The sequence below is a fragment of the Erithacus rubecula genome (genome assembly GCF_903797595.1).
Source record: "Erithacus rubecula genome assembly, contig: scaffold_110_arrow_ctg1, whole genome shotgun sequence".
Classification (NCBI taxonomy): Eukaryota; Metazoa; Chordata; class Aves; order Passeriformes; family Muscicapidae; genus Erithacus; species Erithacus rubecula.
In genome coordinates this window covers 115,530-186,487 of record NW_027636301.1, presented here as the reverse complement: position 1 = coordinate 186,487, position 70,958 = coordinate 115,530, and the positions used below count along the sequence as shown (strand labels likewise).

Sequence of the window (70,958 nt, the reverse complement as noted above, 5' to 3'; positions counted from 1 at the left end):
GCAAGGATGCCCAGGCATTAAACATTCTGTCATTAGTTCACTCTGCTTCTCCTTTTTGACAGTAGCCAAATCACTCATACTGTCAGCCAGAACAGGGACTGTGGCCACAGTTGACCAGAAATTGGACATGGTCAGGAGATGCAAGTCCTGTTCTTTTTAGCCATCAATGTTGGGTCTCACTACAGATGAATTCCTGTTCTTCCTCTGCTTGGTGATTGGGTCCAACAATGAGGATGTATTATGGTGCTATAAAACCACCAGCAAGGCCTGCCTGCTTGCTGAGAGCTCTTGAGGTTTGCAGAAAGAGCAGTCACAGCTGTATGGGTCTTTACTTGATATTCACAAAAGGCCACCATCAAGAAGAAATCTTTCCCCCCTCTTATCATTGGAGCTTTCCACCTTTCCCTTCAAGCATGATAATTCAGTAGTGTTCAGAGGAATTAAACACAGGCTAGATCCCTAAAAGAATAAAAGAAATAATTTTTCTCAAGAATTGAGAAGTGCCTCTAGATCTTCAACCATTGGACAGTCTATGGTACGATAAAGGAGGAGAGTCATCTAACTGACCTGTTCCTCTGTGAGCATGGCTCAGCCTCACAGAGAGGTAAGGTGGGATCTGGGCCAATCTCTAGCAGGAGGAAGGGTCTTGTGCCAGCCTGGAGAGCCTGTGCACATTGCGAGGGAACAGTTCTACCCTGCAGGTGCCCCTGCCATGAGCTGTGCTGCTCCCAGGGCCCGTGGAGCTGTAGGGCTGCTCAGCTGTGGGGCAGGGAGAGGAGCAGGAGGCTGCATGTGCAGCTGAGCCATTGCTGGAAGCACAGGGCTATGGGCTCCCTGCTGTCCCAGGGCAGCCCAGAGGCCAGGCTGCTGCCCTGGGAGCTTGTGCAAGTGGGTCAGGGTGTGGCCTGGCCTGCCCCAGGGGCTGCTGGCAGGAGCATGTTTCCCTGAGCAGCTATTGAGAGGTTTACAGGAAATGTGCCCATGGATTGGAGCTTTAGATGCTTTAAGTTGGCTTTGCAGCCTCGTTACCATTTGTATCTCCACTTTGCAGGTTTATCTCTCAACAGTAATGCCAAGAATCTTTCCAGGTCACCTCCCTCTATACTCCTTCCCTCCAAGCCATTGCCTCCCATCCAGAAGAGCGCTCCTTCCAGGCAGCCAAGCCCAATGTGCAGTGGAGAGGAGAGAGAGGGAAAATGGCATGGCTACAAAAATATCAGTAGAAACAACCAGGAGCTGCGTTCTGAGGGTAAAGGGCTTGAGGTAAGGACACCAATCTAAGTCCTGTATGATAGATTGTCACTTTATGCACTATAGTGATTCCTAGAGGGGCTGATCTGGAACAGACACTAGACAGGGTTAAAAGAATAAACTATTATTTATTATTTAGAGGCCTTAAAGTGATACACCTTGGACAGTAGAAGAGCCCGGCAAGGGCTACACCCAGGATGGATCCAGATGGATCCTGCTCACAGTTTTACACTTTAATAAGTATTGTGTCGTAAACATATTGGGGTTAATTGGTCCAGTTCAGCTTCAGGTCACAAAGTTCCATCATCTGCGTCCACTCCCTTCACTTTGCAATTGTTTATGCTTTGTGGATATCAGTTGTCCTGCCTTCTCAAGCTGGAAAAGGAATTTTGGGTTTAAAACTCCACTGTGAAGAGAACCTATTGACACTTAATATGAAGTTCGGAGTCCCACACCAAGTCAGCACAAATCTGGGAAATGTGAAAGCTAAAATTTATAGCATCAATAAGAAGGAGTCTAAGAGCAATTTCCTGTGGTGTGAGCCCAGGAAAGCAACTGAGACAAGCAAGAGCTCAGCTGACACTGCACTTCAGGCTGTCTTTGCAATGGACTGTAGTGCACACTTCACATCCTCAGCATGTACCAATTGCAGGAGAGGTTCCTTCAATGGTTTCTGGGCTCTGTCATGGCTCCTGCTCTGCCTTATTGCTGATAAAACCCCAATAAGCAGTCAGAGCAGCTCAAGTTGTTCCATCTGGCTAAGCAATCCCCCCTATATTCAGTAACCTAGGGTATCTTTGAACCATGTCTATGTCTGGTGGTGTGTTCTGTTGACTATGTCTGCTTGGGAAGGAAAAAGGTGTTTACTAGAACAGTCAGTCCTGCACAGTCAGTTCCAGGTTCTCTTAGCTTCTGACTTGAACAGCCATGGCCTTCTGCACAGAGTTCTCTGATGCTATTTCTAGACTTCATCAGCTTCTGGGCAGCTGTGTGCCCTGGCATGGCTTTGTCCAGAGGGAAGGGATGGGAGGTGGCCATGGGGAGAGCAGCCCAGAGCCCAGCCACACGATTGCCTTTGCAGCAGGACCAGCACCTGCAGTAGTTTTGTGTTTGCCGTGGGGTGCAGGAGGAGGCAGGTGAACAACAGCTTTGGTGAAGAGAATGTCCAATCAAAGGCTTGTGTACTTGATGTCAGCCTTGATGAGAAAGGGCCCAATGTATCCCTGACAGGATCTGATCCTTTCACTGGAGTTTGAACAAGTCCTGATTTGGTTCTTTAGCTGTGCCAGAAATAATGGGATACTAAACAAGGGTGTGCATCTGCCCCCAGTGCCTCCACTCCCCTTCTTGGCTACGGCATGGGAGCCCTGGAGAAACCTGGGCTGGCAGAGACCTTCCAGAGAGCAGCAGGGCAAGGAGTTCTGCTGAACTTCCTGGATGCCAGTGAGCCTGAGATGATGGAGGTGTGGGAGCTGGAGAGCAGTGAGCATCCTGAGAGCTCAGCAGCTTCTGGGCTGAAAGGCTGCTGGGGAACTGAAAGAGGGAAGGGCAGCAGCAGAAGAAATGAGGGGCTTGAGAAAAGCAGGTTTTGACATCCTGCAGAATGGCTTTGTGGGGATGTGGCTGGAGATTTGCAGTTGCTGTGAGGTGCCTAAGGGGCAGGGATGGAACAGTGATCTAAACCCATTCCCATGATATCATTCCCATGATAAAAGGCCAGTGGAAGCAGTGGCAACCCTGAACATACTGATGCCAAACGTGGATTCCAGATGTGGAGGTTCTTTCGGACCCCCAGGTGCTCTACAGGCACCTAACTCCCGGAGCTCTATAGGCTCCTGCTCTGAGCTCTTGGGCCCTTCCTTGTCGGGTAATCTTCTAAATAGGCAAAGCAGCTAATAGTTAAAAAGGTTACTGTTTACAAAATACATCTTATTACAAAGTACATCAGTTTCAAAAGGCAATACCAAAAGCAATGGCAAGCAATGGCAAAAGCAGTAGCAATAAGCAAATGGCTAGAAGCCATGGCTAAAAGCAACACCTCTTCCAATATATACTGTTATATAGCATTTTTTCCAACAAGCTAAGATGCAAACTCAGACCACCACTCTTTAACCTATTAGAATTCTAGTTTCTTATATCACCAGATTATGTATAACACTACACACAGAATCTAAGAAATGCAAGCAATATTCTTGCTATAACTCTATTATGTTAATAATAACTAGGAACACTATTAACAAAGTCTGCTTCAAAGAACTCCTGCTCCACAGGAAATACAATCCTTGCAGGGTCCACTGCTATCAAGTGCACGCATCGTAGACAGCATTTGATTATCAGTCGGGCAAACAATTCCAACACCTTCCTTGCTGTCTTTTGCAGCTGATGCAGCATAATAACCCACTCCAGAACGTGCAAAGGATCAGACCATGTGTAATTCCTCTGGCCAGTGATACCTGTGGGATGTAAATCCAGACTGGTGATAAACACAGTGATATCAATGGAAGGATCTACTTGGTACACTTGAAAAGTAGAAAGACCTTGCTGCAGCCTGCTGCAGTGTGTTGGGCTACAATGACAACCCTGTGGCAAAACTTTCCATTGATATCTCTGCCCTGGCTCAGAATTGTTCACTGCAGGCACTGTAAAAACAAATTTTGGCCTATCTTCAGGACAAGGATATTGTGAAAAAGCAATGCTTCAAGTCAATGACCAAAATGTCCCATCCAGCAGGGAGCATGGTAGGCAAAGGCATACCAGGCTGCAATGTCCCCATGCTCTCCATCACTGCATTTGAACCAATTGACAAAGGGCTATCAACTTAATATTTGGTATGGACAACTAGTTCTGCCAAACAGGGGTATCAGACAACCACCATAAAGGCATCATAGGATAATTCCTGCCCTTCACCTCAATAACCCTGATCAGAAATTTTCCTCAATTCACACTACCTAGGCTGCCAAACCTCCGAGTTGAATTTAAGGTGTGGTGGTGCCTTGTATCATCAGAGTGCACAACATCTGTGTGTGCTGGTTGGAGATATTCATTGTGATGCATAAAAGGCAAGGAAAATACTTTTCAGCCAATTTAGTTAAAAGGATATGTTTATTTCAGTGCTGGGGGTACATGCAGGATGTCTCCAAAAGGTGTGTGCACCCTTGGCAGTTTTGGTCCTTCATTTATTCACAAAAATCATGTATATTCAGAAACACCTATACACATTTATTACCTGTCACCGCCCTTTCCCCACTTAGTATTAAAATTAGCTGCATACTCATTGCAGCTGCGTAGTATCCCCTTGGTTTTGGGGTGGTGGTCTTCAATTTGAGTTGAAGGGTTCTGAGAGATGAAGTAAGGATCATCTACCTCACTCTAAACTCTTTACCTCTGTCTCGTTACCATGACTACCTGACTTGTTAGTCCCTTTATTCATTTATTGCCTTCAGTGTCAAAATTTATAATTGATGGGTTTCTTTTGGCTAACTCTAAGCATTTTCTAATGTATATCAGTTTCACTTACTGTTTCCATATGTATATTTTGCTGGTTCTGCATATTATATGACCAGACTTTGTCAACTTCTAATCTGCCTGCTAGGATATATATGTTTAAGGGTTACATTCCTAACCTCTAGCTCCTAAGTTTTCCAAGATATCTACCCCCTCACTCATTCCCTAAGCATGCAATTCTCAAAACTATTAAATAGTAGTACAAATACTATGGCTCATTCCCCCCTTTTCTATAAAATTACTAAATTCTTTTACTAGTACCTAAGTTCTTTATCCTCATACTGAGGCACGGTGTCTCTTAAAGCCGTACTGAATGCTCTCGTCAATGAAGTTAGAATTGCTACTCGTTGCAATATCCTCTAATTCTTAATTAACTTTTTAGTAGACATAATCATACTAACACCAAGTAAAATTATAGTACAATAATTGGATGAACCAATGTGTTGAGTATTCCAGTTCCTAAAGATGACCATCCGAAGAGGGCATCCCACCAACGGTAAGAGATGTCTACTTCCAATCTTTTGAAAGCTCTTCTTATGGTTTCTGTGTTGTGGTGTAGTGTGATCAGAGTCTTTCTCCCTTTGTTCTTAATTTCTTTGAGAATCTCCTTTAAGTCCTCATGCTTCCATAGCTGCTTGACTAAAGTCAAATTCATCCTGATAGGTACAGGCGATATTTCCTCAACTGAAGTCAGATTTGCTTTTATATATTGGTGTGATACCACAGGTGCTTGATAAGAAAAGTCACAACCCAACAAAGTTGCAAATACACAGATTGGACTGAGTTTCATTTATAGCTAATTTGTCTACCCGAATTGTGGAGCATGGTGTTCTGAGACACACACAACCCTGGCCTCTGTGCACAAGTAAGGTTGTCTGGTTGGCCAAGTGAACTTCAAAGTGGCAAATGCTTTTCTCTGTATCCAGACAGGTATCTTGGTCATCATTTATGTTTCCTTCACATGTAAACCCCAATTGTTTCCTCAATGTACAAGACTCTATATTAATAGTCTGCCATTTCCCTTTGGCCTTCGGTGCCCATGTCCTGTGCTCAGAAGGGAATAGGATGGTTCCTTCATGGTTCAATCCTAAGGTAATTATTGGATGTGTCAGATTCACTGATGCATTATGTATAGTTAGAACAAAGGCAGTTACCATACTTGTTACAGGATCATAAGTGAAATTAACTAGGACCCACCATGACTGGAGCTCTTTTCTAAATCAGAAGCATTATCCCAAACTATTCTGTGAATCTCCGCAGGGAATGTGCCTTTACCATCTTCCCTGATAATCGAGGCAGCTACGGATTGTATCCATAATTGTGCTTGTACACATCCAAGGGCTAAGGACATGTTCTCATTAGCCACTCCCATTGCATTCACTATTAGTCCGTGGTCTTGTTCTTCTATACTTTTACACTCTGGTAATATTTTGGAAAATTTCCACTGTCTAGTACCTAAGGCTAGTAGAGAAGATTGTAGAGGTTGTTGTAATTTAGCTGTATAGCTACCAGTTGCAGCCAATTTATTCATTAACACTTCTGAATCCATAGTGTTCAAGATTCCCAATCCTGTCCCTGGTATCCCAGTAAGATCTCTTTTCTGTCTGAGCATATCAGGAGCATGTTTCTGTAACCAAGTGGTCGTCCAGTCCATAAAGGAAGTGGTAAGGATTGGGGTACATGCTTATTGTATAACAGAAGCATTTACTTGTATTTCCATTTCTACTCGCTTCAGGGACCACTCTGGATTCAGTAATCATCTTTGGGTCCCTACTCTCTTAATAGCACAAGGTCCAATTTTGGTAATTATTGGCTGAATTGGTCTCCTTGAGGTAGTTTGGGTTCGAGTCACTGTGGTTTCTTCTGGTCTCTGGGTCAGTGGATTTTCTGCAGTCTCATCTATTTGGGGTTCAACACAATCCTGAGTAATATTGTAATCTGATCTACACCCCTTAACTGCACACCTTCTATTTTAAGTCTAAACTCAGGACAGGTAGACAAACAGGTCTCACAACATCCAGAATCAATTCAAAGTCATTCAAAGGATTCTGGTGATACTTATGAAATCCAACCTGAACAAATGTTTATTCACAACCCCAAACATTTCTCTCTTCCCCAACAGTTGCATTGGTAACCTTCATCATTTGGGATAACATCCTACAGGAGTAAGCGCCATAAATCTCCCAGTTGTATTATATATATGTGGTGTTGCGTTGACTTTGGTCACAGTTATGGCCATAATCATGAGAAATACAGTTCTCCAGGCTAACATTTCTATCCCAAATCTATTCATCTTTCTCAAGTGAATTTCAAATTTAGTTCATTATCACCAAGTGTTGCTTTCCAAGGAGCTTCTGGAGCCTTCCTTACTTGCATATGATGAATCCAATCCTTCTGCTCCTTAATCTTGATTGCAGTATTAGTGGTGAGAAGCACCTGTAACGCTCCTTCCCACTGAGGCTCCAGAGTCTTTTCTGTAAAAGGCTTAATATACACATAATCTCCAGGTTGTGTGTCATGTACTGGGCCATCTAGTTCTCTGCTCTGAGCTCCAGCCACATGCTTCTCAATTTCTCTGAGTTGTTTGTTCAGGGCCACCATATATCTGTGTAGGGTTTCTTCCCCTACTTGGGCCAGTGTTCCCTGTTGCACCGCATATGGCCTTCCATAGAGAATCTCAAAAGGACTCAGTTTCTCTTTTGCCCTCGATTTAGTCCGAATCCACGACAATGCTAATGGAAGAGCCTGGGGCCAAGGTAATTGAACTTCTTGTCCTAATCTTGCAATTTGCTGTTTAAACAAATGATTCACTTTTTCTACCTGGCCGCTTGACTGAGGGTGATAGGGGGTGTGAGGTTCTCAATCTATACCAAACAGGTGGCTAATTCGCTTTGAAATGAAATGAAACGTGGCCCTCTGTCTGAGGATAGTGTGGCTGGAACTCCAAAAGCATGGTATCATTTCTTGTAACAGTACTTTGGTGACTTTTCGTGCTTTGGCAGTTCTGGTAGGAAAAGCTTCTGGCCACCCTGAGAAGGTGTCTATTAACACCTATAAGTATCAGTACACCCCTTTCCTTGGAAGTGAGCTTCCCCATCCCTGTCCTTTGGGATTTTCTAATTCAGACCACATCAAGCCTTGAACCACTTGCTCTGGGGCTGTTTCTTACAGATTGGGCTGCTGAATTGCTGAGGTCTCTTTCAACTCAGCTCTCTGATGATTCTGGGGCAATGCTAATTCCTGTTTGAGATAAAAGCAGGTATTTCTGGGACAGGAGACATCCAGGACTCTTCAAGACCTGCAGCTTGTGGGGTGATTAGCTGCGTCATTTGAGTACTTTTAAGAAATATCAAAGTTTTCCTACTAAAAGAGAGAAGGAATTGCTTGCAATTGTACAGTGCCAGAAGAAGAAATATTGATCTTTCCCTCTGTTTGTGTCACCAATATTCAGGTTTTTCATGTCCTTCTTCATTCATGAGTTTCCACCTCTCCTATTTAAATGGCCATATTTATTGACATCTCTTAACTAGACCAGCTGGATCTATGGCCTTCCCATTGCTCCCAGATTTCCTCCTCTACCTCCACTCTGGGCATTCCAATGCCTCTCAATTGAGTATCTTCCCACTTTGAGCTTCAGGGAGTTGCCCCATCTTTCAGAACTTTAAATAATTCATTAGTCAACATCTTAATTGCACTTATGTCTTTTACAATTACTTTTGTCTATATCTAAACATATTGCTGTATGGATATCTGTTGTGGATAAGTGGGCACATCAGATGCTGCTGGGTCATCTTATATGGCTGAGAGAAGAGTTTTGATGCTTTTAAAATTATATGATATTTACAATTTTTTATGTTGGCCATGAAGAGAAACTTTTCTGTGCCTCTGAGTCTCACCAGTTCCTGACCCCCAAAGAACCAAAACTAAAACATTGCTGAGCTCCCTTCCAGACTCAGCTCTCTGATGATACCAGGATGGTGCTACTCCCAATTTTGGAATGGGCTGGAGCAGATGTTTATAGGATAGGAGTCCTGGGGCTGTAGGGGACCAGACACTTGCAAAGGGCATGAGCACAACTCATTAGCTGGGTTACTTGAGTACTTTAACAAATGTCAAAGGTTTTCCCATCAGGAAAGAACAGAAACTTCCTTGAAGTGTACTGAGGCAGGAGAAGAAACACTGCCCTTCACCTCTACCAAGTGTTACTATTATACTCTTCCCCTCTGTGTTACCTTATACTATTGTTTCATGTCCCTCTTCATGTGGGTGTTTCCTCCTCTCCTGTTTAAATGGCCATGTCTAAGGACACCCTTCACTAGACAAGCTGGTTCTATGGCCATCCCATTGCTCCCAGATTTCCTCTTCCAGTTCTTCTCTAATCATTCCACATCAGTCAACATCTTAATTGTGTTCATATCTAACACCAAATCACCCTTTCTAATGTCTTTGTTTAAAATGGTTCCTGTAATGAAATCCCTTGTGCATGGTGGATATATCAGATACCGCTTTGACATTGCACACAGTTGAGGGAAGAATTTTGATGTTTATTAAATTATATCATTGTTATATTTTTTATGTTGGCCTTGAAAAATCTTTCTGTTCCTGAGCCTCACCAGTTCCTGACCCCCAAAAGACACAAACCTGATGAGTTGTGGTGCCCACTGCAGTGCTGGCCTTTGCACCTCCCTCCATCCCCACAGCAGAGCTCCCTTGTCCCAGAAAGTGCCTGGCACTGCAGGGATGAAGGAAACAGGACAGGCTGTGGGGATCAGGGGCAGGGCACAGCCAGGGATTTGGGGTGGTTGTGAGCCCAGGGCAGGATCCAGCCCTTGGCCTTGGTGAACCTCATCCCATTGTCCTGGGCCCATGGCTCCAGCCTGTGCAGATCCCTCTGCAGAGCTTCCTGCCCTGCAGCACAGCCACACTCCCAGCCAGCCTGGGCTCACCTGGCATCTGACTGAGGGTGCCCTCGATGGCCACATCCAGATCAGCAAGAAAGAGATTGAACTGCCCTGGCCCCAATCCTGAGCTCTGGGGACACCCCTGGATGTGGCTCCATTCCCCAGCACTCCTTGGGCTGGACTTCTGTTTTCCGTGGATCTGTGCCTGCCTTTGGTTTTGTTTGGTGACAATAAATGAACATCCCTCTGTACCTTGGGCAGCTCCTTCTGAAATGAAAGCAGATGGGAGTTGGTGCCAAGGATCTGAATGCTGCAGGCACAGCCTGGAGTGGAGGAAACTCAGATTTTCAAGAGGCTACTCTGAGTGCCAGGGGTTGGATGAGGGAAATGATGGGGCGGGGGTAGAAACAAAGTGTGATTGATTGTCAGCCATAAAGGGTCTTAATTTTCACATCTATTCAGACTCTATTAGGAGGTGCTTGGGATCAATGTCAACTGGAGATTCTGATATCAGTCTATAAACAGGAAAGGAATTAAAGGAAGAAAGATACTTTCTCCTTCTGATTTGAAATGAAATGCACTTTGAATGGAGTGAAAGCTCAGACAAGTCCTGCCTTATGCTCCAGTTTCTGCAGTAGCTCTGTTTCAGGCAACTTGCACCCCAAATTGCTCTTGCTCACAAATTCTTTAGAATTGCAGAAAAGGTTTACTATACAATGAATTTTTTATTGAATTGACTCAAGATTAACATCTAAGAGACTATAAAAGGACTACTTACTGCACAGGATAAACAAAAATGTGCAGGTAGATACAAACACAGTGCACAATAAAGTTACCTATATTACAGTTAGTGAAGAAATAGCAGAGATAGGGAGTCAAAGTAACCACCAAATTGATGAGGGAGTACACATGGAGCCCTTTCAATCAGCTTCCAAAAAAGGAACCACGAAGATGCATCCAGACTTGGGAGAGAAGCCCTGCCTGCTTGCAGGGACTATGCAGAAGACTTCTGCTTTGCGAAAATTTTGTGTGGCTTTTATTGTTCGTAAAGTGAAGTGTATGTCACTCAGGAATTCAAGGCTTATCTCCCTTCAGCTGCTCTCAAGCAGATGATCATGGTCAGCTGGGAATTCCACCTGCCTGGCACCAGAGAGAATTCAGGACAAGACTGATGTCCAGCCTGGGTTATCTCAGCAATTCCTGAGAGGGGGAAGATGCCCTGAGTGATGGCCCAGCTGATGGACAGAACAGATGGGCTCTGCTGGGCCATAGGGGAAGTCCTGCTGCAGGAACCTCATGGAACCAAGGGTCTGTTGTGACATTGTGATGGCTCATGGGACCAAGGAGACCATGGTGACACCAATGAACCTCATGGAACCAAGGGTCCATTGTGACAGATCAAGGCCTCATGGAACCAAAAAGAGCATTGTGACACCATGGGGCCCCATGGACCCAAATATCCATTGTGACAGCCCAGAACCTCATGGAACCAAGGAGCCTTTGTGATACTGCAGGACCTCAGGGAACCAAGGAGTGAAAAGGTCTCAAACATTGCTTGCAGGGATCTGCCTTGGGGAAGAGGAATTTCTTTGGTGGCACCTTGTGCCTGTATGCAGTGGGGAACCTTAAAAATTTTGGATTGCTTAAAAAAAAAATTGAAAACCCCCTCTTTGTCTGAGTGTTGTCAGTTCTCAGAAAATCAGTGTAGAAAGGAAAATGTAAGGAACCTTTGAAAGCTGAAGCACCTAGAGACAATGAGCCCCACTGAGTGTTGTTACTGACAAAGGCTCTCAAAAGACTAATTAAAGCAGATAACTGGAGGCCATGATTGCACAAAGTTCTCAGAGACTCCAAGGCAAAAGCAAAACCCAAAGTCCTTGGAAAAACCTGCAGTCCCTGGGAGCATGAAGGAACCCCCAGGGCCATTCCTGACTAAGGCTCCCCAGGGACTGGTCCCAGCAGATCCCTGAGGCCACTGGGATGTGGGGGGATGCTGAGGGAAGGACAAGGGGTGACAGTGGCCAGCCTTGCTGGGGTTGTGCCAGGAGCCCCCAGTGCCTCAGGACAAAGTGTCTCCTCAGAGCCCTTGGTGGCACAGACCCTGCTGTGCCCCAGGGCACCAAGACTTGGCTTCTCTTTGTCCCCACCTGTCATCTCTGCCTCCAGTTCTCTGCTCTCATTGAGGTTTGGGGACACTTTCCCAGTTGTGTCCCTTACTGGGACCCATTAAAACTTTAAGGGACTTTGGAATTTGATTCTCACTTGGAGTTCTTGAGAGGTTTCCTAACAAACCATGGCTCTGCCTTGATTTCCCTCTGGTCTGGTGCCGTTCATTAGGAATGTTTCTTATAATAGTTATGGAAAAATATTTCCAAGTGCATCTTAAAAATATTCACTTGTATTTTAAAGGGTGTATTTTATTGCTGTTCTCTTTAAAGCAGAGGTGATTGCAGCATTCTGTGATTGACATTGATCCAGTGTCTCTTCTCAGGAGATCTGGCCTGCTCAGACAAGCTGTGCCTTGAGGTCTGACCCAGTGTGGACAACCTTGCTCCACATTCCCCAACCCCATCCTGTCTTCCCTCACTCACCTGTGTCCTGCTTTGCTTGGAGAGCTGCCTCCATTCAAGCAAACAGGATTTTTCCCATTTTTTTTTTACTTTTGAAGCAATCTAAAACTCCTAATTTTCCTTATGGAAAACACACACACTGCTCAGGTGTGTGCCAGCCCAAGGTGCCACCAAGGAGGTTCAGGCCGGGGATCGGGGCCTCAGGGGTTGTGCCTGGAGCCGGCGCCATCTTTCCTTTGTGCCTCAAACTCCCATCATGCCCCGCGGCCCCATAGAGCCCCATTGGAGCTGGGACTACAATACCCATCATGCCCCGTGGCCTCATAGAGTCCCATTGGAGCCGGGACTACAATACCCATCACTCCCCGAGTTCCACAAAACACCGGTATTTTCCCCCCCTATGTGTCCAATAGATGTCCTCCAGGATCCCCAAGTGTACCCTCAGCGCCCATTTGGGAACCTCCCCAAACCATCCCCGAATCCCAGGAACGCTCCCAACCCCACAGATGCCCATTACAGCCACTTCTGGGAATTCATCTCCTGCCATCCCCCATGACCTCAGAGCACCTCATAACCCAGTCAGTCGTCTAAAATTCCTGCTGTGCCCCATGCCATAAAGAGCACGCTTAGAGCTCCCCAAGATCCCTCCAAGCTCTCCTGAATCGTACACGTTCCCCTCTGAGGACCTCAATTTGCTGTTCAGAGGCAAAAGTGTCCCTGCAGGGCCCTCCTGAAACCCAAACTCTCAGCAAGAGGCAGTTCCGGGATTATAGCACCCATCATGCTCCACGGTTCCAGTAACACGCCATTCCAGCTGAGACTCCATCCCCCATCATGCCCCATGCCTCACAAAGAGACATTGCAGTTGCGCCTGGAGCTCCCATGATGCTCTGCAGCCCCTTTACACCCTACTATACCCGCGCCTACAACTCCCATCATCCCCCACGCCCTAGAGAGCCCTGACAGAGCTCCTCCAGTTCCTGCCTTGTCCCCGAAGGGTCCCAGATTCTCCTCCGTGACCTCCAAGTGCCTCCCTGGACCCCCAAGTGCCCCTCTGAAGCCCAGACTTCCTTCTAAATTTTTTCTCCAGACCCAATACTGCCCCAGATGTGCCCCAGAAAGGTCTCCCTGGACCCAGAAGTTCCCAACTTGACCCTGTCTGAAAAAAAGCTGATAATAAAGATGATAAAAAGATTACAAATATTATGAATTATCCTAAAGAGGGAGAAATAAATTAATTAGGGGATTTGTCTTACTTAGAAACAATGACCAATAATTTATTTGGTTGCTAATAATATGAAGTTTATTAATATAATTATAAAAATGAGGTTTAAATGTATAGAATAGTAATATTATATCTCACAAAAACATAGTTTTATTATTTAATAACTTTTTTTTTTAAACATAAATTTATGAGGGTTTTTTTATATTTTTGGTTGCCAGACCCAGGTGGGAGACATCAAGAATTGTTGAGTTTGGGGGTGAGGAGCAAGTTGCCTGAACTGGGTCAGTCTGCAATGGACTCATACTTCTCTGTGCCCAGAGCTCTTAAGCAGACATTCAGCACGAAGATCACCTGTGGAAAGCTTCTATCAGTTTATCTCTGAAATGAAAAACAGAAAAACATTCCCTTGAGGAAAACAAAGAAGTCATGAGACACACTTTCAAATCTTCCTCCTTAACAGAACTCCAAACTGACTCCAAACAACTGCACAAGCCCTGGAGACTTGATGACAAATAAAGACAGGAAAAGAGCTCCTGAAAACTTTCTGTATTTTAATGATCCCCATGGTGGATTTGGGGATGAGTCCAGCACTCTCAGACACTGAGAGAAAGTTGAAGAAGCTGCTCAAGGAGTCAGAAGCAAAACTCCAAGTGCCTTGGAGCATCAGTGGCCCCACTGATGGCAGGGGCTGCCAAAGGCTCCCCAGGGACTGGTGAGAGCAGATCCTTGAGGGCAGGATTTCAGGAGCCAAAGGCTGTGAGCAGGAACTGCAATGCTGAGCAAGGCCTGGGCTGGTTGGAGGCAGCAGAAATGCCAAGGGCTGAGCCCAGGCCTGGCCCAGCAGGGCCTGTCCCTCACGGGTGGCTCGGGGCTGTTCCTGTGGCACTGGGATGGGAGGGGCAGCAAGGACAAATGGCATCACCCTGCGTGACACTCCAGATGCTCATGGAACCAAGGGCCACTGTGACACTGTGGGGCCTCATGGAAACAAGAGGCCATTGTGAGCCTGGGGGGCTGTAACACCCCAGAACACTGAAATACTGGGGGTCACCAAAAGTTTCTTTATTCAAGCTTGGTGCACAGGAGAAACCCCAGCCAGATATTCTCAAGAGGTCAAAATGACACAAAATTTTACTGGCAAAGTATAGAAAAATCAAGGAATGCTTGAAAAGTATTTAATACAACATCCAATTCAACACAAAACACTTGTCATAGCAGGAACTTCATTAGCTTAATCCATGTAACCATAGAAAGCATTAAACACTTCAGTTGTTGAGATACCCAAAACTGTTCCATATCAAGAGCATTAGGAGAGGAGAGAGAGAGAGACAGAAAGACAGAAGCTCTATAGAGAGACACACACATGGCTACCAACTCCTCGGGTTCCAGTGTGGGTGAGACACAGCCCCCAGCAGAAGGCAGGGTATGGACCATGGGCTCAGCACCTACTTCATGTTTTGAGCCCCTGGGCATTTGTGGGCCTTCCCCCAGGTGGGACTTGGATTGCTCAGGCAATCAGAGCCTGGGTCAGCACCAGCCCACTGTGTGAGTGACTGACAGCTCATCCCGAGGTGTCTGGGACATTGATCTCATCCAGCCTCTGACAGTGACCATGGTGACACTGCACAACCTCCTGGAACCATGGATCAGTTGTGACAATGCAGGTCCAAGGACCCCATGGTGACTCTGCAGAACCTCCTGGAACCATGGGGCCAGTGTGACTGATAGGCAAGATTTCTTTAAAGAGAATTCAGTGACTGAAGGTACGGAAGTTTACATCTTTGAAATAGGTCTTAATGTCTCTATTAACTTGAAGCAACAGGTTTATTAAAGCGCCCAGTCAGCCTGGCTCCTTAAACAGACAAGTGGGTCTGCAGGAGCCTGAGGTTATGAACTTTGGCATAAAATGACAGTTTCAAGAGGGGAAGATGTGGCAGGCCATTTGGGACTGCTGTATCTTCCTTGTACCTGGATAATGGGGTAAGGAAGAGGGCAGCCTGTGACCAGGAGTTTAGGATAAAAGGAGGCTTCAGCCTATGGAGCATCAGGAGAGGGAACCCCGTGGACATGTGCCCTGGTGTACTCTTTCCTTTTATTCAAATAAAGTTGAACGACTCCTCTGTATTCTTTAAGGACACTGACTTTTCATAGTGTGATTTTCCGTACATGACACTATGGAATGTCATAGAACCAAGGAGCCATTTTGACACATCAAGGCCTTTTTGGAACAAAGGAACCATTGTTGACAGTACAGAAACTCATGGAACCATGGATCAGTTGGGACAATGCAGATCCAAGGAAGCCATGAAGACACCATGGAAACTCATAGAACTAAAGAGATCATTGTGACACTCTGGTGCCTCATGGAATCAGGGTGATCATTGTGAAACTCAGGACCCCTCTGGAACCAAGGGTCAGTGATGAAGCTGTGGGCCCATAGAACCAAGGAGCCATTGTGACACAGCAAAGCTGCATGGAGCCCAGGGGCCATGATGACAATGCATGATGACAGATGCAAGGAGAATATTGTGACAAGGAGAATATTAAGACAAGGAGAATATTGTGTCGCTTCAGGGACTCATGGGCTCAAGGAGAACATTGTGACACTGTGGGGTCTCACGGAACCAAGGGAACGTGGAACAGATCTGGCTGGTTGCACCTCCTGGGGCCACCTGACAGGTGAGGCAGACATTGGCATGTGGAGGGTCTGTTCTCATCTGCAACTGAGTCACTGGGACTCTGGGCTGTCCTTCCTATGGAAAAGAACCATCATTCTCCTCTAGGCATCCATGGCCAAACCTGGGAATGCCCTTCCAGAATTCCCTATATCCAATTTCAGCTCCCAGACCAAAGCTGCCAGCTGACTGACAAGTCTGGCTGCCTTGGCTTCCTGAGGGCTGCCTCTCATGTGTCTTTTGAAACACTGGCACTCTGTGCTTTCCTTCTTAATGAACTCTCCTTTCATTCCAGGCACATAAAACCAAAACTGAGATTACACCTCCAAAAATACCTACATCCAAGGATTGCCCCCAGATGAAAGATGTCAGGAGAGACAGGTCCAGCTGGCTTGGCCCATGGGCAGACACTTCTCATCTTTTCCAAAATATCTGGGCTTCGCTTTTCTTTCCTATGGGAAAAAAAAAAAAAAAAAAAAACCCATCCATTTTGACGAGGCATCCATGGCTGAAACTGGGATTCCACCTCCAAAACTCTCTACATCCAAGGATTTCTCCCAAGTGAAAGCTGCCAGGACAAGGGTCTGGCTGTCCTTGGCCTCTGGTGACTGTCCCTCGTCTGATCCTGCAACACTGGGGATCAGTTGTTTCCTTCCTATGGAGACCATTGTAACACCTTGGGGACCCTGTGGCACCAAGGGGCCATTATAGAACTGCAGGGCACCACGGATCCAAGGGACAATTGTGATACTGTGAGACCTTGTGGAACCAAGGAAATCACTGTGGCACTGATGGGCTGCATGGTCCCAAGGGGCCAGTGTAAAGCAGCAGGGTTTGTGGAACCAAGAGCTCATTGTTGCATTACAGGGCCTCGTGCAGCCAATGGGCTGTTGTGATCCTGCAGGACACTGTAGATCCATGGAGAACATTGTGGCATTGCCAGGCCCCATGGAACCATGGAGTCCATTGTGACACTGTGGGGCCTCATGGAATCAAAGGGCCATTGTGACAGTGCAGAAGCAAGAACACTGTGACACTGAGGGGCCTCTTAAGGTAAGAGAAGATGGAAAAGGTCTGATTGGTTTGGCCTCCCAAGCGTGACCTGACATATCCAGCTGATCTTGACATCACAAGGGCAGCGTCTCATCAGTCCATGGAGCACTGAGACCCTGTGCTTTCCTTCCTATGGAAAAGAACTGGTCTTCTCATCCAGGGGCTATGGACAAAACTGGAATTTGGCCTCCTAAGTTCTGTCTATCCAAGGATTGCTCACAGACAAATGTAGCCAGAACAGAGATGTCTGGCTGGCCTTGTTGTTCTGGTGATTTTCTTACACTACGAGCTGAACTTTTTTATTTGAAAACACCTTGGAGTGGAGCCAGAGATCTCCAGCAGTGGGGTTTGGAAACCTCAAGCAAATAACCACTATATAGGGACAAAAGAGCTCAGTGCTCAGTGGAGTGGGGAAGGAGGACAGCAGAGGGGAGGGATTGAAGGGCCATTTCAGAGATGGTGGATCATTTTGACATAGTGGAAAACATAGAGAGAAAGAAAGGATTGATGCCATGAACAGCTGAAGCAGTCCTGACTGAACACAAGGAGAAAGGAATTTCTCTCTTCAAGGAGGGCTGTGGTGCAACACATCCCCCAGAAGGAGTCTGGAGCAGCCCAAGGCTTTGTGTGGCCAGGCAGGGGCAGGCAGATGCAGAGCTGTCAGCCAAGGAAGTTTGCTCAGCATCAGAGACACCTTTCCCTTGTTTTTCCCCAGCTGTCATCAGTGCCACCAGTGTTCTGCTCTAACTGGAACCTGGGGACGCTTTCTCAATTGTGTCCCTCAGTGGGACCCATTAAAACTTAAAGAAACTTTGGAGATTGAATATGATTTTGAGTTCTTCAGAAGTTTTCCTTCGTTTCCTCTCAGGGACTGATGTCCAGGGTCTCAGCACTCTTGGAAAATCCCAGCTCTACAGGGATGGGGCAACTGAGCCATGTTTTTTTTCATAAAGATTTTGTTCGATTATCAGTCTCCTTGAAGGGTGGAACATAAGAGATGTAAAATTCAAAGACAAAATTCTATCATAAGCCAATCTTTTTCTGGGTTACCATACCTTATAAACATTTTTCAGCCAATTAGCTTTTGTCAAACACTTGTGCTAATACTTCTAACACCAATCACCTATTATTTTACCCTAGAAGGTCTTGCAACAATGCATCTTTCACAGTTCTAGTTCTCCAAAATATCTGGTCTTTTCGTAATGCCATAATTTGAAACTTGTTTCTAGATCTATCTCTCTCTCTCAACATCTTCTCTATTCCATGGCCTTTCTAAGTCAGCACATCTTATCTCAGAGTTTGCATACAGGTGTACAAGACTGTGTGAGCTTTCAGTCAGGCTTTGAGAATCCTTTGCAAATCCATTTCTCACTAAGATCAATCACAGAATGCTGCAGTCCCCTCTTGTCTAAAGAGAACAGAAATAAAATGCACCTGTTAAAATAAAAATGGCTATTTCTCAGAAGTTCTTTGACATATTTCTCCATAATTGGAGTAGGAAAACCTTCTGAATAAACTGCACTAGACCAGACAGAAACTAAGGCAGAGCCATGGTTTGCTAGGAAACCTCTCAAGAATTTAGTCAGAATTTAACTCCAAAGTTTCTGATCCCATTCATGGGTCCCACTGAGGGACACGACTGAGAAAGTGTCCCCAGGTTCCAGTTAGAGCAGGAAATTGGAGGCACAGATGACACTAGTGAGTGAAATGCAGACACAGAGAGCTGTCAGGGCCTTGTGCATACAGGCTCAGAGGTAGAGATGGAGACAAGATTTGACCCAAGACCTTGGAGAATGTTGGAGAAGTAGAGCATTAGAAGTAAAATAGATTAAAAAATGAGAATGACAAATTTGTAGTTTCAATAGAAGTATGTTTTAAGCAAACTGAAATATGTATTGTGTAAGCAAAGTAGTATTTAAGTAAGATAGTAAAAGATTTTAAAGTTTAGCAATAGAACATGTTATAGTTAATTTGAAGTTTAAGATGTATTAATGTAGGTTTGTGAAGTGTTTTATGATTGGTTGAAAAATGACACATTGCAGCAAAGCCATGAGAGGTGAAGCAATTAATGATTGGTGTAAAAAGACACTAGCGAACTTCATAGAAGTATTTGATTGGATGAAAAACTAACATAAGGCATTGAAGCTAAGAATTAGGCGGCTTCTGATATTATGGCCTTGGATGTGACACCTTTAATGTCTTATTCTTTTATGAGACTGATGCAATAAAGCAATAAATCATCTTTGATGATGTCTCTCAGTTACCCTGTCTTTTGAAATGTTAATCCACAATAGGAAATTTTTGGACATCAGACCTACCCTTTGAAATCAATTGGGATGTAAGGAACACAGGTCTATCATATTAAAAATCAAATGGGATGTAGGGATCGAAGGTCTACCCTATTGAAATTAATAGGGATTTAGGGAAACCTTGTCTACCAAATAAAGTCAATGTGGATTTGAAGAAATTTGGGGCTAAAATGAGATTTGGGTAAATCTGGTGGAAATCTTGGGCTGAATTCTGTGAATTTCCGCTCCAGGATTGCAGTGCTAATGCTCTAAAAATCCTGGATGAATTCCTGCAAGCCAGTCCTGAATCCCCGAACCCAGACATGTGGCCTGTGCTGGAACTGTGCCTCCAGATAAGCCAAAAAAAACCTGTTTTTAGCCCAATATCTGAGAATACTATGGACAAAATTGGGATTTTTAGTAACGTAACTTTGGGGACATTGCATATACCCATTGAAGTTATTGGGGATTGAGGGACACCAGGTCTTGCCAGGAATAGGACTTGATTGGGAATGGTTACTGGTTGAACTGGGAAGAGCTAAGGGGGAGCACTGGGTGAGGAACTGGAACAACTGGGGGGAAACTGGAAGCACTAGAAATGAGGAAAGGGGGAAGTGGGTAAACTGTGAGCACTGGGAGAACTGAGAGGGCAAACTGGGAGCTATTCCTGGGAGCACTGGGAGCAGCTAAGGGAGGCACTGGGGTTACTGGGAGCACTGGGGCAAAGCTGTGACCACTGAGAAATTAGTGACAATAATTTGGGATAAAGAGGACACCCAGTCTACCCCATTGAAGTCAGAAGGAATGTAGGGATACCCAATCTACCTTATAAAGTCAATGCAGATTTTTAGGGACACCAGGTCTACCCAATCAAAGCAATGAGGAATTTTGGGACATTAATTTTATGGGACCCCAGGAGTGTTGTATTATCCAGGTGTCCAAGGGTTACTCAGGTGTACCCAGGTGATTTTTTGGGGATGCACAAGTGATTTTTAGGAGTACCATGGAATACCCAGGTCATTTTTGGGGATATCTAGGTGATTTTTGGAGCACTCAAGTGTCCCAACTCACCATGATCACCAAGGAGAAGATGACAGCCCCTGTTGCATTCTCCCAGTCGATATGGACATAGATGACCCTTGTGGTAGGGGGCCTGTCAGGGGGCACCCAACGTTCAGTGGGCACTTCAAAACTCCAGGTCAGGGCCCCAGGGGTGGGAGGGAACCCCAAGTTACCTTGGGAGAGGATGCAGTGCAAGTACACCAAGGCACTTTGGTCTGTGGGATCAGTGAAGATGGTGTTCTGCACCAGCTTCAGATCTGGAGGGTAAAGGGGCACCCCAAAATCTCAGGGGAGCAGTGGGATCACCCAAATTGATGCGTGGAAAAGCTTTATAACCCACAAACTTATAGGTATGTATTTTATTCAGTGCTGAGGTGCAGGGGGGATAGCTCCACCAAAAACATGCAGAGCTTCAGCAACCTGTTCCTTTCTTTTTATTCTCTATAAACTAGGATTGCACAATGCACCTGATACACATTCATATCCTAACCCTACCTGTCCCTGCTTCATATTAAAATTAGCCCCACGCCTCTTTGTGACTGCTCTCGGCTCCTTGTTGGTTGTTCTGGTGGTCGTCTGGGGGTCCTTGGGATGAAGTAAACAGTAGTCCTATCAGTTGAACTTTTCACCTTGCCATCTTAATGTGTGATTATCAGTCTTAGTTGCTTTTCAGACATTGATACCAGTTTTTGCTGGCTCAGGGGTCTAAGGAATCCCCATTATCTAGAAGAGATGTCACTCTTCCACTCCGTTTATGCATTTTTGGCCCTCTATGTTATCTTGTAGCCTTGCTCTGTCCTTGTGTTCCTGCAAAGACAGTGAAAGTTAAGCATTCATAGAATCTTGTTAGCCCCCTTCTAGTTAAAGCACCCTCCTTATTTTTACAATTAACTCTTTAATTTTAATTTTAATTCCCCCTGTTTCAGTGTCACCATGGCTCCTTGGTTTTACAGGGCCCAAAGTGTCATCTTTGACCATTGGTTTCATAGGGATTCTGAGTTTCACAATGGTCCCCCTGATTCCATGAGGCACTAGAGTGTCACAATAGTCTCTTTGATTCCATGAGGCTCCTCAGTGTAACCATTGTGTCCTTGGACCCGCATTGTCACAACTGACATGGTTCCATGAGGTTCTGCAGTGTCTCCATGGTTGCTGTCAGAGGTTGGATGAGATTCATGTCCCAAACACCTCGGGATGAGCTGTCAGTCAGTCACACAGTGGGCTGCTGCTGACCCAGGCTCTGATTGTCCGAGCAATCACAAGTCCCACCTGGGGAGAGGCCCACAAAGGAGCAGAGGCTTAAAAAAACACAGACCATGGGCTCAACCTATGGTCTTTACCCTTTCTTCTGCTCCTGTGGTCTGTGTCACACCAAAGAAAATGCTCCACACCCAATCCTGGAGTCCCAGCCCAGCTCCTGAGTGACCAAATGACCAAAAGTCCCTCCCAGGGGAAGGACCCAGGAAGACCAAGGAGAATTTAGAATAGACCACTAGGTAAGCACACATCTTGATCCTACCTACCCTTGGAATTTCAAACTGAACATTGCTGGAATCCAGGAGTTGCTAGCAGTGTGTGTGCTTCTCTGTAACTATTTTGTCTTTCTCTCTGTGTCTTCTATTTCTTCTGTTTCTGTCCTCTTCCAAATTTTTAGTAACTTGGGGAAGGGGGATTGCTAGGCAGGGCCATCAGCTGCTTAGATTCTGCCTACTTCCCCCTCCCCCCAGAGTGGCCAGACTGGCCGGTGGTGTGGTTGGAATGCTGCCCCTGATGAGTTTTCCAGAAACCACAAGGCAAGGGGGACAGGTAGCTATCAGCCCATGGGTGCAGCCTCTGAGTTCTAGCCTGGCTATCGAGATTCTGCCCCCCTCCCAGAGCAGCCCCTGCCCATCTGGCCTGGGCCCCTGCTATCCTGGCCTGGGCCCCAGCGCAGCCACTGAAAAGGTTTCCATCGTAAAATAGCTCTGGGCTGTGGCCCAGGAGAGATCACTTGACCATCTGCAGGCCTGGGAAAAATATGAACTTTTTCACTGCCCAGAATGTGACTTGCAGACACTTTGGTCTGTCTCCTGAGTGAAAGAACAGGACCAAGGTGAAGATAGGAACAGAAACAGCATGAAAAGACCAAGGTCAGACAAAAGGAAAAGTCAGGTCCCAGATGACAGAAGTTGAGTCATGGACTGAAATTTCTCTGTTTTTAAGCCATGTAGAAGAGACTCTTTTTTCCCTATAACTCATAGAAAATGCATTATGGGGAGGATGAACTGTTATAACTGTAGACATGAGCAGAGGCATTTGTGCTAAAGGAAGCATATGTTGAAATGGCTGTGATCCCATGAGAAATTTGAATAGAGAGGAGAGAGATGAAGATCCCTGTTGTCCCCCAGGGAAGAGAAGAAGAAAGAACTCTGTTTTCAAAAATGAAGAGAGGTTTTGTTTGAACTATTATAATCTTTAAAGTGTGCCCCATAACTTGATATCGTCCTCACAATTAGATTTGGGATAATTGTAAGTCAAGGAAGGGATTTCTACACAGTGATCCAATTTACATTCACCTGAGTGGCTGATTCACTGTGACATAGAGGCCAGGAGAAAAGTGTTTTCTTGTGGAGAAATCCCCATAGACTGAAGAGAACTTCTCCTCACCCAAGTAAATTGGTGAATAGCTAATTTTAGAGATGGCAAACTGACTGATCTGTTTCTGTATGCTATCAGTGTGAAAGAAAAGAAGTTGTGGGGGGGAAGACTAGTGTTGTAAAAGTTTTATTCTGAGGTGATTCTTTTTTTTGTACTTTCTTTGTACCCTTTAAAGTTTGAGCTTGTTTGGCCTTCCTCATAATCCTATCTCACAGCAGTAAATGTGTAAAAAATTCTGGTGGATGCACTGGCAATTTGGCCAAGGCTAAATCCAAGGCAAACATAAAATTGAACTCTCCTTTCTTGAGCTCTTCAATTTGGGAATACGGTGACAAAGGCTTATAAATATTTCTTCAAAACACCCAAACAAGAAATGCCCCTGAAAATAATTTAAGATTTCAATTCTTCTGTAGTAAATTAGACAGATTTCAGAAGCGTATTCAAAGTGAATATACTGTATATTATACTGAAAGCATTGCAGAGAGAAGTGTTTTGTCCTGTTAAGTTTTCTTTTCATATTTATAGATTGATACCAGCAATGTCCAATTCATATTGACCCTCTACACCTTCTAATGCAGTCTGAATAGATGTGAAAATCAAGACCCGTCATGGCTGACAATCAATAATACTTTGTCTCCACACAATCCCCAACATTTCTGTCATCCATCCCCTGGAATTCCAAGGGACCAGGAATGGTGCAGCCAGCAGGACCAGGGCAGTGATTCTTCCCCTGTGCTCAGCACTGGTTGGACAGCACCTTGAGTGCTATGTCCAGTTCTGGGCCCCCAATTTAGGAAGGAGTTGGAGGTGCTGGAGCGTGTCCAGAGAAAAGCAACAAGGCTTGTGAGAGGTGTGGAACAAAAGTGATGAGAGGAGCAGCTGAGGGAGCTGGGGATGTTTATCCTGGAGAAGAGGAGGCTCAGGTGAGACCTCATCACTCTCTACAACTCCCTGACAGTAGGGTGTAGACAGGTAAAGGCGAGGCTCTTCTATCAGGGAACAATGAAAGGACAAATCCACACAGTCATAACATGTACCAGGGTAGTTTTAGGTTGGACATTAGGAAATATTCTTGAATAAAAGGGTGATTGGGCATTGGAATGGGCTGCCCAGGGAAGTGGGTGAGTCACCATCCCTGGAAGTGTTTCAGGAAAGACTGGATGTGGCACTGAGTGCCATGGTCAGGGTGACAAGCTGGTGTTGGGTCACAGGTTGGACTTGGTGCTCTTCAAGGTCTTTTCCAGCCTGGGTGATTCTGTGGTGATTGTGACACTGCAGGGCCCTGGGGAAGCAAGGGGCCATTGTGACACTGCAGGGCCTCATGGAACTGAGAGGACCAGAGTGACACTGTGTACAACAGGGCACCACAGAGCCAAGGGGCCACTGTGACATTGTGGGGCTACATGGAAGCAAGGAGTCCATGGTGACAGTCTGGGTCCTCATGGAACCAAGAGACCACTATGACACTGCAGGGCCTTGTGGGGCCATACAGAACATTGTGACAGAGCAGGACCTTGTGTAATGATGGGGCCATTGTGACACTGCAGGGCCCATGGAACCAAGGGGCCAGTGCTGCTCCTCAGGGACTCATAGAATGAAGGAAACATGTTTGACACCATGGTGCCCCATGGGACCAAGAGGCCATTGTGACACTGTGGAACTAAGGAGAGCATTGCTGTACTGCAAGACCTCATGGAACCAAGGATCCACCATGACACTGCAGAGCATCAGGGCACCAAAGGACTTTCTTACACCAAGAGGTCCCATGGAAACAAAGTGAGATTGTGACATTGGATGGCCTCATGGAATCATGGAGACTATTATTACACTTAAGCTTTAAAGTGCCCATGGTGACACCATGTGTGGATCTGCTGAGGGTAGGATGGCTCTGCAGAGTGACCTGGAAAGGCTGGGTCCAAGGCCCAAATCCAACAAAGTGAGGTTTAACAACAAGTGCTGAACTTGGGCCACAACAACCCCTGCAGTGCTACAGACTAGAAAAAGAGTGGTTGGAGAGCAGCCATGCAGAAAGGGGCACTGGGGACACCAGGGCTCTGATAAACAGCAGTCTGAACATGAGCCAGCAGTGTCCCCAGGTGGCCAAGAAGGCCAATGACACCTGGCCTAGATCAGGAATGGTGTGGCCGGCAGGACTAAGGCAATGATTCTACCCCTGTGCTCACCACTGATTGAGCAGCACCTCGAGTGCTGTGTCCAGTTCTGGGCATGCCAATTTAAGAAGGACACGGAGGGGCCGGAGCATGTCGAGAGAAGGGCAACAAGGCTGGTGAGGGGTCTGGAACACAAGTGCTGTGAGGAGTGGCTGATGGAGCTGAGGTGGTTTATCCTGGAGAAGAGGAGGCTCAGGGGCGACAAGGCAGTGTCAGGGCACAGGTTGGACTTTGACTATCTCCAAGGTCTTTTCCAGCCTGGCTGGTTCTGTGATTCTCTGAAACCCTGGCTCCGGACAACAGTATCTGCAGTGAAACAGGAAACTCACTGCTCATGGGAACAAATTTTCTTGACAGCTTCAGAGGCCTTGAAAAACCTGAGTGGTTTCCCTGGTGTCCCCCAGCCCTTGCTGGCCTCAGGGGCTAATGACATTTGTGCTCACTCAGTTCCATCTCCCCACAGCAGCACCATGGGGGTGCTGACGCCTGCTCTGTGCAGTGCAAACAGGGGATCCTGAGCCAGTGCTGCCATGTCTGTGCCTACAAGGATGTGGCACCTGTGTGAGCTGGGGAAGAGGCCAGGGCTGTAGAGGGGGGATGTTGTTGGCAGGTGCATGAGGACGCTCTGGGACGCTGCCCTGGGCTGTCCAGTGCAGTGGGGATGGATCAGCCCTTGCTCTGCTGCTCCTTGCCAGGGTCTCCCCCTTGCAGGGACCTGGCAGAGCACCAGCCATGCTGTTTGCCCCCAGCCTGCCCACGGCTACCACGCCCCCAGCTCTGCACACACATTTTTGCTGTACCTCCAGGGAATTAAACAAAAGGGATTTCTCTGGAGAACCTTTATTCAATTTAAACTCATCGGGAGTGCAGCCCCTCATTGACACACTCTTCAGCCACAGGGAAGGGGGAGACACACAAAATGAGATATGTCACAAACACTGACATTTCATTGTGTACAAAAATAAAAAAGAAAAACATAGAAAAAGAACGTCCAAAATGAAACCAAGAAGAAATATCAAAGATTACTTTATAACAAATGATTTGCAGAAATTCGCAACCAGTTTAATGTTTCTGAAATCCTCCAGCCATCAGTCTCCACACTGCAGCCTTCAGCTCTTGGTTTCTCAGGCTGTAGATGAGAGGGTTCAGGGCTGAAGGCACCACAGAGTACAGAACTGACAGTGACAGATCCAGGGATGGGAAGGAGACAGAGCGAGGCTTCAGGTTGGCAAATGTGCCAGTGCTGATAAACAGGGAGAGCACGACAAGGTGAGGGAGGCAGGTGGAAAAGGCTTTGTGCCGTCCCTGCTCAGAGGGGATCCTCAGTACAGCCCTGAAGATCTGCAGATAGGAGAAAACAATGAATACAAAACAGCCAAAACCTAAACAGACACTAACAGCAAGAAGCCAAATTTCCCTGAGGTAGGATTTGGAACAGGAGAGCTTGAGGATGTGTGGGACCTCACAGAAGAACTGGCCAAGGGCATTGCCATGGCACAGGGGCAGGGAAAATGTATTGGCTGTATGCAGCAGTGAATAGAGAAAGCCACTGGCCCAGGCAGCTGCTGCCATGTAGGCACAAACTCTGCTGCCCAGGAGGGTCCCGTAGTGCAGGGGTTTGCAGATGGACACGTAGCGGTTATAGCACATGATGGTCAGGAGGAATAACTCGTCTGAGATGAAGAACAGAAAGAAAAAGATTTGTGCAGCACATCCTGCATAGGAGATGTTCCTGGTGTCCCAGAGGGAATTGTGCATGGCTTTGGGCACAGTGGTGCAGAGGCAGCCCAGGTCAGTGAGGGCCAGGTTGAGCAGGAAGAAGAACATGGGGGTGTGCAGGTGGTGGCTGCAGGCTACGGCGCTGATGATGAGGCCGTTGGCCAGGAGGGCAGCCAGGGAGATGCCCAGGAAGAGGCAGAAGTGCAGGAGCTGCAGCTGCCGTGTGTCTGCTAATGGCAGCAGGAGGAAGTGACTGATGGAACTGCTGTTGGACATTTCTTAATTGTGGGCATTGTAAACTGTTGAAAGAAAACATTGACAAGTTAAGACCAGAATCTTTGACTGAATTCTCTGCCATGTTATTTGGAATCACATCAACACGCTGCTCTTCCATAGGGGAGTTGTGCTAAACTTTTTTGAGTTAGGGTAGTTTCTGCTGCTCAGTTAGTTCCTCATCTTCCTCATTGCCTTCTGTCTGAACACTGCAGGCCGGTGGGAAAACAGGGCTCCCTGCACCCCAGTGCAGTCACCTGCTGGTCCCACACAGGTGCCCTTTGCTCATTTCACCTTTCTCTATTTCAAGGTGACTTCACATTAAACATGCTTTTGAAAAATCGTCTTTTTGAAGGATCTAATTTCAAAATACTTTTCCTTAAACTTTTCCCTAGCCTTGAGGAGAAAGCTGAGAGCAGCCCTGGCCATGCAGCACCATCTGCACAGCAGGAGGAGTCTGCCCTGATGGGGGTGGCTCCTTCCAACTCAACTTTTCCCTACAGTCCATGGGGAGCTGCCAGGCAGGCTGAGAGCTGCCCCATGCAGGTGGCACATGACCTGGGCTGGCCAAGAGCCCTGAGGGCTGCAGGAGCTGCTCTGCAGGACAGCCCTGGGCAGCCCTGGCTGCAGCCCCAGCTTCAGCCCCTGCAGCCATCCCAGGCAGCAGGAGCCATCCTGCCCTGTCCCTCTGACGGTGTCCAGGGCAGCCCTGCTCTGCAGCACATCCTCCTAGTCCTCCTGTGCCTCAGAGAAACTGGGAGAGTCCTCCTGACACATCTCCCAGGCTGTGGGGTGTGCTGGCTACAGGAGATCCTTCCAAGAGCACAGGGGACGTTGCCCTGAATTTGATATTTTGAAAGGCTTACATGGAAAAGTGACTAGACAGAACAAAAGGAATAAAACATGTATTTACTGAAAAGATATACATTGGGAAGTGCAACAGTCTTGCCAGGGTTACATCCAAGTCAAATCTAAGATGGATCCCATTCAGGAGTTTTTTACACTTTTATAAGTTTTCATTCCTCTACATCCTGGGGTCACTTCTCCAATCACAGCTCCAGGTTGTGAAGTTTCAACTCCCTGGCTTTCCCTCTTCCCTTGGCCATTGTTTATGCCTTTTGGGTACCGGTTTTCCTTGATTCTCTGGCTAGGAAGGGATTGTTTTGTTTAACTACCGTATGAAGAGAACTTAATAAAAACTAATATAAAGTTTAAGAGTTACACATTAAGCAGCAGAGAATCTGAAAAATATAAAAAGCTAAAACCTAATGCAACATTTCCCCCACAGACTCACCATGTCCAGGGCTGTGAAGATGTTTCCCCAAGTGAAGTCTCAGCTCAATGTCTTCCCAATCCTGATTGCCTTTAGCCTGTCTGTGCCTGGCTCCTGTCCCCTCAGTGCCTGCAGGCAGTGCCCTCAGCCCTGCTGGGCTGGAAGAGGAGCTGTTCCTCAGCAGAAATGTCTTTTTGAAGCTCTTTTTGGTTTATCTTGGGAGCTGCTTCTGTGCCAGGAGCCCAGCCCAGCTCAGCAGCACAGACACAGCACAAGGACTTTAATGACCCTCTCAGGACTTTGGTGCTGATGCTTTGCATCAGACTCAGTCCCTCAGAGAGTGTTCAAAAAACTTCTCAAGAACTCTAAATTAAATTGAAACTCCAAAGTCTCCCTAAGTTTTAATGGATTCCACTGAGGGATATAACTGTGAAAGCGTTCCCAGTTAGAGTAGAACACAGGAGGCAGTGATGACAGGTGGGGGCAAGCAAGGAAAGCTGTCTGTGATGCTGAGCAAACCTGGACGTGCTTCAGGAATGCCAAGGGCCAAGGCCTGCACCCCAGACCCTGGAAAGGCAGATCCTGTCCCTCCCTCATTGCTCAGGGCTCTTCCTGGGGCACTGGGCACTGGGGATGTGCAATGCCAAGGGCAGGACCCCATAGAGCCAAAATTTAAATGTGACGTCATGGGGCTTCATGGAGTACTGGAGACCTACCTCCATGACACTTCAAAGCCTCATTGAATTAAGGGGCTCTGCAGGACCTTGTGGTAGCAAGGAGACCATTGTGACACTGCAAAGCTTCATGGAAGGAAGGGACAGTTGTTACACTGTGGAGCCCCAAGGAAGCAAGGGCCCAGTGTGACACAGCTGGGCCTTGTGCAGCCACAGGGCCATTGTGATCCTGAGGACCCCAATGTAATCAAGGGACCCTCGTGACACTGCAGGACTCTATGGAGCCATGGAGACCATTGTGACACTCTGCAGCCTCATGGAACCAAGGGTCCATTGTGTCATTTTGCAGTACCATGGAACCAAGGAAACCATTTTTGACATGGCAAGGCATCATGGAAAAAGGTACCATTGTGACCTTGTAGGACCCCATCGAAACAAGGGGCCAGTGTGACACTGCAGGGCCCATGGGAACAAGGGAACAGGTAACAGGTATGATTGGCTTGGCCTGCGTTTCTCATGTGCTTCTGAAACACTGGGGCTCTGGGTTTTCCCTCAACTTTTTTGTTTTCCCAAACAAAAAAGTAGTGTCCTTCTCCTCCAGGCACCCATGGTCAAAATGGGATTCTGCCTCCAAATTTCCCTGTGTTCAGAGATTTTTCTAGACAAAGACTGCCATTACAAACAAGTCTGGCTTCCCTTGGCTTCCCGAGAGTCAGCTCTCACCTGCCTTCCAACACTGGAGCCATGAGCTGTCCTTGCTATGGAAAAGAACTGTCCTTCTTGCCCAGGAATCCATTGTCAAAACTGGTACTTCTGCTCAAAAATTGCCTATATGCAAGGGTGTTTCCTGGATGGAAAAAGCTGCCAGGAAAGACAAGCATGTTTAGCCTTGGCCTCTGCTGTTCACCTCTAATTCACCCTGAAATGCTGGGGCTCTGTGCTTTCTTTCCTGTGGAAAGGAACTGACCTTCTCATCCAGATGCTCATGGCTGAATTTGGAATTCTGCCCACAAAATTCTGTATATTCAAGGGCTGCACCACGTGAAAGCCAGCAAGAACAAATGGTTGGCCTTGGCCTCCGGTGCCTACTGCTCATCTGGCCCTGAAACACCGGGAGACATGGTCTGCTGTGCTCTCCTAAGAGCCAGATTGGAGAGACCTGGGCTGCAGGAGAGGAACATGGGGTGGGTGGGAATTTGGCTGAATAATGAGGGTCAAATGTCATCCATGGCACAGAGTCCCCTTGGCAGCCACTCCCTGGTGACATCCCTCAGTAGCCAGACCTTGACCACCAATGCAGAACATTTCTGTTATCTCTAGAATGGCATGAAATGCACTTTCAATTTCTTTGTGGATGCTACCAAATTGCAGGGAGTCTGTGACCAATCTCATCGAGTTAATGGTGACTGCAAAATATAATTGAGCAAGATGACTGAATTGGGTAAATATGTCTTGCCATCAGGTGCCAACCAATCCCTAAGGACAAATAGGCAGAAAAGACTTGTGCATCAGAAGAAAGGCAGTTCAAAAGGGAAAGACCCAGTGGAAAAAAAAAATGCAAACTCTACAAAAAAAAAAAAAAAAAAACCAAACAAACAAACAAAAAAAAAAAACCCAAAAAAAAAAAACCAAACAAAACAAGCCCTAAAGTAAAAAATCCACCCACATTAACACAAAAACCCCACAAACAAACCAACCACAAAAAGCAAAGGCCACAAACAGAAATAAAGCAAATCCTTAGGATATCTTCTAGCAGCAGAAAATGTTTAACCATCTTGTGGCAGCTGAGTATTCTTCATGCTGTTCGAAAAGAAAAATGTCTTTAAAAATAAATCAATCCCCTTCACCTTTTTCCCCCATTTATCTCAGCTTATTGCTGGGGTCAGTCCTCACAGCTGTCCCATCCCTGTTCCCTTGGGAACACTTGTCCACCCCACGCCCATGGTTTGGAGGGGGTTTCAGATGCTTCATGCGGGGCGAGCACTGTGACAAGGACAGGAGAACAGAACAACGTTTACACTTATCAAGGACAGTAGAACAGAACAGCCTTGGAGAAATGGATAAAGGATTAGCTGAGGCAAACAGAAGCTACATAAAATGTAAGCAGGATGCCAGCTCATCTCTAAAAGGCTGATCAAGCAGAAATTATGCAAAACAAGAAAACTGCCATTTCTCAAGAACAAGGATCGAGGAACAGCCACCGAAAAAGGACACCGGATGGTGAAGACAGACCCCAAAGAAACACATAAGGACTTTCAATAACAGGTGCAACTATGTCAAATAGAATCAAAGGAAGAGGGAAGAGCCAATCAGTGTGTCTGATAAAAATGCTGTTCATTCGATGCTCAGTGCACTCAGATGGATGAAGGATTGCCTAAGTGGCCACCATGCTGCAATAAATACCTGCCTTCAAATACTCAAAACTGTGTTCGAAAGTTTCTCTCCTGTCAATTTCAGTTTAAGTGGTGTCCTTGAATCCATTACAGCCCTTGCAGTTTCACAATGGCCCCTTGGTTCCATGAGGCCCTGCTGTATAACAATGGACCCTTGGTTCTGTTAGGGTCTGTACTGTCAAAATTGCCTTGGTTCAGCACTGCCACAATGCCTTCCTTGGATCCACGAGGCCTTGGGGTGTCACAACAGCCCCTTGGTTCCATGAACTGCCATGGTGTCATGACGGTCTCTTGGGTCTTCAGTATCAGTATGGTTACAAGTAGCCCTGGAGTGTCATAATGAATATTTGGTTCCATGGGGGCCCACAGTGTCACAATGACCACTTGGATCTATGAGACCGTGATTTGTCACAATGGACCATTGGTTCCATGAGCTTCCCTAGTGTCACTATGATCTCCTGGGATCCATACTGTCACAATAAACAACTGATTCCATGGCACCCTGCTGTATCGCAATAAACTCTTAATGCCATGTGGTTTTGGAGTGTCACAATGGTTTCCCTGGTTCAACAAGGCCTTGGAGTGTCACAATGGCTGCTTGGTTCCATGAGCTTCCATTGTGTCACAATGGTCTTGTTTCTGCAGTGCCATAATGAACCCTCAGTTCCATAACGTTCCTAAATGTCACAGGTCTCCTTGGTACATGTGGTCCTGCTGTGTGACCACAGTCCCTTGGTTCCATGAGTTTCCTTAGTGTCACAAAAATCTCCTTGTTTCTACACTGTCATAGTGGACTCTCAGTTCCATAAGGTTCCTAAATGTCATTGGTCTCCTTGGTCCCATGTGGCCCTGCTATGTCACCACAGCCCCTTGGTTCCATGAGTTTCTGTGTTGGCAACAACAGTTCCCTTATTCCAATGAGGCACTGCTATGTCACACTGGACCCTGAGTTCCATTAAGTTCTTCAGTGTCACAGTGGCCCCTTGGATCCATGAGGTCCCACAGTGTCACCACGGTCTCCTTGGATCTGCATTGTCACAATGGACCATTGGTACCCTGTGGCCTTGCTGTGTCACATGGTCTTCTTGATTCTGTAATTCCTCTCAGGGTCACAATGGAGTCTTGTTTCTGTGAGGCACTGAACTGTCACAATTGTCTCCTTGGTTCCATGAGCCTCCGCTGTGTCACAAGGGTCTCCTTGGTCCCATGAAGATACAAAAGTTTTGCCTAAGCATTTAGCAACACCTGCTTAACACACCTGGAAACATTTGTCTATATTCAAAAGAGGGGTTAAAAGTGCAAATGGCACCAGCAGCTTGCATCTGCAACAGAGATGCAGGGAAAGGACCAGAACAGAGAATTCATCAGAAAGACTCAGAGAATTCTGTCTACAGAGATCATTTCTGGTCACACTGTCCCTTGTAGAAAGGTGACATCATTCCAGGACGCCTGGACTGAGCATGTGGTTCCTGACCAGGGTTTGTCATTCAGGAAACCTGCTCAGGCTTTTCCATTCTTTCCTCACCAACAGGATATTTTGTCCTGGGCCTGTGTGCAGGCAGAGCCCTGAGGAGAGCAGGTGGGACATGGTGCAATGGGCTGGCACACCCAGCTGCAGAGCTCAGAGGACAAGGTTCTGATGCAGGGCACAGGGATGTCAGTCCCAGGTGGGTGATGTCAGACATGGTGAGGTTGGGAGTCAGGAGCTGCTTGTCCAAACAGGGTAATCCCTCAAGGTCCTCATTCTTCTCTGTGCCCAGACCATCTAAGGAGACATTCAGCATCAAGAACACTTGGGAAATGCTTTTATTACCCCTGTTCTGTGTTCAAAAGGAAAGAAATATTCCATTGATTAAAAATAAATGCAATAGGGTGCACTTAGAAACCTTCTTTCTTAACAGAACTCCAAATTCACTCCAATCAGTTGTACAAGCCCTGGAGACTTGAAGACAATTGAAGGAAGACAAGGAACTCCTGACAGCTTTCTGTATTTTAATCAGCCCCACAGTGAATTTGGGGCTGTGTCCAGGAGCCTGAGACAATGAGAGAAGTTTAAAGAAGCTGCTCAAGGTGTCAGAAACAAAACTCCAAGTCCCTTGGAGCATCACTGGCCCCACTGAGGGCAGGGAACTGCCAAAGGCTCCCCAGGGACTGGAGAGAGCAGATCCTTGAGGGCAGGATTGCAGGAGCCAAAGGCTGTGAGCAGGAACTGCAATGCTGAGCAAGGCCTGGGCTGGTTGGAGGCAGCAGAAAGGCCAAGGGCTGTACCCAGGCCTGGCCCAGCAGGGCCTGTCCCTCACGGGTGGCTTGGGGCTGTTCCTGGGGCACTGGAATGGGAGGGTCAGCAAGGACAAATGGCATCACCCTGTGTGATACTCCAGATGCTCATGGAACCAAGGGCCAGTGTGACACTGCAGGGCCTCATGGAAACAAGAGGCCCTTGTGAGCCTGCAGGGCTGCAACACCCCAGAACACTGAAATGCTGGGGGTGAGCAAAGGCTCCTTTACTCAAGCTTGGTGCACAGGAGAAACCCCAGCCAGATATTCTCAAGAGGTCAAAATAACACAAACTTTTGCTGACAGAGTACAGAAAATCAAGGAATTTTGAAAAGAACTTAATGCATTGTCCAATTCAATGTAAAAACACTTATAGCAACTTGAATAGCTTAGCCCATTTAACTTTAGAAACCTTCAAATACTTAAATAGTTGAGGTACACAAAACTCTTCGATATAAAGAGCAATAGAAGAAAATGAAAGAGAGAGAGAGACAGAAAGACAGAAGCTCCATAGAAAGACACATACATGGCTACCAACTCCTCGGATTCCAGTGTGGGTGACACACAGACCCCAGCAGAAGGCAGGGTACAGACCATGGGCTCAGTGCCTGCTGTTTTAAGCTGTTTTAAGCCCCTTGGTCTTCGTGAGCCTCCCCCCAGGTGGGACTTGTGATTGCTGGGGCAATCAGAGCCTGGGTCAGCACCAGCCCACTGTGTGACTTACTGACAGCTCATCCCAAAGTGTCTGGGAAATTGATCTCATCCAGCCTCTGCCAGTGACCATGGTGACACTGCAGAACCTCATGGAACCGTAAGTCAGTTGTGACAATGCGGGTTTAGGGACACCATGGAGACACCATGGAACCTCAAAGAACCAAAGAGACCATTGTGACACTCTGGTGCCTCATGGAAACATGGGGACCATTGTGACACTCAGGACCTGTATGGAACCAAGGGTCAGTTTTGAAGCTGTGGGGCCAGTAGATCCTAGGAGCAGAGAACCATTGTCACAAGAACCATTGTGACACAGTGGGGCCACATGGAACCCAGGGGCCATGGTGGCACTGAAAGATATTTTGGAAGCAATAGGCCATTTTGGCACCAGAGAAGCAAGGAGAATATTGTGGCAAGGAGAATATTGTGACACTACAGGGACTCATGAAATCAAGGAGAATATTGTAACACTTTGGGGTCTCCCGGAAGCAAGGGAACATGGAACAGGTCTGGCTGGCTGGGCCTCTTGGGGGCCATCTGACAGGTCTGGCTGACCTTGGCATCCTGAGGGTCACTTCTCATCTACTACTGAAGCACTGGGGCTCTGGGCTTTCCTTCCTGTGGAAAAGAACCATCCTTGTCCTCCAGGTGCCCATGGCCAAAACTGGGCCAGAATCCAGCTCCAGAATGCCATAGATCCAAGGCATGCTCTCAGACAAAAGCTTCCATGACTGAGAAGTCTGGCTTGTCTTGGCTTCCTGAGGGCCTGCTCTCATCTGTGTTTTGGAACACCAACACTCTGTGCTTTCCCAATGAGAAAAACTCTTCTTCCATTCCAGACACCCACAACCGAAATTGAGATTCCATATCCAAATATCCCTATGTCGAAGGATAGTCCCAGATGAAAATTTCCAGGAATAACAGGTCTGGCTGGGTTGGCCAAAGGGCGGCCGCCTCTCATCTTCTTCCAAAACACTTGGATTTTGCACTTTTCTTTCCTATGGAAAAAACATCAATCTGACCAGGTGCCCATGACCAAAATTGGGATTCCACCTCCAAAACTCCATACATCCAAGGATTGCTCCCAAGTGAAAGCTTTCCCTTGTTTGCCCCCTCCTGTCATTGCTGTGTTCTGCTCTAACTGCAACCTGGGGACACTTTCAAAGTCATGTCCCTCAGTGGAATCCATTAAACTTCAAGAAATTTTTGAGTTTGAATCTGAATTTGAGCTTTGAGAAGTTTTTTTGAAAACACTCTCTTGGGGACTGATGTCTAGGGACCCAGCACTGATGGAAAATCCTAGCCCTCCAGAGACAGGGCAACTGAGAAGCATTTTAAAAGATTTTATTCCATGATCAGTCTTGATGAAGGGTGAAACATAAGAGATGGAAAACTCAATGCCATTCTATCAAAAGGCAGGTTTTTTCCTGGTTATTATACCTTAGAAATGTTTTTCAGACTATTAGCTTTTGCCACACAATGGTGCTAATACTTCTATCACCAATCGCCTACTATTTTACCCCACGTGGTACAATGCCACAATGCATCTAATTCTCAAAAATATCTGGTCTTTTTGCAAAGCCATCATCTGCAACTTGTTTCTAGTTCAATTCTGTCTCAACAATGTCTTCTCTTTCCATTCTTTCTAAGTCAGCACACCTTATCTAAGAGTTTGCATACAGGTGTGTAAGACTGTGTGAGCTTTCAGCCAGGCTTTGAGAATCCTTTACAAATCCATTTCTCACAACAATCAGTCACAGAATGCTGCAATCACCTCTGTTCTAAAGTGAATAGGAATAAAATGCACCCTTTAAATTAGGAATGGATATTTCTTATAATCTTTTTGACATATTTCTCCAGAACTGGAGTTGAAAACCTTCTCAATGAACTGCACCACACCAGAAGCAAATCAAGGCAGAGCAATGGTTTGTTAGGAAACCTCTGAAGCATTCATTCATAATTGAACTCCAAAGTTTCTGATAGCGTTCATGGGTCCCATAGAGGGACATGACTGAGAAAATGTCCCCAGGTTCTAGTCAGAGCAGGAAATTGGAGACAGAAATGGCAGGTGGTGTGGGAAATGCAGGCATGGAGAGCTCTCAGGGCCTGGTGCATACAGTCTCAGAGATAGAGATGGATACAAGGTTTGACCTAAGACCTTTCAGAAAGCTTAGAGAATAACAGCATTAAAAGTAAAATAAACATAAAACAAGAATATAAGTTTATAGTTTAAGTAGCAATATGTTTAAAGCAAACAGAAATATCTATTATGTAAGCAAAGCAATATATTAAGTAAGATAGTAAAATATTTTCAAGTTTAGCAATAGAGCCTACTACAAAGCTAGTTAGAACCTTAAGATATATCAATGTACGTTTGTGAAGTGTTATAAAATTGGCTGAAAAATTACATATTGCTGGAAAGCCAAGAAAAGCGAAGCAATTAATGATTGGTGCAAAAAGACATTAGCAAACTTTGTAGAAGTATGTGATTAGCTAAAAAACTAAAATCAGGCATTGTAACTAAGAATTAGACAGCTTCTGATGTTATGCTGTTGGATGTGACACATTTAATGTCTCACTCTTCTATAAGACTGATGATATGACATAATAAGTCCTCCTTTAAAACATTTCTTAGTTCCCCATCTCGTGTCATATTAATCTCCTGATAGGGATTTTTCAGACACCAGATATTTCTAATTAAATCAATGGCAATCTAGGAATACCAGATCAACTGCATTAAAAAATCAGTAGGGATTGAGGGACATCAGGTCTACCCCATTGAATTCAATAGGAATTTAGGGAAACCACATCTGCCTTGTCAAAGCAATGAAGATTTTGGGACACCAGTGTTGGGGAGCCCCAGGGGTTTTGGGTGATCTAAGTGTCCAAGGGGTACAGAGGTGTATCCAGGTGATTTTGGATGTGATCCAAGATATTTTTGGGGGGATCCATGTGTATCCGGGTCATTTTTGGCATTGTCCAAGTCATGCTTGGGGCACCCAAGTGTCCTGATTCACCTTGACTGGCTGGGAGAACATGATGGCCATCATTGCATGCTCCTGGTCGACATGGACACAGTTGAGCTGCAGCTGCAGGGGGACTGTCAAGGGGCATCCCAACGATCAGGGGGTACCCCAAAACTCCGAGTGAGGGCACCAGGGGTGGGAGGGAGCCCTGAGTTACCACGGGGGAGGATGCAGCAAAGGTACACCCCAGCTCTTTGGTCTGTGGGGTCAGTGAAGATGACATTCTGCACCAGTTCCAGCTGTAAAAGGGCAAAAGGGGCACCCCAAAATCTCAAAGGAACAGTGGGGTCACCCAAACTGATGTGAGGAAAATCTTAATAACCCACAAAGTAAGTTATAGGTATGTATTTTATTCAGTGCTGAGGTGCATGGGGGATAACTCCTCCAAAACATGCACACCTTCAGCGATCTGCGCCTCTCTTTTTACTCTCTACAAACCAGGATTGCACAATGCACTTAATCCATATTCATTTCCTAACCCTGCCTGTCCCTACTTCATAGTAAAAATAGCTCCAGGCCTCTTTGCAACTGAGCACTGCTCTCTGTTGGTCACCCTGGTGGTCATCTGGGGATCTTTGGGATGAAGTAAACACTCTTCCTCTCTGGTGAACTTTTTACCCTGCCTTCTTTGCCCATGTGTATGAGTCTTTGGCAGCTTTCCAAACGTTGGTAGAGATTTTCGCTGGCTCAAAGGTCTAAAGATTCCTCCTTATCTGGACAAGGCCTCGCCCTTCCACCCTGTTTATGCATTCTTGGCCCTCTACCTTACCATGTAGCCTTGCTCTGTCCTCCTGTTCTTGTAAAGACAGCAAATGTTAAGCACTCATAGAATCTTGTCAGCCCCCTTCCAGCCAAAGCATCTTCCTGTATTTTTACCTTTAAGTCTTTAATTTTGATTTTAATTCTGCATCCTTCAATGTCACAATGGCTCTTCAGTTCTATGGGCTCCACAACTTCATCCTTGACTCTTGGTTCGATAGGCATCCTGAGTTTCACAAGGGTTCCCCTGATTCCATGAGGCACCAGAGTGTCACAACGGTCTCTTCCAGGAGGTTCCATGGTGTCCTTGAATCTGCTTCTGTGCTTCTCACAACTTGTCACAGTCTGAGGTTTGTCCTTAGACCTGAGATCACCTCAGAAGGACATGCAATGGCTAAATCCTGGTTTTTCCTGAAGCAGCCGATGAGAGATTGCAGGAGATGGTTTTCAGAGGCTTCAAGGACTGTTTATTGTTTCTCATCTAAGGAACTTTTTGCCCAGCTAACAGTGGTCTGCACTACCTGGCATCCAGGATGGAATCTGCCTGATGAAGTCAGGGCTTATCTTATATAATCTAAATTATGTGCTACATGTTTACAACAATTTTCCAATACAATATAATCTTGTTAAATGGTCCAGCTCTGACCCCATCCAATCTAAATGTGCCAGCATGTTACCCAGCGTGGATGACAGGGAGAAGAAGGAGGAAGAGGTATCCACCCCCCCAAATTCCCCATCTTGGCCACATGTTCCTTATCACAAATATTCCCAAAAGACTATTTATCTACGTTCTAACAATCTAATTTACACTTTACTAATTTTGTTGGCTTGTTTCCATTCCCTCTGTGTTGGCAATTTTCCCCAAGGGGTTAGAATTCAGTGCCTGAGACACAAGGGTCTCACTCAGGGGTCTTTGAGACCCTCACCAGGGGGGTTTTGAGATCCCCAAGGAGGTCAGGGGTATGCCCTGAGTTCCCACAAAAACTGACCCATGGTTCCATGAGGTTCTGCGGTGCCACCATGTCAGGCTGTCAGAAGCTGGATGAGATCAATGTCCCAGACACCTCGGGATGGGCTGTCAGTCACTCACACAGTGGGCTGGTGCTGACCCAGTCACTGATTGCCCGAGCAATCACAAGTCCCACCTGGGGAAAGGCCCACGAAGGCCCAGGGTTTCAAAACACAGAGCAGGCGCTGAGCCCATGGTCTGTACCCTGCCTTCTGCTGGGGTCTGCGTCTCACCCACACTGGAACCCTAGGACTTGGTAGCCATGTGTGTCTTTCTACAGATCTTCTGTCTCTCTCTCTTTCATGTCATTCTAATGTTCTTTATATCAAAGAGTTTTGTGTACTTCAACTATTTAAGTATTTGAAGGTTTCTAAGTTTTAATGGGCAAAGTTATTCAAGTTGTTATGATAAGTGTTTTTATGTTGAAGTGGACACTGCAATAAATCCTTTTCCAAAGTTCCTTGATTTTCTGTACTTTGTCAGCAAATTTTTTTCCATTTTGATCTCTCGAGAATATCTGGCTGGGGTTTCTCCTGTGCACCCAGCTTGAGTAAAGGAGCCTTTGCTCACCGCCAGTATTTCAGTGTTCTGGGGTGTTGCAGCCCTGCAGGCTCACAAGGGCCTCTTGTTTCCATGAGGCCCTGCAGTGTCACACTGGCCCTTGGTTCCATGAGCATCTGGAGTATCACACAGGGTGATGCCATTTGTCCTTGCTGACCCTCCCATTCCAGTGCCCAAGGAACAGCCCCGAGCCACCCGTGAGGGACAGGCCCTGCTGGGCCAGGCCTGGGTACAGCCCTTGGCCTTTCTGCTGCTTCCAACCAGCCCAGGCCTTGCTCAGCATTGCAGTTCCTGCTCACAGCCTTGGGCTCCTGCAATGCTGCCCTCAAGGATCTGCTCTCTCCAGTCCCTGGGGAGCCTTTGGCAGTTCCCTGCCCTCAGTGGGGCCAGTGATGCTCCAAGGGACTTGGAGTTTTGCTTCTGACTCCTTGAGCATCTTCTTCAAACTTCTCTCATTTTCTGAGGCTCCTGGACTCAGCCCCAAATTCACCCTGGGGATCATTATAATGCAGAAAGCCCTCAGTAAATCTTTGTCTTCCTTCAATTGTCTTCAAGTCTCCAGGGCTTGTGCAGCTGCTTGGAGTCAATTTGGAGCCTCTGTTTCAGAGGAAGATTTCAAAGTGCATCTCTTGACTTTATTTACCTTAGGGGAATATTCTTCTACTTTTCAGTGCAGAGAGAAACTGATAGAAGAATTTTCCTTTTTTCAACATCAAGTGGTCTTGATGTTGAATGTTTTCTTAGGAAGTCTGGGCACATGGAAGAAAAAGCCTCTTGCATGGTGACCCTGTCTGGACAACCTGCTCCTCACCCCCAACCTCACCATGTCATTCTATCTCACACCTGGGGCTGACAACTCATAATATTAAAATACATTATAAATTTCTCTTTCAAATAAAAATGTTGTTAAATATGAAAATTACAGTTATATTCTCCTTATTTATAATATAAGTATAATATAGTTTTAAACCTATTTTTTATTTTTATATTAAAACTCTATACATTATTGGCAATAAAAAAAATTATTGATCATTCAGCCTAAGTTACACAATTCGCTTAATTAATTAAATTAGCTCCATTGGTTACTAATTTCTCCCTATTTAAGATAATTCATAATATTTGCAGTCATTTTGTCATCTTTATTATCATATTTTTCTCAGACAGGGTCAAGGTGGGCACTTTGAGGTCCAGGGAGACATTTCTGGGGCACATTCAGGGCTATTTTGGGTCTGAAGAAAGAATTTAGAAGGAATCTGAGAGACAAGAAGACACTTGGGGGTATTGAGTGGGATCTAAGAAGGAACTTAGGGATCCTGAGGGAAGGTCTGGGCTTCAGAGTGCCACTTGGGTGTCCAGGGGTGCACTTGTAGGTCCAGGAGGTAAATCTGGGGACCTTCGGGGTTCAGGCGGGCACTTGGGGCTCTGATGGGACTCTCTGGGGCATGGGGAATCATGGGAGTTGTAGGTGCAGGTATCTTTATGGTTTAATAAAGCCATAGAGCATCATGGGAACTCGAAACGTAGCTGCCATGTCTGCTGGTAGGGCGTGGGGCATGATGGGAGATGAAATCTCGGCTCAACCAGCACTCTATGGAACCGTGAAGCCTGCTGTGAGCTGTAGTCCTGGAAGTGGCTCAGATGTTTCGTTTGTGGGTCCAGGAGGGCACTTGGTGGACACCTTTGAGTCCGAGCCATGATTTCAAGTCCTCCAAGTGGAACATAGATGGCTTGGGAGCACTTAGGGGGAGCTTGGGGAGCTCAAACAGGCTTTTTAGGGCGCGGAGCACGACAGGAATTTTAGGCGAGTGATTGGGTTCTGAGCTGCTCTGAGCTTGCGGGGAATGAGAAACGATTAATTTGTGGAAGTTGCTGTAAGGGGCATTTATGGTGCTAGAAGCATTCAGGGGATCTGGGGAGGCTTTTAGGGATCCCCGAATTGGAGCTGAGGGAGCACTTAGGGATCTTTGCGGGTCTGGGAACACTTACGGGACATATGGGGGGATTCTGGGGTACTGTGGAGCACAGGGCATGAAGGGAATTGTAGTCCCAGCTCCAATGGGGCTCCATGGGGCTGCAGGGCATGATGGGAATTGTAGTCCTGGCTCCAATGGGGCTCCATGGGGCCGCAGGGCATGATGGGAATTGTAGTCCTGGCTCCAATGGGGCTCTATGAGGTTGTGGGTCATGACAGGATTTAGAGGCAGAAAGGAAAGATGGCGCCGACTCCAGGCACCAACCCTGACGCTCTGGTCTCCAGCCTGAACCTCCTTGGTGGCACCTTGGGCTGGCACACACCTGAGGAGTGTGTGTCTGTTTTCCATAGGGAAAACTAAGACTTCTAGATAGCACCAAAAATAAGAAAAGAGAGACATCCCTCTGCCTAAGTGAAGCTGGTTTTCCAAGCAAAGCAGGTCCCAGGTGAGTGAGGACAGACAGGATGGGGTTGGGGAATGAGGAGCAAGGTTGTCCACACTGGGTCAGACCTCAAGGCACAGCTTCTCTGAGAAGGCCAGACATCCTGTGGAGAGATCTTGGGTCAGTATCAATCACTAGATGCTGCAATCACCTCTGCTCCAAAGATAACAGCAATAAAATACACTCTTTAAAATTAGAATGTGTATTTCTCAGAAGCTCTTCGAAATATTTCTCCACAACCGGAGTAGGAAAACTTCGTGATGAGCTGCACCAGACCAGAGGGAAATCAAGGCAGAGCCATGGTTTGTTAGGAAACCTCTCAAGAATTCATGCAGAATCAAACTCCCATTATTTCATAAAGTTTTAGAGGGTCCCTCTGAGGGACATAACAGAGAAAGTGTCCCCAGATTCCAGTTAGAGCAGGAAAATGGAGGCAGAGATGACATGTGGGGACAAAGAGAAGCCACGTCTTGGTGTCCTGGGACACAGCAGGATCTGTGCCACCAAGGGCTCTGAGGAGACACCTTGTCCTGAGCCACTGGGGCCTCCTGGCACAGCCCCAGCAAGGCTGGGCACTGTCACCCCTTGTGCTGCCCTCAGCATCCCCCCACATCCCAGTGCCCTCAGGGATGTGCTGGGACTAGTCCCTGGGGAGCCTGTGTCAGGAATGGCCCTGGGGGTTCCTTCATGCTCCCAGGGACTGCAGATTTTTCCAAGGACTTTGGGTTTTGCTTTTGCCTTGGAGTCTCTGAGAACTTTGTGCAATCATGGTATCCAGTTACCTTCTTTAATTAGTCTCTTGAGAGCCTTTGTCAGTAACATCATTCAGTAGGGCTCAATGCCTGTAGGTGCTTCAGTTTTCAAAGGTTCTTTACTTTTTCCTTTCTACACTGATTTTCTGAGAACTGACAACACTCAGACAAAAAGGGGGGTTTCAAATTTTTTAAGCAATCCAAAATTTTTAAGGTTCTCCACTGCATACAGGCACAAAGTGCCACCAAGGAAATTCCTCATCCCCAAGGCAGAGCCCTGCAAGCAATGTTTGAGACCTTTGCACTCCTTGCTTCTCTGAGGCCTTGCAGTGTCAGAAAGGTTCCTTGGTTCCATGAGGTTCTGGGCTGTCACAGTGGAGATTTGGGTCCATGAGGCCCCACGGTGTCACAATGTTCTTTTTGGTTCCATGAGGCCTTGATCTGTCACAATGGACCCTTGGTTCCATGAGGTTCATTGGTGTCACCATGGTCTCCTTGGTTCCATGAGCCATCCCAATGTCACAACACAACCTTGGTTGCATGTGGTTTCTGCAGCATGACTTCTCCTATGGCCCAGCAGAGCTCATCTGATCTGTCCATCAGCTGGGCCATAACTCAGGGCATCTTCCCCCTCTCAGGAATTGCTGAGATAACCCAGGCTGGACATCAGTCTTGTCCTGAGTTCTCTTTGGTTCCAGGCAGGTGGAATTCCCAGCTGACCAAGAGCATCTTGGTCTGAAAGCAGCTGAAGGGAGATAAGACTTGAATTCCTGAGTGACACACACTTCACTTTACAAACAATAAAAGCCACACAAAACTTTCATACAGCAGAAGTCTTCTGCATAGTCCCTGCAAACGGGCAGGGCTTCTCTCCCAGTTCTGGATGCACCTTCGTGGTTTCTTTTCTGGAAGCTGAGGGAAAGGGCTCCATGTGTACTCCCTCATCAATTTGGTGTTAAGTTGCATTGACTCCTGATCTCTGCTATTTCTTCACTAGCTGTAATAAAGGTAAGTTTAATGTGCACTGTGTTTGTATCTACCTGCACTTCTTTTGTTTATCCTGTACAGTAAGTAGTCAATTTAAAGATTCTTGTCTGTTTATGTTGAATCCATTCAGTAAATAATTCATTTTAGAATAGACCTAATCAGCCATGGTAAAGAACTTGTGCGAAAGAGCAATTTGGGCTGCAGGCTACCTGAAACAGTGTTACTGCCAGAAACCTGAGCATAGGGCAGGACTTGTCTAAGCTTTCATTCCATTTGTAACGTATTTCATTTAAGAACAAAATGAGAGAAAATCTTTTCCACATTTATTCCTTTCCTGTTTATACACTGATATCAGCAATCTCCAGTTGACATTGATCCCCAGCACCTCCTAATGCAGTCTGAATTGATATGAAAATCAAGACACTTTATGGCTGACCATCAATCACACTTTGTCCTTACCCCCACCCCACCATTTCCCTTATCCAACCCCTGACACTCAGAGCAGCCTTGTGCAAATCTGAGCTTCCTCCACTCCAGTCTCTGCCTGCAGCTTTCAGCTCCATGGCACCAACTCCCACCTGCTTTCCTTGGAGAAGGAACTGCTCAAGACACAGAAGAATGTTCATTTATTGTGAACAAACTAACCAAGGGAAGGCACAGCTCCATAACAAACAAAAATCATTCCTCTACTGAATATTACATCCCCTTTCCACAGCAGACAGTCTCAGAGCAATGGAAAACACATCCTGTGCCCAGCACAGATCCCAGGATGCCCCAAACCCTCCCAGCCCCGATTCTGCCCAGATTTGCTCTTTGCACACGAGTCCCACACTGAAGTCACGAGCTGCCTCCAATGCCCAGAGGAAGGAAAAGAGAGAAAGTGGCTGAAGAGCTCTCTTGTGCACAGCTACAGCTGCACTAATGCCAATATTCTGGGCTCACAACACCTTGATCCAACACGTTTTACTGCATCTCTTCCCTGAGTAGAAATCTGGCTGGATGGCCAGGCCCAAGGAGTGCTGGCCAATGGAGCCACATCCAGGGGTGTCCCCAGAGCTCAGGATTGGGGCCAGGGCAGTTCAATCTCTTTCTTGCTGATCTGGATGTGGCCATCGAGGGCACCCTCAGTCAGATGCCTGGTGAGCCCAGGCTGGCTGGGAGCGTGGCTGTGCTGCAGGGCAGGAAGCTCTGCAGAGGGATCTGCACAGGCTGGAGCCATGGGCCCAGGACAATGGGATGAGGTTCCCCAAGGCCAAGGGCTGGCTCCTGCCCTGGGCTCACAACCACCCCAAATCCCTGGCTGGGCCCTGCCCCTGATCCCCACAGCCTGTCCTGTTTCCTTCATCCCTGCAGTGCCAGGCACTTTCTGGGACAGGGGAGCTTTGCTCTGGGGATGGAGGGAGGTGCAAGTGCCACCCCTGCAGTGGGAACCACAACTCATCAGGTTTGTGTTCTTTGGGGGTCAGGAACTGGTGAGACTCAGAAGCATAGATAGGTTTCCCTTCATGGCCAACAAAAAAAAAAGTAACAATGATATAATTCCATAAACATCACAATTTCTCCTCAGCTCTGTGCCATGGCAAAGCAGTGTCTGATGTGTCCAATGTGGGAGGATAGTTTGTAGGGATAGTACAGAAGGCAATATTTCCCAATGAATTACAGCTGTACTGATTGCTGGGAAATGAAAACAGCCTTGCCTGCCCAATGAGGATGGGTATTCTAAAAGTGTGGGCTAACTAGTTAAGTGTAAGTTACTGATGCAGTTAGAGCTTGAGACCTAGAGATGGCTGCAGTTTGGAATGGAGTCTGCAGGCTGTGCTGTGAGGAGGAAGGGGCATGTTGTTGTGTAAGGGACAGACAAGGTAAGATGCTGTGTGAGGGACATACAGGGTTAGGTGCCAGCACAGGGGACAGGTTGGGGTCAACCTGTCTTGCAGAAGGAAACTTAGAGAGAGGAGAGAAGAAGTCAGTGCTGTGTGGAGCTCCACATGAGGAAAGGGTCAGAGTTGGCTGAAAGAAATAATGAGAAGTATTTAATAAAGTGTTGATGCTTGGTTAGCACCCAATGGACATGGCTCAGCTGAGGCCTTATTAGCAGGCCATGAAAATGGCTTGTCTGAGGGTTCAGTGCAACAATCTAGCTGCTAAACTATTAAAAAGTATTAAGCTAAACTATTAAAAACGTATTAAAATGGTCAGGCTATAGCAGCCTATTCATAAAATTGATACTACTGCAGCTAGAATATATGAGAGAAGGATGAGATGGCTAGTTTGTTGCTATATAGAGGATAGGTGCAGTAGGTTTGCTGCTAAAAAGCACATATACAGACTTAGCTAAAAAAGTAGAAGGGGTGGTCATCTCACGCTTACAAGAGCCAATAGTAGGAGAAGTATATATACCTAAAACAAATGAAATTATGCCAAATATGCTTAAGCCATTATATTTTGGATTATAAATGTAGATGGTGCCTTCAATAAATTGAACTATGCTTTATCAATCACACTGATTGGTTGCATATTTCCCTCGCCAAAGCTTCTCCACAAGTGGCATCCAGAACATGGACCTTGAAGCTCTGCCACTCTGCACTGACCCACCGCCGGAGGTAAGCGAGCTGGCAAGCACCAAGTAGCAGCGCTTGGAGGGCAAGGATCTCTGTATGCTGGCACACTAACGGATCCCATGCCTGAGCCGCTCCCGGTAAAGGAAGCTCGCCGTCCCGGTTACACCGCCGATCAAAGGCTGCCATGCGCGCACGTTAGCAGGCAATCGGCTTAGATTGCTGGACTTCCCCTTTCCTTCTTTTGTAAAAAGGGAGGGATATGGATAAGCCAGCGGCATATGATTTATTTAAATGCTTTTTAGAAAAGCAAAAGGTAGAACTTGATCTTAAAATATATTTGCCCAAGCTGTTAGACTATGCTAAAGAACAGGGCTTTTTTACCAACCCAGATGACTTTTTCAAAATTGAGGAGTGACAAAATCTAGGAGATTGCTTGTATAGACCAGTCATAGATAAGGATAATGTAGCAAAAAAAGTTGTCTCAGACCTACTGGATCATAATTGCTTAGAGGCATATAAGGCAGAGAAAAATATTGCTGCTGTTGCCTCTATGCATTTGGATGGCAAACCGCCCACTATGATGTCCACCACAGGACAAAATAAACCTCCTGCTGCACAGCCAGGGATGTATATTTTTGGAGGAGACAATCTTCCTCAAGCACCGACTACACAGCAAGTTTTATTGCCTCCTAAATCTGTCTCTGAAGCAGTGCCCTATGCCCCCCTGCTGCTATCACAGCAGGAGGAGCTGCCTTCAAAGGAGACAGCTGAGTTAGAAAAAACAACGGCACATTCCTATGATAAAAGGCAGAGGTAAAATCAAGGGTAGAGTGGAATGGGGCAAAATCATGAAGGAAGCAATAGCAACTGGAGAAAGGAATTATGTGGCAAAATTACAGGAGCCGAGTGTTACTCGACAAGCATTTCCAGTTGCATTTACCCTTTCTGGGAAAAATAGAATGGAAGCATCAATAACTCCTTTAAATTGGAAATTGTTAATGCAGCTTCATAGCACAGTTAATGAAGCTGGCATTCATAGGGAACCAACAAAGCAAGTGCTTAATTATATTTGGGGATCAGGGTTACTCTTGCAAGAAGATGTAAAAAATATTTTCTAACTGATTATAACAAGCTCACAATTTATGCTGTGGCAGGTTCATTTCCAGGGTCTTTGTCAAGATCCTGCACTTATTCAGAGAGCACAGGATGATCCGCTTCATGGGATCACATTGGAACAGTTTATAGGGATTGGTCGATTTGCCACACCCGAGAGTCAAGCTGTATTGGGGTCAGATGTAGTAAAAGAGGCAATGAGGTTAGCTCGGGCTGCATATAATAAGGTTAGACCAGAACAAGGGGAATTACCATCTTATATGAATATTAGACAAGGTCCACAGAAATCTTTTCTAGTTTTGTTGACAAACTTACTGCAGCAATAGAAAGATCAGAGGTACCTCTGTTTATGCAAGAAGCTCAACTTAAGGAGTGCATTACTCAGAATAGCAATCCCCAGGTAAACCAGTGACAGCTACTTTACCAGGCAATTGGGAACGTATGAGTAAAATTCCCTCAGGGAACTCAGGCTATGTTAGTTGAGGCAGTAAATAGTTCGACATCAACCTTAAAAGAGGGGCAGTCTCAGAGTCAAGCCTTTGCTACTGTGCTGGAGTCTCAGAATTAAGCCTTTGTTGCTGCACTGGCACCGCTAAAACCTCCTGACTCCCAGAGTGTCGGCAAGCCTTGTTCAACCAGCAATTCTTTAGATGTGGTCAGTCCGGCCATATACACCGAGAGTGTTGGATTACAAATGTGTGGTGTCGTAACTGTCAGCTGGACTCTCATTCCACTGAAGCCTTCAGACAGAGGACAAAAAATGAATGGGTGAGAGCAAAGGGACGCTGTGCTAGGACACCAACTGTGGCCCAAACCTCCCAAGTATTCCAGGCTGCCCCTCCCTGCTCCCAGCCAGCGAACTCCGGCCAGCCACAAGAGGCAGCCTTGGCTCGGACTTGGCAGACACAATAAACATTGTTTTAAAGGGTACAAAGCCGGTAAAAATCCCTACTGGAGTGTGTGGACCTTTGATGTTAAATGGACAATCTTATGGAACTTTGTTTTTAGGCAGATCCTCAACCACCTTACAGGATTTGACTGTGGAACCTGGAGTTATCGATGCGGACTATACAGGAGAAATTATGGTCATGGCTCATACACGTTTTCCTTCTATCAGTATTCCTCCAGGAAGCCATATAGCTCAGCTGGTCCCACAGCAACAACTGGTAAAGGAGGCACAAGGCCCTGTGCGAGGAGCTGGTGGATTTGGATCTACAGGAGGCTTGGTACTACTGACCCTCACAGTGGAACAACATCCAGTAGTGGAAGTTATCTTATGGTATGGCCCTCAAGAAAAACAGCTTCAAGCCTTATTGGATACTGGTGTGGACATTACAATTATTGCCCGGCGTCACTGGCCATCTACCTAGCCTCTACAAAACTGCTTAGAGGCAGTTGATGGGGTCGGTGGAGCAGGACGGGTCCAGAAAAGTTGTGAACCAGTATCCATTACTATTGCACAAAATACAGTATCAACTGTAGTGACAGTAATGGACCTCCCTACTGGAGTGCAGGCATTAATCGGGTGAGATGTGCTTGCTCAAATGGGACTGGTGCTACGCATGGACAATGGCCCTTTTTATGGTGGCCATTACTTGGACTTTCCCGATAGAGCAGTGGCTGCTAAAAAGGGAAAGTCTTGAGCAAGCCCATCTTTTAGTACAAAAACAACTACAGCAACTGATTGATATAACGCCATCAAACCTCGACTGAAAACAGCTCCACTCCCGACACATCAAGAGAGAGAATGCCTGAGGGACTATCTAGCAGTATAGCTGCTGGTGCTCCAACTCCAGAGCCTCTAAGGAAGAGGATTGAGTGGACAATCCTTCTTGATTTAGAGACATTTGCTCTTCAGGAACCCTCAAGTGTTTGCGACCATATTGGACTTGGGCAAAGGCGGTGTTTAAGCTGTGTTAAGGGGTGTGGGAGTGGTGCTTGGGTGTTAATCTGTTGTGCAGGGTGTAAACAAAATCTTTGGGTACATCAATCACAGTTGTGGCAACCTGTATGCAGGCAGTGTAGGTGGGACCTCCATGGAGGTAGCTGGCAGCGAGACGCTCAGGATGAAACTGAGGATCGCTCACTAGGAGCTGCTGAACTTGTTTTAGATAATCATGAAAACAGATATCGACTGTTAGTACATTGGTAACTTCTGGACGCTATCAAACAGATTAAGTGCTACCTTGCTACAGTAGCACTCAGGGTCATTTGTTCTCGTCATATAGCCATTTCACAACACCGTACTATAAGAGAGGAGGAGTGGGATGCTGCTATTAGGAGGCACCAACAATCTAATCTTGGGAGTAATAATTCTTAGTATCCTCCCAGTACAGGTATAGGTACCAGTACAGGCCCCAGCACAATCCAAAACTAATATCTGGGTTACCCTGGCAAACAAAACTGGGCAGGATGCCATCTGCCTGTCCTTAGCATCACCAGGCAATCCTTTTTCCACCTGATAAGTTGGTATGCCTCTTGACACTTGGCCATGCCCCAGGGACATTCCAACCTGCAACATTACAGGTCCAAAAAAAAAACATTGATTCTTGGGATCAATGGGTGCCTTACTTGGGGCATGCAGCATTAGAACCTCACGAGTTGGAATTACTTAGGTCAGTTCGAGCAGATGCCTGTGTGAATTTTAATTACTCTGGTAAGTCCTTACAATAACCAGGACTTAATTACATGGTGTTGGTAAATGCAATCCTCCCAGTATATTGGAATGCCTCACAATGGTGTAATTATACCTCTGCCAACATTTCAGTGTCTGCAAATACCCCTATTGCCTTACCTCCAGGAATATTTTTAATTTGTGGAGATAGAGCTTGGCCAGGTATACCATCCAGATTAAGAGGGGGTCCATGTACATTAGGAAGGCTTACTTTGCTTGCACCCAATACATCAATGAATTTACAGGCCCATCGGAAACACCTTCACACTAAAAGATTAGCTCATGACTTTAAGCCTGACTGTCAGGATAAAGTGCAATTTTGGTCAACAGGACAAATTGTTGCAGCATCTCTTTTTACTGCAGGCAAAGCTAGTGCAGGAGCTTTGGGCCAGCTTAATAAGCTTGGCTGCTGACCAGCAAAACAGACCAATGCAACGTCTATAGCTCTTTCCCAGCTATTAACTGATGTTGATTCTGTTAGACATGCTACCTTACAAAACCGAGCAGCAACAGATTTTTTACTTTTAGCACAGGGCCATGGATGTGAGGACTTTGAAGGGATGTGCTGTATGAACCTTTCTGATCATTCTGTCTCTATTCATGCACAGCTGTGCAGGCTGCAAGAGCTTACCAATCATTGTCAGAAAAACACTGGGTTATGATTGACTGATTGGTTGAAGTCTTTACATTTGGGGTCATGGTTAATTTCATTGTTTCAGCAATTTATTATAGTGGCAATAATTTTGGTGATAGCCGTTTTGTTTATTCTTTGCATTTTACAATGTTTGCAGCGTAGTGTGAAACGCATATCAGAATCAGTTATGAACCGAGGTTTTATCGCACAAAATGAAAAAACTGGAATTGTTGATGCTTGGTAAGCAAGTAACGGACATGGCTCAGCTAAGGCCTTATTAGCAGGCCATGAAAATGGCTCGTCTGAGGATTCAGGGCAAGAATCTATCTGCTATACTGCAGGTATTAGCAAGGGCAGCCTATAGCAGTCTATTCATAAAATTGATACTACTGCAGCTAGAGGATGTGAGAGAAGGAAGAGATGGTTAGTTTGTTGCTATATAGAGGATAGATGCAGTAGGTTTGCTGCTAAAAAGCACGTATACAGACGTAGCTGAAAAAGTAGAAGGGGTGGTCATCTCATGCTTGCAAGAGCCAATAGTAGGAGAGGCATATGTTCCTGAAACAAATGAAATTATACTAAATATGCTTAAGTCATTGTATTTTGGATTATAAATGTAGATGGTGCCTTCAATAAATCAAACTATGCTTTATCAATCACACTGATTGGTTGCATATTTCCCTCGCTGCAGTTCCTCCACATTATAACAGTTCAAACAAAAGCTATCTTCATCTTTGTAAACAGAGGTCTTTCTTCTTCTCTTTGCTGGGGGGCAGCAGGAATCTTCATCTCTCCTCTTTATTCAAACTTATGGGATCACAACTCTTTACACATTTGCTCATTTCAGAACAAATGCCTCTGCTCATACCTACAATTAAACCTGTAATCTCTATGTGCTATAGGGAAATGAGTCTCTTCTCCATACCTTAAAAAAAAGAAATTTCAGTCCATGACTCTCCTCTTTCCCTCATCTGGGGCCTGACTATTCCTTTTGTCGGACATTGGTGTTTTCATACTATTTCTATGCATATCTTCTTCTTAGTCCTTTTCTTTCACTCAGGACAGAGAACAAAGTGTCTGCAAGTCTCATTCTGGGCAATGAAAGAGTTAATATCTCACTCAGGCAGTGGCTGGAGAAATTGGGATGGAGCATTTCAGACCAGCTGGGACTGGGATGGGATCGTAAGGACCCAGCCAGAGAGTGGTGGTGGTTGTTCTGGCTGCATGGCTGTTTTCTGGTGTTTGCTGCATTCAATTCCAGCCGCGGGCGGGTGGGTTTCCCTTCCCCTGCCCAGCAGTGAAGGGTGAGTCCCTTGCCAGGACGGGCCCAGCTGTGTCTGCCCCAGGCTGCGCTGCCCAGGAGGGCCCGGCCGCCCGGAGCCGCTCTCCCGGTGGGAAAAAGGCTCCGCGGACCAGGGCAGGGCAGGGTTTGAATGTCTGCTGGGTGTTCTGCTGAGCCACGGGCTCCCTGGCTGTGCCAAGGGGAATCCAAGATCTTGGCAGCTGCGTGGGCCTCCCCTCCCCGTTTCTATTGGGGACCCTGCTGAAAACGGGGCCCAGAGTCAGAGCCCGGCCCTGGCCCAGCCCCGGCCAGGCCTGTGGGCTGCGCGGAGGGGCCTGGGCCGGTGTTACCTGTACTGAGGCCAGAAGCGAAAGAGAACTTTCTCAGCGTTTTTCCACCTTTACATGTGTGTTTCACAAAGAACTTTTCTCATTGGTGTAACGTGGGAATCCTTAAAATCAGAAGGTTGTGGGAAAGCTGCAATAAAGCAGGCCTCAGAGACAACAGAACTGCAATTAGAGCTAAGCAGAAAGCATAAGGCATGTCAGCAGAAAAGTTGTATGACGTAGAAAGCAAGGACAAATAGAGCAATGGTCTGTGTATTAACACTTGACTAGAATAACTCTCTAAGCTGCAGAAAAGTATATCTATCAAGATATTAGGAAGGTCTAAGCTTAATACTGGACCTCTGTGCATTGTATTTTAAGGCTTACATGTAGGTACTGTATTCAAAATAAGCAAGTATTATTTTAACCAAAGGTACATGAACTTATAGTGGTTGGATGAAACTACTGACATCATGCTTTTGCTTTTTGTGATTGGCCAAAAAACTTTCAAAGTGCATTGTAACATCACTATTCTCTGGCTGTTGCTGAGAGCATGAGCTTCTGGCATCTTCCTACTGTTCCAACCTTGTAGTGACACTGATGCTTGGGAGGAAAGAAAAAAAAATTAAGCAGCTTGAGAGACATTCCACAGCAATCCAGTCCCATTCGTGAGTCTGTGCATAGACCCCTGGCCTGCCTTAGTGTAACAGTGTTTCAATATTAAAAATCAGACACCAATTGGTCCTTGTCAGGTCCATGGGAGGCTGCCCAGTTCCTGGCTGAGAAAAATTTCAGGGAATCTTTACAAACCATCACAGCAGCCTAGAAGTAACAGACTCCCTGGGTGAGAGATGATCGGATGGATTTGAACACATAGAAAGGATCCCAGCCAATGCATTGAACCCTAAGGGCAGATGCATCATTGGCCAGGGAAATGGTTGTGTTAAGACCTCAACCAATCACATGTGTTTATCTGGGACATTCAAACCCTCAATTAAGAAGAGTCCCAAACAATAAAGAAAGCTTTTATCATATGGATCACTGAGGGTTTGTGTGATCTCTGTCTCCCACCACAACCTGAATTGATGTAATAGGTGTGGTCAGTTGGAATGTTCAGTTAGGTGGTCAGTGGGATGTGGTCAATGGGGGTGGTCAGTGGGGATGTGGTCAGTGGTTTGGTCACTGGGATGTTGTCTGTGGGTTTGGTCAGTGAGTGAGGTCAGTGGGCCATGGCCATTGCAGTGGTCAGTGAGGTGTGATTGGTGATTGGTGGGTGTTGCCAGTAAGTGTGGTCATTAAGGAGGGGAGTGAAGTGTGGTCAGTGGTTATGCTCATTGGAATGGGAAGTGAGTATGGCCAATAGGTGTGGTCAGTGTTAAGTGGCTGGTGAAGTGTGGCCAGTGGGTGTGGCCAGTGGTTGTGGTCAATGGGGGTGTGGTCAGTTGGGTGGTCATTGGGGTGTGGTCAGTGGATGGGCTGAGTGGATGTGTTCAGTGGGTGTGCTCAGTGGAGGTATGGTCATTTGGGTGGTAAGTGGGATGTACTCAGTGGGTGTGGTTAGTGGAGTGTGAGCATTTTGGCAATGGGTGCAGCCAGTCTGTGTGGTCAGTGGTTTATGGCCAGTGTTTGTGGTCAGTGGTGGTGAGGTCAGTTGGGTTCTCATGGGTGTGGTCAGTGGGTGTGACCAGTGGGTGTGACCAGTGGGTGTTGTCATTGTGTGTGGGCAGTGGCATGTGATCAGTAGCTATGGTCAGTGGATATGGTCAGTTGGGAGGTCGCTGGGGCTTGGTAACTGGATGTGGTCAGTTGGGTAGTCAGTTGGTGTGGCCATGGGTAGTGGCCAACGGGTGCAGTCTGTGGCAGTGATCAGTGGGTTGTGGTCAAAGAGTGTGGTCATTAAGGGTAAACTGCAGGGTAGTCAGTGGTTGTGGTCAGTGGTAGAGTGGTCAGAGGATGTTATCAGTGGGGATGGTCAGTGGGAGGTGGACAGTGGTGTGTGGGACAAGGGTATGGTCAGTGGATTGTGGTCAGTGGGTATGGACAGTGGGTGTGGTCAGTGGGGGTGGTCAGTGCTGGAAAGGTTGGAAGTGGGATGTGGTCAGTGGCTGTGGTCCATGGTAGTGTGGTCAGTTGGGTTGTCACTGGGGGTGGTGAGCGCAGGTGGTCAGAGGGAGTGTGATAAGCAGTTCTAGCCAGAGAATTTGGTCAGATAGGTTGCCATTGGATTGTGGTCAGTGGGTATGGTCAGTGGCTGTGGTCAGTGAATGTGGTCAATTCGGTAGCTGGGTTGGGGTGGTCAGTTGGGTGGTCAGGGGATGTGGTTGTTGGTGCAGTCAGTGAAGGTATGGTCAGTTTGTCAGTGGAGTGTGGTCAGTAGGTGTGGTCAGTGGGGTCTGGGTATTGGTTTATTGGATATGGGTGTGCTCAGTGGTTATGTTCAGTTGGGGTATGGTCAGTTTTGGGGTCATTGGGGTGTGGTCCATTGGTGTGTTCAGTGAGATGTGCTCAGTGGAGGTATGGTCATTAGGGCAGTGAGTAGCATGTGGCCAGTGCCTATAGTCAGTGGGTGTGGCCAGTGAGTGTGGTCAGTGGGTGCAGTCAGTGGGTGTGGTCAGTGAGAGAACTCGGTGGGATGTGGTCAGTGGGTGTGGGCATTGGTGTCTTGGCAAAGGATGTGGTCAGTGGGTGCAGTCAGTTGTTGTGCTCAATAGGAGTGGTCACTGGCTGTGGTCAATGGGTGTGGTCACTGGTTGTGGTCAGTGGGTATGGTTAGTGGGCTATGGTCATTGAGGCGTGGTATGCAGAGGTGGTCTGTGAGTGTGTTTACTGGGCGTGGTAAATGGTTGCTGTCAGTATGGGAGCTCAGTGAGGTCTGATAAGTGGATGTTGCCATATGGAGTAGTCAGTGGCATGGTCAGTGGGAGTGGTCAGTAGGAGGTGGTCAATGGTTTTGGTCAGTGGCAGGGTGGTCAGTTGGCTGTGGGCTGTGGGTGTGGTCTGTGGGGTGTGATCAGTAGGATGTGGTCAGTTGGTTGCAGTCAGTGGGGGTGGTCATTTGGTACACTGAGTGTGGTCAGTGGGGTGTGGTCAGTGGGGTGTGGTCAGTTGGTGCAGCGCTTAGTGGTTGTCATAAGGAAGGTGCTTCGCCAAGGCAAAAGGAGGCTCCCTGTGTGCCCTGCTCCCCTCTCCCTGAGCTCCTGAGAGCTCTGCAGCCCCTGCTGCCATCCCATCTGCCCAGGCCAGCACAACAGCCCCAGCCTTGAGGCCCTCCAGAGCTGCTCCTGCTCCAGGCCCAGGGCCCATCCCAGAGCTGGAGCAGCCACAAAGCTGTGCCAATTTCTGCTCATTCCTGCTCTGATGAGGATGGAACCTCAGCCACTTGGAGGCTGTTGATGAATTTTACTTTTCCAGAGGCCTCTTCTTTCTTGAGCTCCTCAGTTCAAGAATTCAGTGACAAAGGTTCATAAACATTTGTTGAAAACACCAGAACAAAAAAAGCCCCTGGGAATTATTTTAGTTCTCAATTCTTCTGTGGTTAATTAGAAAGATTTCAGAAGTGTATTCCAATTAAATATACTATATTGAAAACAATGCAGAGAGAACAGTTTTGTCCTGTTGTCTTTTCCTGTTTATAGATTGATATCAGACATGCCCAACTGATATTAACTCCCAGCACCTTCTAATGCAGTCTGAACTGATATGAAAATCAAGACCCTTCATGAGTGACTTGACAATTGGTCAGATTTTCTTCCCACACCCTTGCCACCATTTCCCTCATCCCACCCCTAGAACTTTTATGGATCAGGGACAGAGTTGCCACCAGGAGCAGGGCAGTGATTCTTCCCCTGTGTTCAGCACTGGTTGGACAGGACTCAAATGCTGCGTCCAATTGTTGGCCCCCAATTTAGGAAGAACATGGAGGGGCTGAGCGTGTCCAGAGAAGGGTAGCAAAGCTGGTGAGGGGTATGGAGAACAAGTACTATGAGGAGCAGCTGAGAGAGCTGGGGATGTTTATCCTGGAGAAGAGGAGGCTTGGGGAGACCTCATCCCTCTCTACAGCTCCCTCACCGGAGAGTGCAGCCAGCGGGACTCAGGCTCTTTTCCCAAGGAACAGAAACAGGAGAGGAGGACACAGCCTTAGGCTGCACCAGGGGAGGTTTAGGCTGGACATTAGGAAATATTCTTTACTAAGAGGGTGATTGGGCATTGCATTGAACTGCCCAGGGAGGTGGGTGAGTCACTGTACCTGGAGGTGTTTCAGGATAGACTGGCTATGGCACTGAGTGCCACGGTCTGGGTAACAAGGTGTTGTTGGGTCACAGGTTGGACTTGATGCTTTCCAAGGTCTTTTCCAGCCTGGCTGATTCTGTGATGATTGTGACACTGCAGGGCCGTGGGGAAGCAAGGGGACATTGTGACACTGCAGGGCATCATGGAACTGAGAGGACCAGAGTGACACTGTGTACAACATGACACCACAGAGCCAAGGGGCCACTATGACACTGTGGGGCTACATGGAAGCAAGGAATCCATTGTGACACTCTGGGTCCTGTGGAACCACAGAGGCCACTGTGACACTGCAGGGCCTTGTGGAACCAAGGGGCCATTGTGACACTGTGGAACCAAGGAGAGCCTTGTGGGAGCCTGGGGCCAATGGAATCAAGGGGCCATTGTTCCACTGAAAGGACTCTTGGAAGTGAGGGAAAAATTGTGAGACTGTGGTGCCCCATGGAACCAAGGGTCCCTATGACACTGCAGGATCTTGTGTAATCAGGGCTTCATTGTGATACTGCAGCACCAAGGAATTCATGGTGGCACTCAGAGGCCTCATGGAACCAAGAGGCCACTGAGACACTGCAGGGCCTTGTGGGGCCATGCAGAGCATTGTGACAGAGCAGGACCTTGTGTAATGATGGGACCACTGTGGCACTGCAGGGCCCATGAAACCAATGGGCCAGTGTTGCTCCTCAGGGATTCCTGGAATGAAGGAAACATGTTTGACACTGTGGTGCCCATTTGGGACCAAGAGGGCATTGTGATGCTATGGAGCCAAGGAGAGCATTCCTGCACTGTGAGACCTCATGGAACCAAGGATCCACTGTGGCACTGCAAACCCTCAGGGCACCAAGGACTTTTTGACACTAAGAGGTTCAATGGAACCAAGGTGACTTTGTGTCATTGTGAGACCGCATGGAATCATGGAGACCATTGTTACCCTGAGGCCTTAAAGGTACACTGGTGTGGACACCATGTGTGGATCTACTGAAGGCAGGAGGGTTCTGCAGAGGGACCTGTACACGCTTGATCCAAGGCCCAAATCCAACAAAGTGAGGTTTAACAACAGCAAGTGCTGCACTATCACCACACCACCTCATACAGTGCTACAGGCTAGAAATAGAGTGTCTGGAAAGAGGAGAGGTAGAAAAGAACCTGGGATCAATGATGGACAGCAGGCTGTAAATGAGCCAACAGTGTGCCCAGGTGGCCAAGAAGGCCAGAGGCTACTGGCCTGGATCAGGGATGGTGTGGCCAACAGAACCAGGGCAGTGATTCTTCCACTGTATTCAGATTTGGTTGAGCAGCACCTCAGTGCTCTGTAAAGTTCTGGATGTCCCATCTTGGGAAGGACATGGAGGGGCTGGAGCATGTCCAGAAAAGGGCAACAAGGGTGATGAGGTGTCTGGAACACAAGTCCTTTGAGGAGTGGTTGAGGGAGCTGAGGATGTTTATCCTGAAGAAGAGGAGGCTCAGGGGAGACAACATGGTTTCAGGGCACAGGTTGAACTTTGATGATCTCCAAGATCTTTTCCAGCCCTGCTAAATTCTGTGATTCTCTGAAACCACCCCTGAAGCAGTTGCAAGATATGCCCAGGCCTCCTCTTCAGAACGTCCAGCAGCCCAGGCCCTTCAGCTTCTCCACACATCCCCAAAGCCCATGCTGTCAGTCCTGCAGAGCCTCTCCAGCCCCTCCTCACTGCCCTCAACAGGGAGCCCCACACCCAGACACAGCAGCCCAGATGTGCCCCCCCGGCCTGTGATGCCTCTGGCAAGGGAGCAGCACGAGGCACTGCAGGAGCCTGCAGACAATTCCTGAAGCACTTGTAGGATGATCCTGCTCCCCAAGGGATGTTCCCATGATGCCAGCTCAGATACTGAAATGGGAAGTGCAGCCATAGAGTAATGGTAAAATAGGGATGGGCACTTTGCAGGGGAGGGGACATGGATGGGCAAGAGGTATAAATGTGGATCAGGAAAGAAGAAAGAAAGGAAAAGTGAAGCAGAGGAAATGCTCAGGGCTGTGTTGGGGTGGCTACAAGGCAGCTGTGGTTCTGAGCAACAATGTCTGCAGTGGGACTGGAGACTCATAGCTCATGGGAAGAAACTTTCTGGCTGACTGCAGAGGCCACGACAAACCTGAGTGGTTTCTCTCCCATCCCCAGCCCTTGCTGGCCCCAGGGGCTCATGGCATTTGTGCTCACTCAGCTCCATCTCCCCACAGCAGCACCATGAGGGTGCTGATGCCTGCTCTGTGCATTGCAAACAGGGGCTCCTGAGCCAGTGCTGCCGTGTCTGTGCCTGCAAGGATGTGGCACCTGTGTGAGCTGGGGGAGAGGCCAGGGCTGCAGAGGGGGGATGTTGTTGGCAGGTGCATGAGGACGCTCTGGGACCCTGCCCTGGGCTGTCCAGTGCAGTGGGGATGGACCAGCCCCTGCTCTGCTGCTCCTTGCCAGAGTCTTCCCCTTGCAGGGACCTTGCAGAGCACCAGCCATGCTGTTTGCCCACAGCCTGCCCCTGGCCAGCCTGGGGCTGCTCACAGGGGTTTTCTCTGCTCAGCATTGGCCTGGCCAAGTGTTGTGGAGAGAGCCTGGCCAAGGAGCCTGGAGCCCCCAGGCCCTGCCCTGAGGCGTCAGTGCTGGCCCAGCAGTGCCCATGGCCTGTCCCTGCTGCAGCCCTGGTGCTGCCACCCCCAGGGCTGTGCCCAGCCCTGAGAGCACTCAGGCCCTGCAGCAACACGAGGGGCAGGAGGGCAGTGGGGCTGTGGCACGAGAGCAGCACTGGCAACACCAAGAGCTGCTGCTGCTGCTGGGCACAGCTGCTGTGCCAGCACTGATCTGCCCCAGCTCTGCACATAGACATTGCTGCTGCAGCTCCAGAGAAGGGAATAAAAGGACATCCCTGGAGAAAACTTTGCTGGGAGATCCTTTTTTTCCTTTAAAACCACTTGTAGCACAAGCCCTCGTTGATACAGTCTGTGGCCACAGGGAAAGTGGAGAGAAACAAAAAGAGAAATGGCACAAACAATTAGGTTTCTTTATGGAAAATAATAAAGAAGTAGAACAAAAAAAAAAAAGCTCCAAAACCAAAACAACAAGTACTATGGAAAATTTCTTTTATTATAATTGATTTGCATAAATTTGCAAGCAGTTTAATGTTCCCGAAATCTTTCAGTCATCAGTGTCCACACTGCAGCCTTGATCTCCTGGTTCCTCAGGCTGTAGATGAGGGGGTTCAAGGCAGGAGGCATCACTGAGTACAGAACTGACAGTGCCAGATCCAGGGATGGGGAGGAGATGGAGGGGGGCTTAAGGTAGGAAAATGCTGCGGTGCTGACAAACAGAGAGACCACGGCCAGGTGAGGGAGGCAGGTGGAAAAGGCTTTGTGCCGTCCCCGCTCAGAGGGGATCCTCAGGATAGCCCTGAAGATCTGCACATAGGAAAAAACAATGAACACAAAACAGGCAAAAGCTAAACAAACACTAACTGCAAAAAGCCCAAGCTCCCTGAGATAGAATTTGGAGCAGGAGAGCTTGAGGATCTGTGGAATTTCACAGAAGAACCCCCCCAATGCATTGCCCTGGCACAGGGGCAGGGAAAATGTATTGGCTGTGTGCAGCAGAGCATTGAGAAAGGCACTGGCCCAGGCAGCTGCTGCCATGTGGGCACAAGCTCTGCTGCCCAGGAGGGTCCCGTAGTGCAGGGGTTTGCAGATGGACATGTAGCGATCATAGCACATGATGGTCAGGATATAATACTCTGCTGACATGAAAAAAAGAAAGCAGAATACCTGAGCAGTACATCCAGAGTAGGAGATGTTCCTGGTGTCCCAGAGGGAATTGTGCATGGCTTTGGGCACAGTGGTGCAGATGCAGCCCAGGTCAGTGAGGGCCAGGTTGAGCAGGAAGAAGAACATGGGGGTGTGCAGGTGGTGGCCGCAGGCTACGGCGCTGATGATGAGGCCGTTGGCCAGGAGGGCAGCCAGGGAGATGCCCAGGAAGAGGCAGAAGTGCAGGATCTGCAGCTGCAGCGTGTCTGCCAGTGCCAGCAGGAGGAAGTGGCTGATGGAGCTGCTGTTGGACATTTCCTCACTCGGGGTATTGTGGACTGTTGAAAGGAAACATTGACACAGTGGGACAGATTTCCGTGAGCCAATCCTATTCTATTTTTTTACACTGAATATTACTTCTCTTTTTTGGGGGAAATTTCATTTAGCTTCTTTTATTACTTTTGAATTCAGGTTTTTTCTGCTGAGTTATTGCCTCATCTTCAGCATTGCTCTCAGTCTGAACACTGGAGAGCACAGATGGAAAACGGGGCTCCCTGTACCCCAGTGCAGTCAGACTGCTGACTCCAAAAAGATGCCTTTGCTCTTTTCATGTCTCTCTATTTCAGGGTGAGGGTGCTTAAAACATGCTTAAAAATAAAGTGGATGTTTTGTAAGGTCCGATTTAAAAGTCACTTTTTTGAAACTCTTTTGTCTTTGCTGTGAAGCTGGAAAGGAAAGAGTATCTAAGGCTGGTCTGGCTCTCTGTGCCTGATGTTGTTCCTACTAGGAGCTGTTTCTCTCTGTCCAAGCCTTTTTCCTGCCAGTGCTGCCAGAGCCCAGCCCAGCCCTGAGGGCTCAGCTCTGCCCTGCACACCCCTCCCAGCACAGGGCACTCCCCAGGGGCATCTCCCTGCCAGCAGAACCTTAAGGGCAGCTCAGACAAACTGTGATGCTGCAAGCCAAGGTGCTGCTGCTGCTGCTGCTGCTGTCTGTAGGCAGAGGAGGGTGAGGAGGCACTTTGTGAGGGAGATCTGAGGCAGATCTGCTGATCCCTAGTGGGACAGTGCAGGAGTCTCAGTGACACAGACACACCTGACAGCCCCTTTCCCTTCCCTTGAGGAGAAAGCTGAGAGCAGCCCTGGCCATGCAGCACCATCTGCACAACAGGAGGAATCTGCCCTGATGGGGGTGGCTCCTTCCACCTCCAACTTCTCCCCACAGTCCATGGGGAGCTGCCAGGCAGGCTGAGAGCTGTCCCTGGCACGTGGCACATGCCCTGGGCTGGCCAAGAGCCCTGAGGGCTGCAGGAGCTGCTCTGCAGGAGAGCCCTGGGCAGCCCTGTCTGCAGCCCCAGCTTCACCCCTGCAGCTGTCCCTGGCAGCAGGAGCCGTCCTGTCCTGTCCCTCTGACAGTGCCCAGGGCAGCCCTGCTCTGCAGCACATCCTCCTCCTCTTTGTCTTTTGCCTCAGAGTATCTGGGAGTCTCCTCCTGACACATCCCCCAGGCTGTGGGCTGTGCTGGCTCCAGGAGATCCCTCCAGGAGCACAGGGGACATTGCCCTGCACCCACAGACTCACTATGCCCAGGACTGTGAAGATGTTTCTCCAAGTGAAGTCTCAGCTCAATGTCTTCCCAGTCCTGATTGCCTTTAGCCTGTCTGTGCCTGGCTCCTGTTCCCTCAGTGCCTGCAGTCAGTGTCCTGAGCCCTGCTGGGCTGGGAGAGAAACTGCTCCTCAGCAGAAATTACTTTTTCAAGCTTTTCTTGGTGGCCTGGAGCTCCCGCTGTGCCAGAAGCCCAGCCCAGCTCAGCAGCACAGACAGAGCACAAAGAGTTTTATGACCCCCTCAGGGCTTTGATGTTGTTTACATCAAACTCAGTCCCTGAGAAAGTGTTCGAAAAACTTCTCAAGAACTCAAAGACAGAGTAAAATCCAAAGTTTCTTGAAGTTTTAATGGATCCCACTGAGGGACACGACTGTGAAACTGTCCCCAGATTCCAGTTAGAGCCTAACACTGGAAGTAGTGATGAGAGATGACAACAAGCTAAGGAAATGTGTTTTAGATGCTGAGCAAATCTGGATGTGTTTCACGATTGCAAATGGCCAAGGCCTGAGCCCCATCCCCTGGCAAGGCAGATCCTGTCCCTCCCTCATTGCTCAGGGCTCTTCCCAGGCTTCTGGGCTCTGGGGATGTGCAATGCCAAGGGCAGGACCATGGGGTAGCCCCTGACAGGCTGCTGAGCAGGGACAAGGAGGCAATGAGGCCCCAGCACAGCAAGGCTCACTTGTCCCCTGCTGGCCTCAGGCCCAGGGCCAGCAGCCATGGCCCAAGTGCTGCAGCAGTTGGCTCTGGCAGGGCCTTTCAGCTGCTGCCCAGCCCTGTGCCCTCTGCAGCCCAGGCTGTCCAACGGTGTCCATGCCCTGCCCTCTGTCCCCGCAGGCTGTCGTCATCCCCTGGCTGCCCCACCTTGCTGCCCCTTCCTTTGCTGACAGCTCTGCATCCTGCCTGCCTCTGCCTGGACACACAAAGCCTTGGATGATTTTCTTTTGCTGTTTTCTAGTAGTTCAAAAGGATCCACCATCTCTGAAACCAGCCTTCAATCCCCCACAGGGCTCTCCTCTGCTGTCTTCAGTCTCCATCCCACTGAGCACGGAGCTCCTTTGTCCCTTTACATTATTCATGTGCTTGAGTTCTCCAAATACCACTTTGGGAGATCTCTGGGCCCTCTCCAATATGTTGGGAAATCAAAACTTTCAGCTCGTAGTCTAAGAAAAGCACCAGAGGAACAAGACCAGCCAGATCTCTCTGTTCTGTTTATTTTTTTCCGGGAGCAATCCTAGGCGTGATAGAATTTGGGAGGCTAAATCCAAATTTTGGCCCTGGCCCCCAGACGAGAAGGGCAGTTATTTTCCATAGGAAGGAAGGAACGGAGCCCCAGTGTTTGGTGGCAAATGAAACACAGCCTGCAGGAGGCCAAGGCCAGCCAGAGCTGTCTGTCCTGGCAGATTCTGGCTGGGACAGCCTTTCTATACAGGGAACTTTATAGACGGAGTACCAATTTCAGCCATGAGCACCTGGAAAGAGGAATGGTTCTTTGCTTAAGGAAGGAAAGCACAGGGCGCCAGTGCTCCAAGAGCTGATGAGAAGAATCCCTCAACTCGCCAGGATCAGTCAAACTCTCCAGGTGGCCCCCGGGAGGACCAGAGCAGCCAGATCTGTTCCATGTCCTCTTGGTTCCACGGGGCTCCACAGTGTCACAATGTTCTCCATGGTTCCAGAGGCCTGGCAATGCCACAGTGTTCTCCATGGATCCATGGTACCCTGAAGGATCACAGCAGCTCTTTGGCTGCATGAGGCCCTGTAATGCAGCAATGGCCTCTTGGTTCCACAAAGCCCTGCTGCTTCACACTGGCCCCTTGGAACCGTACGGCCCAGCAGTGCCACAGTGATGTCCTTGGTGTCACTTGGTGCCACCCCTGAATTTCAGAAGGCCCCACAGTGCAACAATGGTCTCCGTGGTTCCATGAGGTCCCTCAGTTTCACCATGGTCTCTACAGGAGAGCAATGGAGCCTCAGTGTTTCAGGGACTGATGAGCTGCAGCCACCAGAGGCCAAGGCCAGAAATACCTGTCTGTCCAGGAAGGTTTGTCTGGGAGCAGCTTTTGGATATTTGAAGTTTTGGATGTTGAATCCAAATTTTTCCATAGAAACAAAATCATTGAGCCTGCTGTTTGGAAGGCAGGTGAGAGCCAGCCCTCAGGAGGCCAAGGCCAGCCAGACCTGTCTGTAATGGCAGGAGAATGTGTAGGAGAAATCTTTGGATATAGGATTTTGGAGGTGGAATCCTAATTTTGGCCATAAGCACCTGGAGAAGAAGGATGATTCTTTTCCATAGGAAGGGAAGCATGGAACCCCAGTGTTTTAGGGCAGAATACACATGGCCACAATAGGCAAAGACCATCCAAAGCAACCTGTCCAGGTAGCTTTTTTTCTGGGAGAAACTCTTGTGAATAAGGAATTTCAGGAGGAAATGGTCCATATTTGGCCATGGGTGCCTGTGAAGGAGGGACAGTTAATTTCTGTAGTAAAGAAAGCACTGAGCCCTAGTGTTTGAAGGCAGGTGAGAGCCAGTCCTCAGGAACACAAGGGCAGCCAGACCTGTTGGAAATGACAGCTTTTGTCTGGGAAGAATCCCTGCATATTGGCAATTTTGGAGGGGGAATCCCACTTTGGCCATGGATGCTTGAATGAGAAGAGAGGCTCTTTTCCATTTGAAGGAAAGCCCAGAGCCCAAGTGTTTCAGAGGCACATGACAAAAGCATGGCAATGGGCATGCCCAGGGCAGTTGCACCAGTCAGCCCAAGCCAACCAGATCTGTCACCTGTTCCCTTGGATCCATGGGGCCCTGCAGGGTCACAATGGTTGTGTCATATTGGATCCTTGGTTCCATGAGGCTCGGCTGTGTCATGTTGGCCTCTTGTTTCCGTGGGGCTCCACAGTGTCACAATGGTCCCTTACTCTTTTGAGGCCTTGCAGTGTCACAGGAGTCTCCTTGGTGCCACAGTATCACAATGGACCCTTGGTTCCATGGGGGTCACAATGGCAGAGGAACTTCCTTGGTTCCATGAGGCCCTGCAGATTCAATGAGGCATCAAAGCGTCATCATGGCTTCCAGGATTCCATGAGACCCCGCAATGTCACAATGGACCTTTGGTTACATGGGACCATGCACTGCTACATGAATCCTTAGTTCCATGGGGCCCTGCAGTGTCACAATGGACTCCTTGGTTCCATGAAACTGCAAAGTGTCAAAGTGGCCCCTTGGTTCAGTGAGGACTGTGAGGCCTTAAGATTTTAATCTTTGTATTTCTCAAATCCTGTACTGAATTAATGAATACCTCGAAACTCCATATAAAGTCTTAGCTAGCTGTCTTCACATTTTGGTCAAATAAAACAATTCCTCTGAAACTCAAGGATGCCCTACAACCTCAGGCTCTGAAAAGTAGAAACAAGTGAATTGGGAGGGAGCAAACTGGGGGAATAGGACTTCATTATCTGAAGCTGTAATTGGAAGATAAACCCTGATATGTCAATGGACCAAGCTTATATGTTTTTGAAAAACTTGTCACCACCATCCATCTTGAATGCAGCCTCTGGGAGGCTTCTGACTGCCTAAGGTGTATGTATTGAAGGCCTTTAACAAATACCCACTTTATTCTCTTCTCCTTGTCTAGCCTCTGTTCTAGGTAGCCATTCCAATGCATTGTCTGTAGTGTCACAATTGTCTCCATTATTCCATAAGGCCCTGTGTTGCCATGAGAAAGATTAGGGAGTGGCGAAAAAACAGCAACAAGACACTGTCTTGCTTGGTGCAGAAAAGAGCAAGAAAGAGCAATTTATTGAAAGAAACCATTGCCTTAATAAGGCAGTTCGTGCAAAACAAAAATTGAGACAAATCATTGGTCAGAGAAGGAGACACCTCTTGTCCCTGACTTTCTCAGGGACCTTGCAGGTGTTTATCTCTGTTATGATTCTTTCTTTTGTGTTTACAGTAAAGAAGAAACCTCTAGCTTGGGAAAAATCCTAGCTGAGGCTAAGAAAGTTTCATGGCTTGAGAAAAAGGCCTAGCTAAAATGTGCCTAGGCCTTCAGCAGTATCCACAATCTCCCCTTTTAGTTTTTAAAAAAGAAAAGAAAGAAAAGTGTTTGTAATCCTCCACAGGGCCCTTTGTCAAAGGAGAACAAACACCACTCCTCAGGAGATTTGTGCCTACCTGGAGTGCCTAGGGAACTCTTCATACCTGGTGCTTTTAACAACCTTAATTCTAAAACTTAATTCTAATTACAATAACAAAACCCATCACCATTCATCAAACTTATCAAACAGTCAAAAATCCACCACTAAGTTATTATTCTAACACAACAATGAAAACTATGTCAACAGTTCCAACACAAACAGATGAATGTCCATTCTGTGATTGAAGAGGGATCATCTGGTCAGTGTTTTCATCTGGTTAGTGTGTGGTGAGCTGGTCAGCATGTGAAAGCTGAGCTGTGATCACACTCTGCCCCTGGTGCAGGTCAGGGCAGACACCTTGATGGTCAGTAGCAAAGACCCAGGCATGTCTCACCTGAAGCCTGAAATGAGGAAAAGGTGATTCACAATAACTGGATTGGTTTGATCTTTTCTTTCTCTTTTTCCAATTTCGCTCTCCTACAATAGGAACAGCATCAGGCACAGGCACAGGCACAGGAACAGCCTGAGCCTCTCTCATTTGGATATCATCATTGCAAGTTTTCAGCTCTTCCCTTAGAACAAGGGAATAGAGCTCAGAAACATCTGCCCCAGCGCTCCCTCCTCCCATGCCCACTGCAGGAATGAAACCAGCCCCCGCTGCTCCCCCTTTGAAGTGAGGACAAAGCCATCGTTGCTGTCAGCACAGGGTGGGAGCGGCAAAGCAGCTGGAAATGCCGATGGGAGGGGTCCGTTCGTGGGGTCCAGCGCTGGGCTCAGCACCGCTCCCGGGTGAACGAATGGAGAAACTGAGGGAAGAAGAGAAGGCAGCCCCACCTCTGCTGAGGCAGAGGACAGCCCAGACCCTGCTCGGGCGGGCAGGTCGGTCTCCAGCATCGGAGAGGAGGGAGGCGCCGGCAGCAGCTCCTTCTCTGGGGTGGCTGGTGCCGACGGCTCCTCTCAGCAGGCGGGTCACGGTCAGACGGCACCGGGGACGGACGGGCCAGCACCACCCGCACCTTTTCAGGGGGAGGCTCTGCCCCGGCAGGCGGATCGAGCGGCGGCACCGGCACGGTGGAGGGGCCGGCTGACGGCACCTCCTTCTCGGCAGCGAGCGGCCCCACAAGGGCGGGGGCCGCCCCCCCAGGCAGCGCTGGCTGCACGGGGGCTGCTCCAGCCGGGGCCGCTCCGAGCCGTCAGCGCGGGGGGCGAGTCTGGCTCCGGGGGGTTCCCGGGATAGCAGTCAGATTCGTCCTTGTTTTGTTCTGAACCTGCCTCGCTCCCCTAAGAGCCTACCTTGTCCTCCTTCAATTTTCCATTAATGATCCCCCAAGTGTTAATTGGAGGGAGAATTGAAGCATCGCCTTCCCATATGACTTCATACAATCGGTATCCTGGCTCTCTCCAAGCTTTCTCAGAGAAAGCCACTCCTTCATCCTCAAAAAAACCACTTTCTCTTGCCCACACTAACAAGTCAACCAAGTTCTTGTCCGGAATTGGGGTATCCAAGCTTTCAAGGACATCCCTCCACAGCGAGAGTATAGTTTGCTCTTGCTTAGACAGACGATTCCCCATTATTTCAGAATTTCCCACCTAGCCGCTCTGCTGGGAGGGAGGGGGAAACACAGTACCTCTGTCGACGGGGAGAAAACAGTCGAGTCGCAGCTCGCAGCTCTCGCTGTGCGGGCTCCCGGCACTCGGCTCCGCGGGGCTGCGGGATTTCGCCGCCGCTCCGAACCGAGCCAAGGGGCTCCTGAGCTACAATCTCATATTACCTCTCTCGGTGGGAGAGGAGAAAAGCCAATGATTTCTGCGGGTTTCCCGTCCTGCCGTAGTCAGGGTGTCTCCGCGATGTCCCAGATGGCTCTCGACTCCGGCTGCGATCCCGGCTCTGGTCCTGGCCCCAAGTTCGCAGCCCTGGTTTTCTGGGTTTCAGTCTGCTCGGTGCAGCTCTGGCTACAAACCCCAGCACGGGCCGCACCCCGGTTAGGACAGGCCTCCAGGGTCCGTCCCGGTTTTTGCAGGCTGTCAGCTCCGAGTTTTCCCGGTGCTGTTCATTGGTCAGAGATCGCTGAGGGCGATCCCGATCCACTCGAGTAACGATCTCTTGGTGGAGCCTCCATATATTGCCGGGGAGAAAGATATGGAGTGGCGAAAAAACAGCAACAAGACACTTTCTTGCTTGGTGCAGGAAAAGAGCAAGAAAGAGCAATTTATTGAAAAAAGTAATTGCCTAAAATAAGACAGTTTGTGGAAAACAAAATGCAGACAGATCATTGGTCAGAGAAAGAGACACCTATCTCCTCCCTGACTTTCTCATGGACCTTGCAGATATTTATCTCTGTTATGATTCCTTGTCTTCTGTTTACGAACGAGAAAAAGTCTCCAGCCTGGGAAAAATCCTGGCTGGAGCTGGGAAAGTTTCATGGCCTGAGAAAAATACTTAGAACTTGAAAAAAAAGGCCTAGTTAAAATGTGCCTGGGCCTTCAACAGTGTCCACAGGGAGAAAATCTGACTTGGGGATGTGAGTGCTTGAGAGCTGTAACTGCTTGGGGCTGCAACAGTGTATACGGCTGCGCTGTGAGAACAATCAATGACTTCAATGACTTCGTAACTTAAACTCTGATTTCAACTCCGACTTCAACTATGTTTTTTTTTCTTGCTCAGGCTTTGGCTTCCAGCTTGGATTGCCTTGGAACTGAGCAGTAACTGCAGTACCAGGAGGGGTCCCGTTGGTGGCTCAGGAGCAGCTCTGTTGTCCATCAGCAATGTGCCCGCTCCTCCTGCACGCTGCCGCTCCTTCCCTTGCAGTGCCAGCAGGAGCTGCTCCCTGCCGCCGGCAGCTCCTCTGCCTGCAGTCCCTCCCAGGGCTGCCAGGACAAGCTCCCTCTTGCCTTGAGCCCAATGCCTGCCTGCACCTTGAACTGGCTTTACCAGGTCTCTTTTTCAAATGTTTGACTCCCAGACTTCAGCCCCAGCCCATTGGTTATTTCCAACACAAAGTAGATTTACACCATGAACCATTTCGGTTTTACCTAAGAGGTGAATCATTAACATTGTGCTGCTTTCTTGCACCCAGTGTCCTCTTAAGACCAAGAACAGTTCCTAGAGCTTAGTTTGTGGCTATTCCTACACCATTTTATTCCTCACTAAAGAAAATCTATCATATTCCTTACTAAGTTGAGGCTGCATCTTAGTGCTCATATGTGTGACAAGAGAATAAATGTCATAATCCCATTACATTTTTTCCTCTCCCCAGCCAGAGTGCTGCCTGAGGGGGTTCTAGATATAGACCACAACTCACAGACAAATAACCTCAGACAGGTTTTATTACCCACAAATTGACAGACCTGTGAGGAATTGGGTGCCACAGCCTGTCATACACTCACCAATGCTTAATGATCACTGAAGATATTGGGAAAACATTGATGTGGTCACTCATCATGGAAATGAGAAGGGCCCCAAAGCCAATTGCAGTTTCAAAGGGAAATTTATTACAGACTGTTACAACTGCAATGCATTTATACAATCACCAATTTCAAGTCAATGATGGGTACAGAATGGTACAACTCTGCTGACTCTACAGATAAAGATTGAAATATCCATTTGCTTTGCAGGGAGTTCTTAGGAAATGTGTGCCTCTGCTGCCATCCCAAATCTGCGCTTTCCTTGCCAGCACACAGGGCATGTGCTGGGCATGGCTGGAGATTTTCATGGCCAAAATCCCCCAGCATCATCACCTTTACATCTGCTCATTGCTTTGGATAGCACAAATCACACAACACGCATCTCAGCTGGCAAATGCCATTTCTTGCAGATTGTTACAGCTGCACTGCTGATCAACACATACACAAGAATCGATTTCAGTTGAAAAATGTCATTTATTACAAATTGCTACACCCGCACTGAAAATACAGAACTATACAGATCTCAGTTAGTGTTGAAAAAGAGATTTATTACATTACTAAAAGAATGCTACGCAAAAATATCCAAATCTCAAATTCAGTTAGCAAAAACTTAATTTATTGCCAACTCTACAACTCACTATACACCAAGATCACTTAGGTGTTTAACAACTTAATTTATTACATACAAGCTTATAGCCCATGTAGAAACACGAAAATATGTGTTTCCTCTCTAAATAGCCCTACACTAAGAACTCAACTGATAATGTTATACAACTACAGTTTATTTAAAATTATTTACATATGTATGCACATATATAAAAATATATATAAAACTATAACAATCTACTGGTCCACATATAGATTAAACATCACATATTACATACTATATATAAATAGATATATAAACCAAACCCATCAATATACAAATAGCACTCTACCAATCTAAATACCCATGCAACTACATCAATGCAAATAACAGCTATACATCTCCACATAAATGAAAATACATATGCA

At 47.4% G+C, this 70,958-nt stretch overlaps 2 protein-coding genes across 2 annotated transcripts; both read right to left on the bottom strand.

The window, feature by feature from the left end:
* Positions 1-26,399: 26,399 nt before the first annotated feature.
* Positions 26,400-27,332, bottom strand: LOC306815249 (olfactory receptor 14I1-like; the record flags this gene model as incomplete). Its single annotated transcript, XM_079331844.1, has 1 exon — positions 26,400-27,332. The coding sequence occupies one exon, from the start codon at positions 27,330-27,332 to the stop codon at positions 26,400-26,402; it is 933 nt and encodes a 310-aa protein (XP_079187970.1).
* Positions 27,333-60,185: 32,853 nt separating this feature from the next.
* LOC306815246 (olfactory receptor 14J1-like) lies at positions 60,186-61,118 on the bottom strand (the record flags this gene model as incomplete). The annotated part of the gene is made up of 1 exon (XM_079331842.1): positions 60,186-61,118. One exon carries the CDS (start codon positions 61,116-61,118, stop codon positions 60,186-60,188), a length of 933 nt encoding a protein of 310 aa, XP_079187968.1.
* Between the last annotated feature and the right edge of the window lie 9,840 nt (positions 61,119-70,958).